Source organism: Acomys minous (assembly GCF_964271855.1).
Source record: "Acomys minous genome assembly, chromosome: 12".
NCBI lineage: Eukaryota > Metazoa > Chordata > Mammalia > Rodentia > Muridae > Acomys > Acomys minous.
Genome location: NC_140493.1, coordinates 39,583,857 through 39,655,945, shown reverse-complemented (window position 1 = coordinate 39,655,945; position 72,089 = coordinate 39,583,857). Strand labels below are relative to the sequence as shown.

At 43.2% G+C, this 72,089-nt stretch overlaps 1 protein-coding gene across 2 annotated transcripts; it reads right to left on the bottom strand.

Moving 5' to 3' along the window:
• Positions 1-28,479: 28,479 nt before the first annotated feature.
• Positions 28,480-68,657, bottom strand: FAM91A1 (family with sequence similarity 91 member A1). Of its 2 annotated transcripts, XM_084749521.1 has the most exons (24): positions 68,349-68,656; positions 63,726-63,810; positions 61,827-61,978; positions 60,033-60,090; positions 59,099-59,166; positions 58,482-58,595; positions 57,252-57,342; positions 56,844-56,906; positions 53,547-53,653; positions 53,427-53,465; positions 52,922-53,034; positions 52,412-52,527; positions 51,069-51,181; positions 50,705-50,791; positions 49,496-49,628; positions 46,383-46,531; positions 45,098-45,232; positions 44,813-44,926; positions 40,408-40,480; positions 39,590-39,739; positions 35,067-35,171; positions 34,502-34,625; positions 33,242-33,311; positions 28,480-31,480 (listed from the first exon to the last, which is right to left on the bottom strand). In XM_084749521.1, exons 1-24 carry the CDS (start codon positions 68,418-68,420, stop codon positions 31,295-31,297), a joined length of 2,517 nt encoding a protein of 838 aa, XP_084605647.1. In that variant the 5' UTR covers positions 68,421-68,656; the 3' UTR covers positions 28,480-31,294. The 2 variants fall into 2 exon arrangements, with proteins under 2 accessions (XP_084605647.1, XP_084605648.1); XM_084749522.1 differs by lacking the exon at positions 39,590-39,739 and having other exon boundaries at positions 68,349-68,657.
• Between the last annotated feature and the right edge of the window lie 3,432 nt (positions 68,658-72,089).

Sequence of the window (72,089 nt, the reverse complement as noted above, 5' to 3'; positions counted from 1 at the left end):
TAAGCTGCTTGTAACCTTGTCCCAGACGGCTTGAGAGGAAGAGACGAAGTATTGCCTACAGTTGGGACTTTTTGTGAATTGTGGTCCGTCAGTGCTACACTGGGACTTTTCAAGGACATAGCTGCCCATAAGTCACTCATGCCCCTGTGGGTAAGTAACCCCTCCCACATTGCCTCTGTAATTAATCCCTCCCACATGCCCCTGCAAGTAGCCCCTCCCACATGCCCCTGTAAGTAACCTCCGTAGTCATTGGTTCACCAAGCTGGACTTGGGTGGAATCCTTGCTTTGGTCTGTGGGTACTCTGCATGGTGAATGGAGATTCCTTTATGCACCCTCAGGCAAAAATCAGTCAACAGAAATCCTTATAATAAGCTGGGCTTTCATAAAATGGGAGGGCTGTTCAATGCCTCCCGAAACTAGGAGGAAGTAAAGATCCCTAAGGGCAAAAACACAAAGAGGGCAAGAGGAAACTGGAGGTCCCTTCAGGCTCCCTTGGATCCTTAGCACATCCTGGTGAGAGACAGATTAGGAATTCAAAGTTCAGGGAGGTAACTGAACTGCTGCAGCCATGGAAGCAGTTGCATAGACACAGCTGAAGCTGGGCAGTGGTGGCGCACACCTTTAATCCCAGTACTTGGCAGGCAGAGGCAGGCAGATCTCTGTGAGTTCGAGGCCAGCCTGGTCTACAAAGCAAATCCAGGACAGACAAGGCTACACAGAGAAACCCTGTCTCGGAAAAACAAAAACAAAACACAAAAAACAAAACAAAAAAAAAAAGAAAGAAAGAAAGAAAAAGAAACAGCTGACCAAGTGTTGGGTCCCAGCCCGAGGGAAAAATCAAATCAGGGTTCACCTGAAAGAGGGAGTGGGGATTGAAAGTAAGATACAGAGACACAAGAAATAACGAATCAAGTCAGGACATTTCTGATCAAGATTCACTTTAATGCTGACTAGCAGGAACATATATAGAGCAAGGTCAAATAGGATCTATTCTAATCTCACTCACCCTAGCCCCTGGGCAAGGATGCAATAGCCTAAATCGCTCCCTGTAGAACTTCCTAGTTTTCTGAGTAGTTCCCTGTAAGAACTTCCTAGATCCTCTGGGTGGTTCCAAGTTGGGACTTCTCTATTTCTATCAAAGGTAAATAGTCCAAGGATAGCCTAGAACACAAGACCTCATGAGGCAAAGGTCAGCAACTCGAAGGTCACAGCATGCAGCCTAAGTACAGGATCTCTGACATGGCAGAATTTGGTATGGATTCCCACAAACAAGTACACTAAGGAGACACTGAGGTTGCAATTCCTTGTTTGATGGCACTGGGAAACTTACTTTACCATCTGAGTTTCACTTTTCTAAATCTAATACATACTTTACCACTTAGGGTGATTTTAGCTATGTGTGCTGAAATTGCAATAAAAATTGCTTAAACAATAAGGTCGCATTATTATTTCATAAAGTCAGGTAGCTTCAGGCTTATTGAGTTGAGCGGATCGATGGCATCGCTAGAGACCAGCTCATTCCCAATTTTCTGCTGTACCACCCTCAGAAGGCCAGCTTTCTCTTACATCCCACCTGCCCTAATAGTCTAAGGTAGCTGCAACAGGAAGACGCCTATGAAACAACAAGAGAAGGAAAGACGGTGTCAGGTCCAAAGGAAACTCCGTTTTCCCAAATTCTGCCAGTTAGACCCTCCTTGGGAACCTGTGAAGCTGGCTCCTCTCTGTGAAAGCAGCCCCGGTCCCTTACCACTGGCATGCTGAAGAAACAAATAGCTGTGTGTGGTGCCTATTAGCATACAAGCACACACTGCCCTCCAGGGTCCCTCGGTATCATACACACCTGCTACTTATTTCACAGTCCTTGCTGGCACTTCTCAGCTCTTCTCGTCCCAACTAAAGATTCCTATGGGGAAAAAAAAACCACAGAGAAGGTGAGTGAGAGGAAACTCAGGGTATCTTCAGATTCCCTTTGGATCCTTAGCACTTCCTGGTGCTACGGCTAAACTCCCCAGGCCAGGGACTTCCTTCTCCCTAGCTACTCATTTCTCCTCGTAGTCCCGATATTTCTGTTGTCGCCCCCCCCCCGCAACACACACACTCACACACTCGGTCCTTTGTCTTCCTCTCATGTCCCCCCATCCCTCCCCTTTCCTTTCCCCCTCTCTCTCCTCTCATGGCCAAGTCCACTCTGCTGGCCATGTCCAGTCTACTACTTTCTCTGTCTGCTCCAGACTCTTCCATGTGCCTCTGGCTGTTCTCAACCTAATATCGACAGTAAAACCCTTCCATTCAACCACACTTTGGAGAGGTCATGTCATCAATTTATACATCTGGTGCTAAAACCCTCGGTTTATACAGAAGGAAAAGGAGAGGAAAAGATGAATGGGTAAAGGAAGGAAGGAAGGAAGGAAAGGGGTAGGGAGTGAGAGGGAGGGAAGAAAGCACACATAGGTAGGATTGTTCATGCCTATAATTCCACCACTCAGGAGATTAGACACAAGCATCATAATGCATGGCCAGCCTGGCCTACCTAGCAAGACATATGATCAAGCTATACCAATCTTGGGTAAGAGCCCAAAGGAATCAAAGTTAGTATATATTAGAGATACCTGCACATAAATGTTCACTGTAGAATTCTTCATAATAGCCAAGTTATGGAATCAGCCTGTGTGTCCACCAGACAGATACACAGATAAAATAAACTTGGTTATAGATGCAATGGAGTGCTATTTAGCTGTAGAGTGAAGGAAATCATGTTATTTACCATTAAGTGAATGGAGCTGTAGATTTTGTTAAGCCAGGAACAGAAAGACACATATCAAACATTTCTCTGATATGCAGAATATAGACCTTAGTTCCCAAGAGATGTGTGCTTCTGTGAAGGGAAGGTTATTAATTAGAACCAGACAAAGGAGAGAGTCTCCTTCCTAAAGTGCTGGCAGCAGGGCACTGTCACCTGATGCTATACCACTGCAGTGACACTGGGTCACCAAAGACTCACATTTCTCCAAACAGGTTCTTGTTTTGTTTTGTTTTTTGAAAACATTTTGAAACAAATGTTTTTGAAACATTTTTCTCTATGTAGCCTTGACTGGCCTGGGCTCACTTTGCAGACCAGGCTGGCCTCGAACTCATAGAGATTTGCCTGCTTGCCTCCCTCCCTGAGTGCTGGGATTACAGGAGTGCACCGCTGCCCCAGGCTCCAAACAGGTTCTTAAAGGTAATGGTATCAGTTTTTCATCTGGGGTTTTATTTTTCCTCTTGCTCCTAATTTTAACCAATAAAGTACTTATAAAAACAAACCCTTCTTCCTTAATACCTGAAAAGTCAGAGTGCTTCTGTTTGGGATCAAGTGAGTAAGCAGAACAGTTAAGTAGAGATCATGAGTTGATGAATCAGCCTTACTCAACTGAGCAATGCCAGTCACCATATGGTTTTGATCATAATGGTTTTAAATTGTTTTTCTTCTTAGTCATAGATTGTGAGATTTATGCTCTTGAGGACTGATGATTACAAACACAAAGAATGAGGAACATTTATTTTAGAATACAAGAGAGTTAATGAGGATTATAAAATAATCATAGTTCCAAGTATTGGCCCTCAATATTCTCTGCATGCACCCTTAACTCACAGTCATCTCATCAGAATGCTTACTTTATAAATGTAAATGTTTCTAGGATTACAAAAGGCAGCAACTAAAAAACAAAATGAAGCAAGAGCAAACTGCTAGACTCTGGTAGAGTGCTCACCATACATAAGACCCTGGGCTCCATCCCCAGGATGAATGGATGGATGAACGGCATCGACAGATCAATATAAAATAGATGGGTAGATAGATGGATGGGTGGATAGATAGATAGATAGATAGATAGATAGATAGATAGACAGATGATAGATAGATAGATAGATAGATAGATGATAGATAGATAGATAGATAGATAGATAGATAGATAGATATAGAGATAGATAGATAGATAATCAACTCGGCTTTTCATTCTTTGGTCTATCTGACTTCACACATACCATGCAGAGAATTGTAATGATTGCGAAAGCAGTTTAAGCCAGAAAAGGTAAGGAAATACCATACTGGACAGAAAATGTCACTATGTTAATTTTTTCCTTCTCCCCTTTGTGTCAATAAAGAGAACTCAAAACTTCGGGTAGCCTGAACTGAAAACCCACTTTGCAGTTTTCAACCCCAGATGCTCAAAGGCCCACCTGGGAGCCTTGAGTCCTGAGACCCTAATGCAGTTCCTCAGGGGTGGGGTCTGGGACGAATACTTGTGTCCCATCCCGAGGGATTCTAGTACAGCCCCCTACTAAGCCACTGTCCCTTCCTGTTGACAGCAGAGTTACATAACAGTAAAAAACCAAAAACAAAGACTTATTTAAATCCAATTTTATCCTGAGAATATTTAGGAGAAAAGAACGCAGGTTCAAGAGCTAAGAGCAGCAGTGGCATTTCTGGCAGCCAGCGTTTGAACTTCTGCACCTGTGGTCTGTAACATCATGAGTCTTTCACCCATAGCTCATGACAGTGCAACAGTCAGAAAAACAGCAGAGTGTTGTGATCAAAACAAATAAACAAGGAAGGGTGCGGAAGGACAGGTGGCAGTGTTTGCTACATGAATAAAGAGCAGGGTAAAGTCCAGGCATTGAAAAGACCCAAGGCACACACAGCTGGACGGATTCCGCAAACCATCTTTTCCCAGGCAAGGGCACCATTTCTGCAGGAGGTCCCCCAATTTCTCATCCCAAACACAGCCTCATTCAAAGCCAAAGAGCAAAGTACTCCATTATGCCCTGGTTGATCACTTTCTTAAACAGAAGAAGGGTTGGGATTGTTGTTGTTTTGGTTTTTTTTGTTTTGTTTTGTTTTGTTTGTTTGTTTGTTTTTGGTTGGGGTTTTGTTTTTGTTTTGTTTGTTTTGTTTTGAGACAATTGAAGATCTCGTCTCCCGCCTGTCACTTGCTAGAACACGGTGTCCTGTAAGTCCCACGAGGTGGGAAGAACCGGTCCAGATTCTTAAGCTGAAGTCAGAAGCGTCTGGCTTTCCCTGACTTGGTCACAGGTTTTCGGCAAAACAAATCCAACAACTACGTGGAAGAGGGCTGCTTTCATGTTTTGGTCTTCTTTTGTAAACCGGCTGGGTGTTCTCTTCAGTGCTGTGGATGCAATGCTTTCCCCACACCTGCAAGCTACCTGCCAGTCATGGCGGCGGTGTGAGGTTCCTGACTTCCTGCAGAGGCCGTGCCTGATCCACTGAAGACCCCGGTGCTGTGTTCCCTACTACTCACTCTCAAAACTGGTCAAGCTTGGCGCTTGGGAGATGAGTCTGTTTGTAAAGTGCTTGCTGTGCACACATGAGGACCCGAGTTCAGCTCTCCATCGCTTAAGTAAATGCCGGGCATAGCGTTGAATGCTTGTAATCCTAGTATTGGGGAGCGGCGGAGACGGGGAGGATTCCCTGGGCTCACTGGCCAGCTAGTCATGCCGAATAAGTGAGCTCCAGCTTCAGGGACCCAACCCAAAAGTAAGATGGAGAGCAGCAGAAGACGACACTTGAAATCACCCTTTGGGCTCCCTACACACGTACCTATAAATGTTCATTTTAAATAATAATTAGGCTCAATTCACGCCTGACCTATGGCAAGTGTCTAACAAATATTACATATACTTCTTATCAATACAGCTGCTTCCTGAAGAATCTTTAGAGTCTGTGAATTGCATAATTTCAGACAGTTTGAGTCATCTCTCATTTCTGCCTCCTCAGCAACCGATGATGATTCTGGGCCCGTGTCCAGTGCCATTCAACCTAGATAATTATGTATCTACCGTGTGCCAAACGCCAATCGGAGCGCTGGGACTCGGTGATGAATGAATCCTTAATTCTTGTTAAGACCTTGGAGTTTAGTAGAGGCTCTTAAAGAACTGTAAAAAAAAAAAAAAAAAAAAAAAAAAAAAAAAAGAAGGAAGGAAAAGAAAGAGAAGGAACGAGGGGCGGACTAGAAGGGAGGAAAGGCCAGGCGTGTAGTTTGCTCCTAACCACAGAGATACAGGCGTTGTCTCAATTAGGGTTTCTGTTTCTGTGATAAAACGCCTCAAGCACCCATGAATAAAATCTACTGAAAAGATTTGTTTCAGTTCACAAGTCTAGGGTCAAGCGGCCATCACTGAGGGGAATCAGGGCAGGACACGGTAGGCAAGAGCTGAGGGGGAAGAGTGTTGCTGACTAGTCTGCTCTCATGTTTTCTTATACAGGACAAGACTGTCTACCTGCAATGGGCTGGGCCCTCCCACAGCAATCAGCAATCAAGAAAATGCCCTAGTAAGAGCCTCTGACAGCAGCACAAGACCTACCCAGGTTCAAACCAGAGGAAAGCCGAGCTCTGAGAAGGGGAAGTGAACACAAAGTCCCAGCCCTAGCCAAGAAGCGATTTGCAATAGATACTGCTGGGAAACGAAAAACCAGTTTTCTCCAACGGAGTCTCACTGGGTTCATCAACCACACTTCCGCCAGCCCCATATCCAGGAGTGATTAGTTGGCCAGCATAAAACACACTCATTTTTCTCTGCACTTTTTTTTTTTCTGTTTCTTCTCTTTGATTTTTTTCTTTAGGGGTTTTGTTGTTGTTAAGAGACAGAGAGAGAAAGAGAGGGAAGGAAAGACAGAGAATGGGAAGTCAAGTGGGCCTGGGGGGAGCTAGGAGAGGGGAAAGCACATGATCTAAATATATGAAAATGTTCTAAAAAAAGAAAATTACATTAAAAAGACAAGAAAATGTCCACTGACTTCAATCCTATGAAGGAATTTTCTCAATTAAAATATCCTTATTCCAAATTGGAAAAAAAAAAAAAACTAGATGACTGTCAATGGATGGATGGATTTTTAAAAAAACGTTATACATTTATACAATGGAATATTATTCAGCCATTATGGAATGAAATCATGAAATTCATGGGTAAATGGATTGAACTAGAAAAAGATTATTCCAAGTGAAATAACTCAGACCCAGAAAGGCAACTATGGTGTGTATTTGCCTATGTGTGGATGTTAGCTGTTAAGTCATTAATAAGCAAGCTACAACCCATATCTCCAGAGGCTAAGTAGACAGTAAGTGACTCGGGGGAGGGGTGAGTCTACCTAGGAAGGAGAAATAGGATATATGGTTATGGATGGATGAAGTGGGGGAACTGGAATGGGAGGAACAAACAGGGAGTGGGAAAGAAAAGGGGCACTGAGGAAATTTAGGGAGGGACAGCGAAAACTAAGGGCCATTTGAGGGGTCATATAGAAACCTAATACAGTAGAAGTGTATATATATACAAATAACAGAAATAACAGGGGGGACAGAGCCCCACTGGACATCTTTCATCACTAAATGAAGCTGCCAGTACCGGGAATGGGGTACATCTAATGGCACTGTTGGCCAAAGGAGTCCCATGAGAATCCCCAGACAACCCAGGTTATTGTCAAAGCTATGGAGGGGCTCCGCAAACATGCAGTAAGGCTCTGTTACTAAAGACAACACCTACACAACTCATTAAACATGGAGACACTGAACTGGTGCCTACCTAGGGCTCCCCCAACCCCATGGACTAGCGTTCATGGATCTCTGCGTGCTACTAAGGGAGAAACATAAACAAAAATGCAACTGCAAATCCTTTCATCTACAAGAATGACCTGCCTGCAAAATATACTGGTGCAATAGTGGCACACAGTTTATGGGAATAACCAACCAATGGTCCACTCCATAAGATGGAACTGCTTAGGTAGCCAAGAACCTGAGACAAGATAGCCCAACGGCCTAGGGGAAAACCAAATACTACTGTTCTGCTTAAGGAATGTAGCATTAAAATGACCCCTAACAATATTCTGCTATTCTCCTACATCTATGACTTGTTCATCCATCGTCAGAGAAGATCTTCCTGCTGCATATGGGAATAAACACAGAGACCCACAGCCAGACAATAAGCAGAGGATAAGAGGCCTTGGAACACTCATCCCTAGAAAGGATGTCTCCATCAAATATCTCCCTCGGGGCTCAGGAAACTCCAGGAAAAGGAGGCAGAAGAATATAAGAGCCAGAAGGGATGGGGAACAGCAAGGAATCCAGGCTTTCTAGACACAACAGGGCTGGCATACATGAACTCACAGAGACTGTGTCAGCATGCACAGGGCCTGCGCGGGTCTGCACCAGATGGGGTCCTAGAGCTGAAAGGAGAAGTAAACACACACCCTTATTCCTAACCTTGGAGTTATCTCCAACTGATACCCACTTGCAACTGAAAAATTAGTTTTTTCCAAGAAATCTCCCTGGGGCAAACAAGCCTCTCATAAAGGTAAGACCCTGTGCCTAGCAGTGGTTGGCCAACTGAAAATGAACTCAAGGGCATTTTGACAGGTTCTTTGTCTCATAATGCTAAGTCAGGGTGGTTTTTTCCTTTTTCTTTTTCTTTTTTTCTTTTTTTTTTCCTTCTTTTCTACCTTACAGGTTCTATTATGGCTTTTGGATTTGGGTTTTTATGGGATTCATGAGTGTGTGATCATGTGTCTCTGCATCTATATGTGTTTCTTGTGCATTTTTTGTCTCTTTTTCTTCTTTGGTTGTTTTCTTATACTTTGATATGTTGGTTTTTTAAAAATTTATCTTATTTTGTTTTATTATTATTCCTTAGGTGCCTGTTTGGGAGTGGATCTGGATGGAAGGGGGGGGGAAGTGGGGGCTGAGAGAAGTGGGTGGAGGGGAAACCATAGATTAGTATATATTATATGAAAAACATCTATTATCACTAAAAGAAAAAAAAAGATTCCTTCTTCCCAGATGACCCTATCTTGTGTCAAGATGACATAAAAACCAGCCAGCACAGGCACTGAGTAAAAGTACAGACTTTAGGTGTGAAAAAATGAAGCCTCATGTTAGCCCCAGGTAATAGCGGATGCAGCTCTCAGAGGGGCCAGCTCTGGCTCACCGTTCAACCATGGCTTACCATTCAACCATGCAGCCTTAGCAGGAATCTGCTCAGCACTTTATGGGGGAGAGCAGATGGTAGCAACTAAAACAAAAGCACCAGCTTAAAGACTGAGCACAAAGCAACCAGCACCCTGCAGAACGCCTTAGCAAAACACTAGTACGTTACTCTCAGAATGTATCTCTACAGCCCTCTGATGTTGCCATCATGAAACGAAAGGCAAGTGAATACAGACACGCGTGTCTACGGCAGTGGGAAAAAAGATAGAGTCCCAAGACAACCAAGGGTACACAGCGAAACCGTGCCTTGAAAACAACAACAATAATAGCCATAAAAATTCTAAAACTCAGTGAGAGTGACATAATGTAGGGTGTTTTTAGGAGGAGAAGTAGATTGTATGGGGAAATATGCTGAATAGGGTAGGCTAATTACTGTGACAATGTCAAAATCAGGATCATGGTCAAAGCCCAAGGTAAAGATGCTCTCCGGTGACTCAGGTACTCCGTCTGTCTCTGTCATGCCTTAGTATCTTGCAGCTCTTGCCAGATCTGGCTGCTAGTCTGGGAAGGGAGGAAGACTATGGAGAGCGCTAAGGGCAGGAGACATCCTTCCTACTCACGTTTCATAGCAACAGGACTACATCCAGATGCAAGGGGACTGGAAAAACTAGTTTATCAATTGTCCTTGTAGCAGTGGGCTTGGGAAGCTTTTAATGAGCTCCTGCCAGAGAGAGTTTGAATTGTTTTTAGTGTAGCCAAAATAAGATGAACTCACGGGGCTGTTAAAATAAAAAGGAAGTGTGTAGGGATAGCTCTGGATACAACATGAGCTACGTGTGAGAAGAGACCTAGTGAGTGGGGCACACTCATTCTACAGACCCTCACTGAGCCCTACGCGCTGTTCTATCTTCATAGAGACAACTCTATAGCTGAGACTACAGAGAAGCGCATGCGCAGTTGGGACTCCTTGTGATAGGTCCTGGTGTGAACACAGATCACTTAGCTCACGGAGCTGTCTGGCTCACCTGGGTGATTAAGTAAGCTGTATGAACACTTGTCCACCCGGTCCTACCCCACAGTGCTCTTACCTGACACGTTTTATGTTTATGAGAGGAATGGCGAGATTACGCAATAGAGGAACTAGGAAGGAACCCGGGTTCCCTGACTATGCCTGAGTCTGCAGTGTGAGAGCACTGGACTGGTTGAGGCCCAGGTTTTCCACCGTCCAGACTGGAAAAGTAGAGCAGCCGAGTCTGAGAAGATGTTAAGTATGAAACGGGTTTGCTAAAAGCGGGTTGCAGAGTTCTGATGTTCCTTGTGCTGTCTCTGAAGCGAATTCAATTCTTCCTTGAGTTCCATCAACGTAGGACCCTTTATAATCACTACTCCCTCCACCCCGGAAAAAAAACCTTGATTTATGTATTGGTTACTCTACACGGTGCAGAGGTAGGGTATCCAACAAAAGCAACACAAGTTCCTTTTACTGCCCATGAGGGTAGGGGTAAAGGCGATGAGCTAGAGCCACACTCCAGGCTCCATGCCACAGGTAAAGTAGGGCTTACAGAGGCGTCCTGCTTGCTCAAGTCCACCAGAGATACGGAACCGGACTCCGTTCTTTATGCTGCTCCTTCTGCCGGCATTGTCTTCTGGTGAGGAAGGAAAGGTTTATTTTTGGCTCATAGTAGGGAAGTGATCAGGGCAGAGGCTTAAGGCAATCAGGAAACAGAAACCAGAAATGCTGTGCTCAGCTTGCCATCTCCCATGGCATGGTAGCATCCATATTCAGGGTGTGTCTGTCCACCTCAACTAACTGAATCTAGAAACTCCACAGCATCTCCGGAAGTCTGTTTCCTCTGGGTCGGTTGACAATAGGATTAGCCTATACAACTCAGCTGTGTCTCTTCCCCCCAAGCAACCAAGAGTCCCAAGGATAATGGATGCTGTCAATCAGCATCTTCTCCAGACAGGGTGGGAGCTTCAGGAGGAGAGGGAAGCCAGTTTCAAGACACAGGTTGGGGTGGGGGTGCAATGGGGGAGGCACGAGGCTGTAACACAAAACTGTATGGAAAGATGTTCAAGTTGTGCCTTTAAGAAGAAGCCATATGCATACAACACTCAATATTTGTAAGACAAGCACACACACACACACACACACACACACAGAGAGAGAGAGAGAGAGAGAGAGAGAGAGAGAGAAAGAAAGAAATTTTATGTGTTCAGGAAAACTTTGGCAGGGACCCAGAAGACTGACTACAGTGATAAGTCTTAGGAAATGGAGCTGAGAGTTTTGTAGTGATTTCAATCTCATACTTTATAATCTTCTGGTTTTCCTCATGCTAACCAGGCGCAGTGCTTCGAGGGGTATGGAGGCCAGAAGATGATGCTGGCAGAAAAAGCAGCATAGAAACAGGGTCCAGTTCCTTAGGAATCTTTGGTGGGTTTAAGCAGGCAGGAACCACTTCTCCACCCAGGAGCCAGGCTATTTTGCTACGAATTTTGCTTCAAGGCTCAAAGCCAAGCTCTAGGGGTATAGAAGAGTCGTGCAGACAGCTCTTGCTCAATAATGTATGGGTGTGTGTTGGGGGGGGAGGTAGGACCTTCTGAGAGCACGAGGGTGGGGGCAGGAGAGAGAACAGACTGTAGACTGTGCTTGGATGTCTATGAAGAAGCAGTAGTGGGACCAGAACTAAAGGAACCCTGTACAAGGCAGGATGGGCTGCCGGGGTGGGATGCTACCTGAGGATCCGGGTCCAACATCACCCAAGCAGTCAATCAAGTCTGCTCACCAACTCCTCCCTGGTCGCACCCCTGTTTTTGTCGCCATGACCACTGTTGTGGTTCATCCATATCTTCAGCACCCCACACTACCCTGCTATGGCCTCCAGCTCACTCTCTTCTTCTTGCCTTCCGTTACCCCTGAAAACCACTCATCTGTTCTCCATCCTTACAAATCAGTCATTTCAACAACCTAAGATACCAATAAGGCTGGGTAGTAGTCCACTTCGTGGGTGGGCCAGAGTTTGTTTAGCCACTGAGCCACTGACGGCCACTTGGGGCATTTGCCCTTTGGAGCTGTTTCAAATAAAGCTGCTGTGTTAGCTGGGAGTCTCTAGAGAAACACAGTCCACAGTGAATATACACTACTAACAGGGCACTCATTAGACTGACTCGCCTGACGTGGTGCGAGTCACCCAACAATGGCTGTCTTCTCACCAGAGGGGTCAGAGAATCTAGCAGTTGCTCAGCCCAAGAGGTTTGGTGCCTTGGCAGCACCAGCATATCACCAAAAGCCTGGAGGCTTCCTGGAGATCCTGTTTCTCAGTTCCTGTTGGAAGCTTGAAGAATTCAGTTCTAATACGAGTGAAAGAACCAGCAAAACAATGGGAAAGATAGATGAACTCACCACCTAATGGGGGCTGGAGGACGCAACAACCTTTCGTTGTTTTTTTTTTTTCCATGTCCCTTTATCTGGGAAACTACCAGAAGGCGGCACCCATAACTAGAGAAGGTCTTCCCCGTAACAATGGAAACAAGACAACCCCCCCTCTCCACCTTGTTTTAGCTTGCTTTCTGTTGCTGTGATGAAATATAAACCAACTTTGGGAAGAAAGGGCTTATTGGACTCACATGCTCCAGTCTTTCATGGAAGGAAGCAGGAGCAAGGACTCGAGGCAGGAACCTGGAGGCAGGAACTGAAACAGGGAACACAAAGTGCCGATGCTTTCCGGCTTGCTTCCAGGCTTACGTTCTGCTACCTTTCTTATACAAAGTAGGCCCACCTGCCTAAGGCTTGTACTGCCCACAGTGAGCTGGGCCCTCCCCCATCAACTTACAGTCAAGGAAATGCCCACACACATTCCCACTGGCCAAGCCAATGCAAGCAACTCCTCAAGTGAGGTTCCATGTTCCCTACTATGTTAGGTTGACAACTGAAATCTAATTATCATACCCACAGGCACACCCAACAGGCCAGCATGAAGCACACAATTCCTCATTAGGGCTCTCCGCCTATGTGATTGTCGGCCTGTGTCCAATTCACAATTCAACCTAGCCATCACATCTGCAGTAGACGACTGTGTGGAGGCTTTGTGTGAGCATACAATTCATTGCCCGCCCCCACCCCCCACCCCGCCAGAATAAATGCCCAGGAGTGCCAATACTGGGTCCCAGGTTAAGTGTGTGGATTCCACAGGTAACGTGGGAGGGGCTGTTTTCCACCAGCATTTAGTGTTTGTTGTCTTTAGTGTGTTCTAAGAAGTATGCAGCAGCTGTGCTTTCTCAATGGCCAGGCATGTTGCCTGTGTTCCCTCGCAGGCGCTCCGTAAGTGCTAAATGAACTGCTGCTAGGGTGGGCCTGAGGTAAGTGAGCATTCACCAGGCTCTGCCAGGTTTCCTGAGCCTCAGACTGATGACCTAATTGTCCCTTCCCTGTCATTGTTAGCCCTCCCTCATTTTGCAAACAGCATCTACTTCTTAAGCCTGATTGGCAACACTGATTGATTGGATGCCTGAGGCTGTTCATTCTAGCTAGAAAATGGCTGTAATTTGGGGTTCAGAACACTCTGATTTACATATCTAAAAAAAGAAGTCTCTCTCTCTCTCTCTCTTTTTTCTTGTTTTCTTTTTAAGTTTCATTTACATAAGGAAGCAGCTGATGGGCGTTATGTTATCAAGCAGACAAACTACTTTTTATAAAACAATATAAAAAACCTGCAAGACACTGGACGGGACAGTGTTCAAGGTTACTTCATGCATTCTATCTCTGTGAGAGCTGAAGATGGAGACATTTTTCAGTGGCCCCCAGGGTGAAGCCTCTTTTGGCTGAGCCCTCAAAGCAGCTTTCATGTCATTCTTCTCTTCTCTCATAAAGTTCTGCACACTCAGCTGATTGATGGCTTCTGCAAAGCTTTTGTTGAAGGGGGGAAACTGCAGGCCTTGCAGGATTTCTGTCCAGGCCTAGAGGGCACAGTCCTGGTAGGGCTCAGGGCGCCCCCTAGAGTCTGTGGCCAACAACAGACACACAATTTCATTAACACACAGTGATGGGCTCTGGGTTCTGGACTTAAGCAGGGGAGGGGGCGGCGTTTCTCTTGGCAGCTTTATGCTTCTGTGTCTTCCAAGTTATGTACAATTACTTTTATAATCCCAAAAGATGTTTTTAAATCATGCCCACTTTGCTTAATTTACTAGGATGCAATGTGGCTTTAAAAAAATTTGTTGACCTTTCTAATGACTAGAAGTTGACACATAAGCACCCAAAGCTAATACTCCTGGCACTTGGTAATGGGAATTACAGAACTCTCCTAAAAAGAAAGAAATCAGATTTTCTAGATATTTTTGCATTTTCTCCCAAAGTCACAAACTCTAGGCATTTTCTGAGAAGCGGGATGTTTTAAACTTCTGGGGTTTTTGTTTTTGTTTTGTTTTTGCTTGTTTATGGTAAAATCCAAGAGTACTAGTTTCTTGTCTCATTGTTGTAATAAAAATACCCTGAGGAATGTAACTTAATAGAGAAAGATTTTGCTTTGCTTTGCTTTGCTTGGTTTTGGCTACCATTATCCTGGCAGGGAAGCTTGAGGCAGTTGCTCACATTCCCTGCACAGTGAGGAAGCAGAGAGAGGTGAACGCTGGTGCTCAGCTCCTGTTCTCCTTTTTATCCAGTCCACGACCCCAGCCCATGAAATGGTGCCCTCACGATTAGGTTGGGTCTGTTCACCATCATGAACCTAATCAAAGAACCCCGCCCCCGCAGGCTCCTTTCCTAAGTAATTCTGGGTCTTGCCAGGTTGACAGTCAATGTAAACACCACACCCTGCGAGTCATGGTGCCCGAGGAATGGCAGCTTCCATCAAAGCAGATGTTCACTGGGTGAGCAGGGACAGGGTATCAAGTCTGTAGTGAAGAAGACACGAACAAAGGTGTCCCCTTTGTAACTCCACTCAAGCAACAAAGTAACCTGACTCAAGCAGCAAACAAAATTCCCTCAACTCAGGTAACAAGATTTAAAGTAAATTTTGTCTTGAGACGATGTGGCTGTATCCATAATAGCCAAATGCTAGAAACAACCAACAGACCGAGAGATGAAACACACGAGGTATATGCATAAATAACAGAATGTATTGATACTCCAGCGCCCTGTGGCTGAACATCATGACTGAACCTAGAAAGAGTATAAGTGAAAGACGTGGACCACAGAGGGTCATGGACTACAGGGCTCTATTTATGTTCAATGTCCAGAATAGATGAATCTACTGAGAGAGAAAGCAGATTCACTGTGATGTGGGAGGAGGGGAGGAGGGAAGAAGGGGAGGAGGAGGGAACAATTCCTCATTGCCTTGGGGACTCCTTTGGGACCAAGGGAAATCTTTCAGAACTAGAGAGATGGTACTTGCACAGCCTTTCAAATGTCCTCAAAGCCATTGAGAAGGGTTATTTTGATGTTGGCAGAAGCAGATTTGTTTTATCTTGTATTTAACAAAATAGAATTACATTCAGCTATCCTGGAATGAAAAGGCAAAGAGTTTTCTTTTTCTGAAAAACAAAGGAGCTGTGTGGCAAAGCACTCAGTAAAGGAAAATTCCTTGGTTAGCAGCTGACTTTGGTGTTACAGACCCAGATCCTTTGTCTTTTCCCATGATGTAGCAATATGTAATAAAGATGGATATAGACTGAATTGTGTAACCCAAAATATGCACATTCTAGTCCTGGTGGCTGAAGTTACTATTTGGAGACATAGCTTCTGGGGAGATAGCTAATCAGGGTTAGATTGAAGTGATGGAGTTGTATCCCTATAGGACTGGTACTTACAAGAGAGAATAGCAGATTCTCATCAACACCTGTTTATCTATCTATCTATTTATCTACCTATCACCTATTATCTATCACCTATCTATTGTCTATCACCTATCATCTAACTATCTATTTATCTATTTATCATCTATAATATACCTATCTACTGTCTACCATCTATCTAAAAACATCTATCTACCTATCATCTGTCACCTATCTATTTATCTGTCATCTATGTGTCTGTCCTCTATCTATCATCTTCCTATCTCTATCTCAAAAGGCCTGTGCAGATGCAGTAATAACAGCCCTCTATAAGCCACTAAGAGAGCTAGTCCCATCGCTATGTTGTTTAAATGATGAGGTTTGGGCTCTTTTGTTGTGACAGCACTAAGCTGACTAACAAAGACACTGTATTCATTATCTTCACACCCACACCGAGAGAGGGGCGGGGGAGAGAGAGACTTAGAACCTTTTGTATTCAAATAATATTCATTTACTGTCTCATTTTGTCGCTGATTTTTCCTCTTAGCAACTGTCCCAGTGCCACCAAGTTCTCATCGGTCCATGGCTTTGTGTGTTCAAGTGGGTCCAATAGCACTCTTCATCTACTTCCTGGAGGCGCTGGCTCATTCACTCTTGTGAGTGTTAAACACCTACCATGTGCCAGGCAGGATTTGTGCTCACATTCCATAGTAACCTTTCATTGAATTTGTAATGTTTTCAACTCAAGCCAGTGCTTCACCCAAAGCCATGGCCCACTTCCTCACAGTGCCTTCTCATCATGATGTTTTCCATCTGCTCTTCCCTCCTCTGAACAGTCCCTCCTGCTCCCACCTTCAGCCTTCATTAGCTCACAGCTTTGCACTCTCGAGCTGTGTCCATGTCTCTTCCAGTGGAGAAGTCTCTGCGATTTTTGAAGTCAGTATAGTTTTATGGTTATTGTTACTGTCTTATTATGATGCTTCTGAAACATGTGGGCATGGAATCCTCACGCCGACACTTCTTCAACAGTTTATCAATCACCGCATTAAGAAATTGATGCCAGCAGCTCTGTGAAACTGTAAAATCCACCTCAGCAGCATTCGTCTCTCGTGCAGAGAACGCATTGCTACTCGTTCCAGAGCAGGGTCTGGCCTGCCATTTGAGGTCATTAGGTTTTGCGGACAGCTCGCTTCCCCACCATTTACCAAGATCAGATTATGCAGGACCTTACTGCACAGACTGGTGCCCAGATGACCTGTGGCCGCCTGGGGACACATCATTCTGAGTTCACTTAGCTTCTGTCCTCTGCCCAATTGCACTCTCAAATTAAGCGAGCTGTAGTTGCTATCAGCAGGCTTGCCACTAAAGCTAAGTTCCTATTGATGGTTATAAAACAGAGGCAGCTGTATATAAGTTTTCAGATCGACACTAAAGCAAAAACAAAAAGCGAAATCGATCCTCGGTTTTTCACGAACCTCAGTAACATGCCATGTCCCCCGTGGAGACAGCAGATCTCACACTGAAGGACACTGTTTGGTTGCCACCCCAAACCCCTTCTGCTTTCTCAAGAAAGCCCTTCAAAGGGTGACATTGTATGGGATAGCTTGTTGCTTGGACAGGAGGAGCAGGTGCTACACAATCCATCCACAAAAGGATGTGGTGAAGACACAGACGGTGCCAAACCTCACCAGTGACTAGGTGGTTTTGGATTCTGCAGTGACACTGACAGAGTTATGGGTCAGTTTAAAGTGTGGAAGGACTACAGCTTAATTCAGAATGAGCCCTTAGCCATGTGGCTTCCAAGCCTGGGTCTCCCTTCCTGGGGTCTTCAGTGACCTTTGCAACTTATTGGAGATTATGCTTCCCTCAGTTTTTGCTGCTTGGGTTAACCAGGTTTGGCCAGTGCTCCTTGGAGATTTAAAAATCCAGACAGATAAATAACATCAGTCCAGGAAAAAAAACAAACAACAACAACAACAAAAAAGCCTCCATATCAACAGGTGTAGAAAGCCTCAGTAGTGGAAGGTGAAATGGGGCCACCTGACCATTCAACTGCACAGCTGAGGTCAGGGGCTCACAAACTAGGCCCTGGCTGTGTGAGATTTGGTACCACACTCCTGGCATACCCATCTCACCAAATAGCTATTCAAGAAAGAGGAGAACAGTGAGCAGGGCTCCCATTCACATCCTTGATGCCAATCATGTCCTGGGCTGGGGATACAGTCAATTGTAACTCAAACACCTTCACTGCTGCATGGAAAGATGCTTTTATACAAACAAATACCCTCCTCACTGTGGTAGTTTGACTAAGAATTGTCCCCCAAGGACTCATATTTGGATGCTTTGTCACCAGAGAGTGGCACTATTAGAAGGCGTGCCTTGTTGGAGCAGGCGTGGCCTTGTTGAAGGAAGTGTATCACAGGGGTGGTTTCAAATGCTCAAGCTAGGCCCAGCGTCTTGGTTTCTTCCTGCTGTCTTTGGAAGATCCAGGAGAACTCTCAGCGCCCCCAGCACCATGTCTTGCCGCACACCTCCACGCTTCCTGCCATGATGATAGTGGACTAGACCTCTGAACTGTAAGCCAGCCCCACCTAAATATTTTCCTTTATAAGAGTTGCCATGGTTATGGTGTCTCTTCACAGCAATAAAACCTGGACAAAGACACACGCCAAGCGACAACAATTATATTGCACACGCTCCATGCCAGACACTATGCCATTCTGAAAACCAGCTGTAGGGATCAAGGCAGCCATTTGTTAAAGCAGAAATGGTCAAGTGCCAAGTTAAAGGTTCTTTGCCCAAGAACACATGATGAGTCAGTTAGAATAGGCTGTGGAATACAGTGGAAAAGCAAATGGGCCTCCCTCACGCCACCTTCCATGCACCCACCACAGGTTGGCAGGGCTTGCAGTCCACAGTGGCCTCACCAGGGCACACAGGCTGCTGGGTGTGACATCAGTGACAGTGACAGGTAAGGAGTGAGCAAACTGCTCAGGCACTAGGAGACTGTGCACCAGAAATGCGGTCCTCACTGGTACCTACATCCTATGGGATGAAGCAAATCGCCTGGCCAGGTCTGACCTTATGGAGGAGGGATGAAACATTGGACCATACACCAGAAAGAACAGTGGTATTGGGATGCCTGGCTGGAGGGGCATGAAGGAGTGGGGTGCACATGACCAAGATGTATTATTTACATATATGAAATAGGCAATGAATAAATAATAAAGGATATTCTGCTTGTTTGGTTTTGTTTAAAGGATAAGTGAGGGTTTAATGGGCTGGCCTAATGGAGCCGCCACCCAGGTTGTGCTTGCTAAAGCATGCTCACTCTCTCTCTCCCTCCCTCCCTCACCCTCTTCCTCCTCTCCTTCTCCCTCTCTCTTTCTACACCTATCTCAATTTTTCCTTTTCCTCCCCCTTTCTCTATATCAATTAACCCTTTGGCAACCAAAGAGGTAGCCCTTCACCTCACTCTAACACGCATGTCTGCACAACTAAATGACCTGTAAATTTGTCCTTAGACTAAAGTGAGGATCATTAATACATTGCTCAAAATGTTGATCAACACACGAACTTTAGTCCCACCACAACTTAGTTTTCAAAACCATTCTCTCAGGGGTGAGTTGTACAAATTGTTACAAGATGGACTCCCAAACACATAGAGTCCTCTTAAGTCACTTTTGCTTTGGGTAATTCATTGGCTTGGAGTTTCACTAGATTTAAAAAAAAAAAAAGATGGCTTCTTTGAATGCATTCATTTTGCATGGATAGATTTCCCAAGCAAAATGTGATCATCTGTCACAATCTTTACAGAGTAGTTCTATTTCAGGGGGAAATAAAAAGAATTTTAACCACAGAAATAACAAACTTAGCAAATAGTTAAGGATATATGTGACAACAAACACCAGGGATCCACACATTCCACATGCACCTAATGGTGCTCCTGGAGGGACTCCTTTTTCTTCAATTCCTCAGGCAGACATATTTGCAGGCAGATTGTAAAGTTCCTATGACACATCTACTCCTGGTGACCTAATACCAGATCTTTTTTCTCAGCCATCTCCACACTGGAACTGGAGACAGTTGGGTTCCAGAACTCTCTTCCCTCGGGGCAACCCCTTTCCTTGAGAGGAAAATGGAGCGCACAGTGGTCACAGGTCTAAAGTCACAGCTGGAAGGCCGCACTTTCATGATACTCCACATGACTTCACGGGGCATGGTGCAGTGCGCATGAGATTGTAGCAAGCTGTGTCGCCTTGAGCAAGCCACTGATGGGCCTGGACGTTCATTTCCACTTTGCAGAATGAGGGGAGCCCCCTCCTGTGTGTATTAGCACTCTTCTCGATGCTGTGATGAAATACCCAGTTAAAGCAACTTCAGGAAGTGTTCGGTTTTGTTCAGTTTGAAGGTACCGTCCATCCTGGTGGGGGAAGCACTGTGACAGGTACATGAGGCAGCTGGTCCTATTGCATCCACAGTCAGGAAGAAGGAAGATGAAGGTTACTGCTTCTTTTTCCAGTTTTACTCAGTCTAAAACCCCAGCCCAAGGGATGGTGACACCCACATGCAGCGTGGGTCTTCTTTCCTTAATTAAACCTCTCTGGGAATGCCCTCACAGATAAGCCCAGGAGGTATGTCTCCCAGGTGATCACAAATCTGACCAACTTGACACAGAAAATGAACTATTAAAATAGAGTTGTTGCAAGGATAAGTTTTGCTAACATAAACAGTCCTTATCCAGGAGTGACAAATAGGTTTCTGTGATTGCCAGCTCCGATTGTCTGGATCCCTATGAAGGATTCTGATGAGACACGTCTGAGCTCAAAGGAAAGGATGCTGAATTAGGATGTGACTAAGAACAGAGGCTGATGGACTGGAGAACTCTATTGTTTCCCTATCACATCTGAGCATGCTCGCCAGGACTCTCAGTTATGATAGACCCAGTTCAAAAGCTTAAACCCAAATGGAGCTTCATTGAACAATGCTAGCCTGTCTCCAAAAATTAAGACAAAGGAGCCAGGACAGTGATCCAGCCTTAGGAACAAACACCTGAGACAAAAGCATTGGCAGGATATTAGAACACAACTTCTCTGCTCTATCCCCCTCTCTTCCCCTTCTTCCCTTCACCTCCCCCTTCTTTCCCATTCCCTCCTCTCTGTCCTTCCTTTTCCCTTCCTCTCCCCGCCTCCTCCTCTCTTCTTTCTCTCTTCTCCTCCTCCCCTCACTCCTTCTCTCCCCTCCCTTCTTCCCTCCTTCTCTCCCCTCCCTCCTCTCCCCTCCCTCCCTCCTCTTCCCTCCCTCCCTCCCTCCTCTCCCCTCCCTCCTTCCCCCTCTCCATTTCTCACGTATGTTTTACATGGTCCCACATCACTCTCTGGACTTCAGGGCCCTGGTCTTTAGATTCTAAAAGACAGCCTTAACCAGATGACCCCTCCATAGCTCAGGGCCCCAGCACAGCTTCTATGGTACCCTGAGGTACCTTGTCTTAGCCTCCAAGTCCACGTGACCTGCCAATAGCTGTGTTAATGCCAGCTGCCAGTCCCAGGCACTTGTTTCTCACAAAGTCCAGACCTAAGAGGCATGGCTGCCTTCCTCTCTCCAGTCAATACTTGCAAAGCAGCCATGTGTCCTGTCCTCCAGCAAAAAAAAACCCCAAAAAACAAAAAACAAAAAACCCAAACCAGAGCCGTTGTTGTACCTATTGTCTAGCCCTGTGAAGGCACAGAGCAGCTAGCCAGACTTGGGCAGGAGGCAACATGCAGGTCCCCATCACTGAGAAGCTTTCCTTTTTCTGCTTTGAAGCCGGAGCCCATCACTGTGCACAGTGGCAACACAGGGCAAGGTCTTCGCTGCCTGCCAAGGCCACTGTAGAACAAGTGGACTCTACTGGTGAGCAACCCACTGCTGACTTAACAAGCTCCTGTTCCAGCTTAAATGACTCTTGAGTTACAGAAGTTTCCATTTGGTTCTTTTGTTTCCAATAACCCCACAGACTGCAGAGACAGCCCAACAACTAGTGCTGGCTACCCAATCATGAGGCCTGTAGTCAGGATCTCAGTGCCTGCATAGCAAGCCAGACATCCTGCAAACACTGTAGCTCCAGTCCTAAGGTATATGGTGCCATCTGCTGGCCTCCCTGTGCACATGCACCCCCTCCTCCCACCAAATGCATATCTTTACCCAAACATGCACACATGCATAAATAATAACGTTTTTTTAAAAGTGAATCCTTGAGAAAGCAGACACACAAATCATTCATTCATTCATTGACAAACTTTTTTTGCCACATGATATTCCAGAAGGTAGGGAAGGGCCTTTGTTCCAGTAGTGAACAACCTGACACAAGTCCTTGACTATGACACACGTCCTTGACCTCATGGGGCTTACAGTATAAGGAGGAGACAGAAAATAAGGCTGTACCCTCATTGTGTGACCCAAATAAGCCACCTTTTCCTCAAATTGTTGTCAGGTATTTTGTCAGATCACTGCAGTGAAAAAAAAAAATAACAGAGGCACCTGCTAGATCCCTTTAGGTGCTGCGGAGACTGCTCTGTGGGTAAAATGCTTCCCTAACAAGCCTACCAGCTTGAGTTTGGAGCTCCAGAATTGATGTAAAAGCCAGATGCAGTGGTGTGCACATCTGTAATCCCAACGCTGCTTCAGGGAGATGGGAGGTGGAAACAGGACAATCCCTAGAGGCTTAGGCAGACAGTTAGCAGTGAACAAGAGAGGACCTGCCCCAGCCAGCGGAAGGCAAGGCCAGATACCCAGGGTTGCTGGGAACTCCACATATGCTCTGTGGCATGCTCATCCCAACACAGGCACACACACAGCAGGAGAGAAGCTTTTTGATTATTATTATTAAAAAAATAAAATTCGTCAGTGATTCCATTGCCTATCAATCGCAGGGCCATATGACTCAGAATAACCAATCAGATCACCCCATCACTCTGGCCACAGTTACAGGTACCCAGGCCCAAACTTAATTTTTCACTGGAGCTTGTAGGCAAACAGGACTTGCCTTTGGGAAGAGAGGCCCAATAGTATTGAGCCACCCAAACATATTCAAGTGGCCTTTTAAGCCATACTGGCATTTTGACTCCTAGAAAGCTATTTAGAACCAGCCTAGGGTATGAAGTCCTGGTGTTCCCAATGTGGTTTTTCCAAGTGAGCACAACAAAAGTTAACAAGAGGAGGGGTGGGGAATGAAAGAGAGTGAGAATGAACCCTTCTCTCTCCCTCCCTCCCTCCCTCCCCCCCCCCTCTCTCTCTCTCTCTCTCTCTCTCTCTCTCTCTCTCATCTATCCTTTTTAAAACATGCTATTCCCTCCTAGAACCAAGGATAGAGAAGTGAAACACTGCCACCCTCGGGGAGAGAAGAGACTGCATGGGAAGCCTAGCCTGGGAGAACTCACCAAGCCTTCAAGCTCACAGCAGCCAGCACAGGGGGCTTTAAACAGATACACCTGTGCCTTGCCCGGCTCAGCACCACCACGTCAGGGAGCTGGACAAAGGCCCCTTTACAAGCTAGCTATAAAAACATTGAGAGACACAGTAAAAGAAAAGTGTCTTCCCCTCCACCCCCGGGTCGCCATGCCGACTGGCATCTGGTTTTACTGCAGTAATGTTCATAAGACAGAGACCAAAAAATGCATAAACAGATGTTGCGTTTGGTGATTCTGCCTGGAGCTAAGTAGATGCCTGACTGGAAAATGAAAAGCACTCACGGTTTCTGATGGGCAAAACAAACAAAAATATGTGAAAGGACACCTAAACTTTTATAAAAATAAAATTTCTTATGCACTGAGAGACCATAGGTGTGTTGGATGGTTTGAATTGTTAACTTGACACAATCTAAAAATCCCTTGAGAATCTCAATGTAGTATTATTTAGATCTGGTTGGTCTGTGGGAATATCTATGGATGATTGTCTTGATTATTTAACTGACATAGACGACCCAGCCCACTGTGGGTGACCCCATTCCCTAAGTTCAGATCCTGCGTTGTGTCAGAGTGGAGGGGAGCTGAGTAGAAAGCATTCATGGCATGCATCTGTTTCTCTCTCTTCTCTCTATGCTGTGGCTAGCTGTTTTAAGTTCTTGCTGCCTTCACTTTCCCGCTATGATGTGACCTGGAGCTGTGAACTAAATTAAGGCCCTTCCCCCGTTAAGTTGTTTTTGTCGTGGGGTTTTATCACAGCCGTGGAAAGGAAACTAGGACTAGGCTTTGTTTTCTAGTCCTAAGAATGAGTCTCTTAAAATCATTTCAAATTAGTACACCTGTCATTCTCACATTCTAGAGGCCGAGGGAAGGGGCTAGCCTGGACTACATAACAAGACCTTGTCTCAGAAACGAAAATTCAAACTACAGCTGCTCCTAACTTCATCTGGTGGTTTAGGCTGAGAAAACTGAGCCATTCTGTGAACTTAATTTCCAAACAGGCAACTCCTGCTTTACCCTATTGGTTCCGGTGTGTCTCCAAAGATTTCATCAAGATCTCTTGACAATTAATTTGGCTGACAACACAGGGAAATGATTAAATTTCCCACTGGCATTTACAGGGCATCTTCAGAGCACATATTAAATATATGAAAACATTCCTGAGTCTTTTGAACTGAAGAAATGAAAACCAGCAAGGGCCTAAGCCCACATATACTATAGTTCTGAGTGCATCCATGTTTTGTAAATGCAGAGTGAGTAGGAAAACCTACAAGGAAGACCCCACTGTTTATCTCTGAACCTTTTCTTCCTCTTCACCCCAGTAGTTTGCAGGTGTCTGTATCTATACTGAGTGTCAGAAAACCGTTGATTCAAAACTACTTCCTAAAATAGAAAGGCTTTAAGTGACTACACAGGCCATGGCTGATGGTACCTTCTAAATGTCTATCTCCCTAATCTCAGAAGTTTAGAAGAGGGTTGGTCGTCAGTTCGCGAGCTCACAGAAACTTGAAATACAGTTGTGCTGGCAAGATGGCTTGGTGGTAAAAGTGCCTGCTGCCAAGCTTGATGACTAAAGTCCATCCCAAGGATCCGTTTAGTAGAAAGCTGTCCTCCGATCTGCATGCGTGTGCGCGCACACACACAGTTTCTTAAAATGTTGAGGAACTCAAAGGACTTTTGAGTGGACTGTATTATTTACATTGACTGCACTGCAGATTAAAAATGAAAGTAAGAATTTATTAGTTCAGCTCAAATTACAGCAAACTCGCTGCATGTGAACTTATTTTGTGAAAACAATTACCTTTCCCCAAACAAAGGGAGCATGCTGCAAAGAGGCAGCATTAGCTCTCCCTTTTTTTGACGGCTGGTTCTCATCCACTTCTGCAATCCACCTGTGGTGACACACTGTTTTGGTTGATGCCTATGAAGACTATCTGGCCTCATAATAGTTGTGTGGAAAAGGGAGTAAAGGCTTAACAGTATCCTCAGATCAGTGTGGGAATCCTTTTCCATGACACCATACATGTCCCCCACAGATGGGGGGGAAGGTAGGCGTCATCACTGCAGGCACTCAGACTGAACGAGCACCCCATCTTCAATGTTATTAGTCGCTCCACTGGAAGGGAGATCTAGAGGGACTTTTCCAAAATGGAAACCATTAAGTTCATTCTCCCTTGACCAGATGAGTCACAGGACCTCATCCAATCACATGATGGTAGATCATGGGATTCTACCACCATGGTCTGGGAAGGACAACTGAAAACGGTTGGCAACTAGATCGATGGACTACCATAGGGCTGGAGAGATGGTTCAGTGGTTAAGAGCACTTGCTGCTCTCACAAAGGACCCAAATTCAGCTCATAGTACCCACATCAGGTAACTCACGGCTGCCTGTAACTCCAGTTCAAGGGATCTACTGCCTTCTTCTGGCCTCCATGGGCACTGCACACATATGGTGCACATAAATATACTCAGGTGCATGTACATAAACATAAAATAAAAGCACTCAAAGAGAAAGACTAGAAGAGAGGACAGTCCAAACTTCATGGTGTTCAAGAGGCCATGCCCTGCCCCCCCTCCCATTCCTGCTGCCTAGACAGCACAGCTATTGCCATGGCTTTGCCTGTGCACCAGAACTTGGTGGTAAGACCCTGTTGTTGAAAAGACCAGCACATACCAGAAATGCTATGGAGGCTGCTGGGGGAGGAAAGTCTTCAACAGTCTTACCTAGCTGTGAACATGTGAGCTACAAGAAAGACCAGCCTGACGATATGCCCATGGGAGCAATGGTGGCCCAGACGGTATGGAGATAATAAACCACTCTGTGGTTGGATCCACGGCCTACTCCACAGGAGTTAACTCTTACCTGATACTGTAAATCTGACCAAGAACCCACGGCTAGGGAACCCATATGCCTCAGGAATGAACCTACTATCATTTTGCTAAATGAATAGTTGATCAAACGACCCTCCAAATGTGCATCACTCACTGTTCATTGGGTAAGCTTCTCTGTGCAATGGATGGTAACACAGAAACTCCCAACTGGCCAGAGTATAGAAAATAAATGTCTGTGGAGTGCTCAATCATATATGGACATCTGTATCACACGGTGGGGGTGGAGGGCTCACAGGACATTATTCTAAGAGCCAGAGGTGAGGGAGGAAGGGATCAGAACAGTGTCTTCTGGGCATGACAGGACCGCTGCACTTTAAAAACTCCCAGCAGCTGTAGTTGATTTCGTAGGACCAACACAGGATCAGGACAGCTAAGGTTCCAGCATGAGGAGGGAGTGTTCACAGCCCCACTCCCGGCTAGGAGTGTTGAGAGTCGGCTGCTAAGAGGAGAGCCCATTTTCTTTTTAGGGGTACAGTCTCTAGTATGTCAGTCATGCTCCAATTACCCATGAATATATGAGCAACACAAATTGAGCTCAGGGTTTTTGTTTTTTGTTTTTGTTGTTGTTTTTTGTTTTTTTAAGGCAAAGTTAAAAGGGTGCTAGGGGTTGAACTGGGAGGAGTATGGGGTAAATATGAACAAAATACATTGTACGTATGTGTGTATGTATGTATGTATAAAATTTTCAATTTTTAAAGTATTTTAAAAAACAACTCTGCACAGCCTCCCTCCCCCCAAAAAGTTTTTACCATGATGCTAAAAACTGTTAATTAATTACACACATGCACTGGGTAATGTCTACAAATGCCAAAACCCTAAATGGGATTTCATTAATATGTGTATTTTTTTTTTTTTTACATTTTATGTCAATTAAAAGCCTAAAAATTAAATTTAGGATTCTTTTCTCATTATATTAATAGTAGAACAGGTTGTAGATAAATCATTCCCTAGCCTTTTATTTCTAATCTTGTTTCATCTTTGAACTTTCCTAGTACACAAACATAGGATCTGATGATTTAAAAATTTCCCATCCCTTTAAAATGCGACTACCAGCTAGGCAGTGGTGGCACATGCCTTTAATCCCAGCATTTGGGAAGCAGAGGCAGGCAGCTCTGAGTTCAAGGGCAGCCTGGCCTACAGAGCACATTCTAGGACAGCCAGGGCTACATAGAGACCCAGCCTCACACAGTGCCGCCCACCTCCAAAGTGCCTACCTCTTATTTGATGCTTTGGACTAATTTTGCCAGCGTTTTAATTCTATTGTTATATGTCAGCAGTGGAAGTTTAGTGGAGGGATGTGTGTCATTTCTAGCTGTGGGAATTAATTCTGTTAGTAGTGAGTCATAAATAATGACCTAGAATGTGTAGTATCCAGGTTTTAGGTAATAATTTATCAAGAGGGGACAGAGTTGTGTGTGCTTGTGCATACATAGCCTATAGGCACTGTCTACAAGAACCAAAAGGGCCGAACACTGACCATGGTCACAGTGGAATGGCGGTGCAAGGCCACACTAAGCCATTCCCTCCTCCTCTGTGTAATAGTAATAAGTTACAAACACTAAAACACAAGGCTGGAGCAGCTCTGAATGTAAATCACAGCTGGGACCCACTAAAACCACCAAGAGACGAGAAACAAAAATAAACTAAGAAGCGTTGTAAGCCACATCATGGGACTTGGAGATGAAACAGGTGACTGACTAGTGATGGCTTTGCAGAAGGGAGGGATCTGGCAGTTAGGAGCTCATTTTAAGAAGCAGCTACCAACCTCTTCATCCAGCCAGGACACTGCAGGGAAACAAGCAGCGGCTGGGGTAAGATGGGGAGTGTACGCTATAAGCAAACCTTTCTTTTTACATTTTAGACATTTTTCTTAGTTGAGAGTTTCATGTGCTTTGATCAGACTCATCCTCCCTCCCCCAGCTCATCCCAGATCTTTGGTATAAGAAAGCAGGCTGAGCAAGCTACGAGGAGCAAGTAAGCAGCACTTTGTGCCCTTCCCTGACTTCCTTCCCTCAGTGATGGTGTGTGCTGTGTTGTAGCTGCCAAGTCCACCAGGCTAGGCGTGGCACCAACCACTGCGATCTGGGCCCACCCACATCAACCATGAATTAAGAAAATGCCCTTCAGACTCAGGATGGCCCACAGGATGGTCAGGTGGGGGTATTTTCTCAATTGAGGTTTCCTTTTCCCAAGTGACTCTAGCTTGTATCAAGCCAACATAAAACTAGCCAGCGCAGAGACAATGAACATCCCTGGCCTAGCCTAGCAATTTTCTTGCAAATCCAGTATTAGGACATAAGTTTAAGGTCAGTTAGTTAGGAAAGCCAGGCTGGAATGCACAAGTGTATTTCATAGTAAGAACAGAAGTCCCAGGAAATCAGACACTCTCCACAGCAACTTGATCAACACCACAGTTTATTTGTAAACATGTTATTTGTGTCAATAATCAAATTGACAACACTTTATACAATTTCATTGTATAATATTAACATCATAACAGAAAACAATCCACTGTACTTGAGTTACAGTTTTGGTACTTTAAAATCCTTTAATACAAAGTGTATTTGAAACACTGAACATAAAAACAAATGTGAATGGCAGAGAAAACAAAACACCAGCAAATCACTTCCCTCACGAAAATACAAAGCCATCTGATTATATATTTTAAACACTAAAGGCTCTAAGGCAGTGGTTCTCAACCTCCCTAATGCTGTGACCCTTTAATACAGTTCCTCATGTGGTGGGGACTCCCCCACCATAAAATTATTTTCATTTAACTGTTATTTTGCTAGTTATGAATTATAATGTAAATATCAATATTAATTTTGAGCCCCCAAAGGGCTTGAGACCCATAGGTTGAGAAACGCTGCTCTGAGGACTCAGATGACCCTAATTTTTTAAATGATATAAAATTGCATTTCTTTAGATACATTTGTGAGGTGAAACTGGACCCCTACTACATTTTATGCCCTTTTTAAATTTAGTAGCTCTTTTTTTCCTTGGTTTCTAAATGTTTGCTTGCCATGGTTCAAGCTATAGTAAGGGGAGAGGGAAGGAAAGGGAGGGTGGGGCAAAGCCAAATGAAATTAAGTATTTGCAAAATAACTGGACATAACTTTTTATCAGTCTTCTTTGGCAAAGAACAAAGTCTGTATTTATTTAATTTTTTATCAACTTAACAGAGGCCTCTCTGTGTGAGGAAACATGAGCGGAACAAGCCAGCCACAGTCATAAAGCAAAGCACAAGCACACCATCCTCTCTGAAATGCAAATGGTCCCTCAGGAGACACGGACGTCAGCTGGGATCTGACAGTCTCACTCTCCCCACTCAAACAAGAAACCAGAGATGAAAAGGTTTTTAGTACTGTCCCTGAAGTTCACCACCATGGTTAGGTGCCATCTCTTCTTCAGTGTTTCCAAAGGAATTACAGCAGCAAATCATTCCCATATTTTAAGCTATAAACTCAGCAAAAACTGGACTCACTGTCGTAGCTAAAACTGTTTGATTCTTTATTAGTGTACTTATCATTAGAGTTGGCGTTCGACTGCTGATACAAGGATAAATAGCTACAGTTAACTGAAACAAAGCAAATAAAAAGATTAAAGAGCCCTGATCAAGGAAATACTTTTAGCTGAAACTGTAAAAGTTAACATATACATATAACTAGTAGCACTAGGAATGTACAGTATCAGTTATTGGAAAAATAAATGAGTAATTCACAGTCATAGAAATTATTTTAATATTACTATGTACTTTCCTTTTACAGACAAACAATACATACACACAGTTCTACCTTATACAAGACAAAGTAGAAAACTAAGCATTACTGCATTTACTCCAAACTCAGCACTAGCTGTGCCACAGGTAACCTGGTCCAAAATATTCATTTCTACAGAGCGGCCATAGTATTAAATGCATGGCCACTTTAACGGTTTCAAGAAAGGCATATACTTCCAGGAGTTCGTTAAATGCACAAATATCAGTTGTATAAATAACAAAAGCCATCAGCAAAGCTGTAGGGCTCAAACATTCTCAAACGGTCTAATGCTTTGAGTGTTTCAGGTGTGTTGTCTGACCAGTTAGTTCTGTTAGTTCCACACTAGCAAGCCATCTCCCTCTAAGGGAGCTCAACTCACTAACACTGCGCAATCCCGCGAGGGCTGAGAAGTCTAAGTGAGACTCCAAAGAGCCTGACATCTGAGATACAAGAACCAATGCCTAAAGAAGCACACGAAAGAGGGCAGCGCTTCCCCACTGTTCCCCCCACGCAGTTGTGTGCAGGTTTCAGGCCCAGATGCGCTATCTGAAGGACCGAAGGAGCGGAGTCCAAAGGCACAGCCCTGACGCTGCTACTGTGCAATTCCAACTTCAATCACAGTCCTTGGTTTGAAATCATCAGTTAATTGCCCTAACAGTTCATTGGTAAAGCTACAAGACAAAATGAGACATGCAACAGCCTCAACTACAAGTGGAAAATAAAATATATTTTTCCATAAAGACTCTATGAAAATATAAAGCCCAAAGTGAGTGACAACAGAAGTCCACATACAAACATCATTTAAAAATAGAATGTTTTCCAAAGCTTTTCATGAGATGTCAATGAATAATCAGTTAAGACCTTATAAATCAAGGTTAGGTTTACATAACTATGCTGACTGACATACCGTCCATCATGTTCACTTGGCATACATAATTTACACACATCCACAGGAACCCCTAATGCCCTGGTACACACCTCTTACTGCTGGATGCTTGCCACGTTCTAGCGTGACTACCTCAAGAACCAAGAAGCCTTTTGGAGGAAGAGTCCATCTCCTCCTGTGATCCCCTCAGTGTAGGTAACAAAATATAAAATTAAAACAGGTTTATGTCTGAGAAACTAACATAGAAAACTACCAATGCAATATTTATAGTGACTGCTTATAAACGTTGACAGTCATCTACAGTCTATAAAGTATATCCTTAGTTTTATAATAGAAATGCAGATTGTCTCAAGGTAAAAGTACAGTGCTGGCTGCTGAAAAGCACTTTGCTGCAGTAAGATGTGCAACAACAGGCCTCTGGCTTCAGAAAACATGAGCATGCTCCCAGGCTCTCCTACCAGGGACACACGAACTGCACTGTGGTAGCAGGGTGCTCTCGGTGGCTGCCACTGTAAAGCCAATTTAAGAAAGAAAAAGGCAGAAACTGAGCAGTGAATGCTGTAATCAAATTATTGCAAATGGAGATTAGCAGTGAGAAGGGAGGAAGGCGAGCGTCCACTCCACTCTGATAAGATGCCATCTTTAAACATTAAGTTTTTGGCAGGAAGTGGAACTCCCATATCAGCGCAGGATGACTGTGAAAGCACACTTGAAAAGCTGGGCTCCGTGTGAAGATCCAGAGTTGAAGCACCTTCCTAAAAAACCAAGGAACAAGAGAACTATTTCACATTTACTCTCAGTGAAGAAACAACTGATGAAATATATATGGGCCTCATTACCTGAAAAATCTTCACAACATGTAAAGCACTATGGAAGGCAGAGAGGAATATGTACAGAAATGGCAAGCACATATAATTAGTGCTTTGAAAACAATCAGAAATGGTCTACGAGATCGTGATGGGATAGAAGACTAGTTCTCAGCAACCAGACCTGCTCAATCACCTAACAGGAGAATGCCGCAACAAATCCCGTCACTAAGCTGCACAGCTGAACAAGGCATGATTCCCAGCTTCTCAGATGAACGCACTCAGACCCACATTCCCAAGCACCCACATGTCTGCCCATGGCCCTAAAGTACCTTCCCTGCACTAGACGCTTGCCATGCTGGGTCCCCGCCTCTTCCCCGGCCTTCCCCACCCAACGCTGGCTAAGGAGAAGTATGAGAATCAGTCTTGACTTTTCTAACTACACCCTCATTATTTCTTTCATTTAATTCATCAAGTTTTACACATCTATCTTCAGAACATGGCTCAAACAGTACAGCACTCCCCATAGCCAAGGCTAGTGGACTGCAAAGTGGAGTACAGGCCTGAGAATTTCAAAACTCCACCACCTGTCTACTGATCCTACATCACACTTTTTATATTGTTATGACTTACTGGCATGATAGCACATGTGCAATCAACAACGCTTCACTAGGTGTACACGTGCATCTCAGCTGTCCGTCTGTGAAAAGTGCTGAGTCACAGCAAGTCTTCCTCAGACCATTTGCAGGGCATCTGACTGACCTGCCTGTAGACAGCGCCTCTCTAACCCTAACACACAGTTTTAAAGCACTCCATCAGAAGCAATCTCCCCCTCCACCAGCCCTCAGCCATGCCTCTTGGCATTTGGTACATATGTAAGTTCCTCCATACGCTCAAGAAGGCCCTGCCCTCTGCAACCTCACCTGTTGTCACTTCTTTTTTTTTATGATGCTTCTACCATCTTGGTTGCCTTTTGTTCCTGTGTGCCCAGTGCTTTGCTTTCCTGACACTAATGCACCTCCTGTCTGCCTGCAATAATCTCTGTTCTATAGGCTTCAGTTTATGTATTAATCTTTTAAGTCAGAACTTCCTTCAGACACCATCAGAGCATGGCTCCCTCAAAGTACTTGTTGAAATCTTTTTATAAACACTAATGTTTGATCAGAGTCTCACTCACATAGCTCATGCTCCACTACTGTCTTCCATGTCACTTTCCTTGACACTTGGTAAGGGTGTGTAATAGGGAAGCCTCAAGTACTGAATGAATGAAGTAAACATATGAATAAAAAAAAGCCCTCTAAAATACTGACTTCATAATGTTGAGTCAGATATCCTGAACAGACATATTCTCAAAGTTTACTCATTTATCTACAAAGTCTAGAACATTCCTTCTCTCCATACCACTGACCTTTACTTCCACAACATCTCTCCAGCAATGAAGCAGCACTGTGGTAGCACTAGCCTGGCCTCGCACTAGCATGTAGGACAGACAATAAGCAACATATGGTCAGGCCTCTTCTGCTGAATGAACCCTGGTGCAGAACGCAGGGCCAGGCCTTGTCTAGGAAGGCCTGACCAGTGAAGTGCACAAGTCAGTTGACACCTAGAATCACGCAATTACATACTGGGGAGACTCATAATCAAACAAGAAGACTTTCACACATTATAAAGCTCTATACAAACACCATTTGCACTATTTGGGATTCTTACCTGGAATGAGTGAACAAAATTAAGAACTTGTAGAGAGAGTTTCCTACTGGAATGTAAGAGGCTTTGAAGGCTGAAAAGAAAAAAGGGAGAGAACACAAAAATTTTAACAAAATATAATGGTAAAAAAGTAAACTACTACAATTTAAATAATTTATGTATGAGTATACAATCTAATAAAACCCAGAATCCTTAAAGCAACTACAATGCTTTGTATCAATAAAATTTTTACCTCTTTTTAGAAACAGGGGCTAATAGTATATAAAAAGGAGGCCATTTAGAAATGTCAAATTTTAAATCTAAATTAAAATATAAGTGTCTATGGCGGTAGAATGAGAACGGCCTCCATAGGCTCACATATCTGAGTGCTTAGGCACCAGGGAGTGGCATTATTTGAAAGGATTAGGAGGCGTGGCCTTGTTAGAGGAACTGTGTCACTGGCTTTGAGGTTTCAAAAGCCTATTCCAGATCCAGGAGCACCCCCTTCCTCCCCCCCATACTCTCTTTCTATTCACCCAACCCCCTGCCCATGGATCAGGATGTGGCTCCCAGTTGTTTTTCCAGCACTATGGCACCAGCATACTCCCTGCCATGATGATAATGGACTAAGCCTCTGAAATTGTAAGCAAGCTCCCAATTAAATGCTTTCTTTTATAAGAGCCGCCTTGGTCATGTTGTCTCTTCACAGCAATAGAGGGAGGGAGGGACCCGGAGGAGAGGAGGGAGGGGCTACAATCAGGATGTAAAGTGAATAAATAAATTTTTAAAAATATTATTTAAAAAACCCAATCAGGTTCATATTTATATAAGCATACCCATTTCCTCATATTCTCATCATGTTTGGTGAGCATGCAAACTTACAAAAGCTTAAACCCTAAATGTTTCCTTTTGAGTAACTTCTAATCTACTGAAATTAATTTCACACCTGCACACACATAATCTTAAGTATGAAATCTTTATTTCTTTACTCAATCAACCAATATATAGGGCACATGTGTTTACATGTGAATTAACAAAGAACCAAACTAGAACAACATTAGTAACAGCTTAAAGTTGAGATGACGGCCGGGCGTGGTGGCGCACGCCTTTAATCCCAGCACTCGGGAGGCAGAGGCAGGCGGATCGCTGTGAGTTCGAGGCCAGCCTGGTCTACAAAGTGAGTCCAGGACAACCAAGGCTACACAGAGAAACCCTGTCTCAAAAAAACCAAAAAATAAAAAAAAATAAAAAAAATAAAGTTGAGATGACGAACAGAAGCTTTACCTCTCTTTACTGCACAGGCCATGTGTAGCTATTTTCTGACAAACTCTCCGGTTTAATTCAGAACTGAACAAAGGAATTCCAAAACACAGCTCAAGAGGAACCCAATCTGCTTCCACTGTGGTCCCTACAAAGGACACAGAGAGCTTGAAAACCGTATGTTTACATACTCTATATGAGCACAAAGGTCTTCCAAACTAAAGTTCTTAGAGCCTCCTACCCCCTCACCCATGAGCGAGCTCAACAAGGAGTGGACTGAAACAGAAGAGTATGTCTTCTGATATGTACATAAGCCTAGAGAAAAGATAGCTTTTCATAAAATGTTCCATTTGCTCGAAAATGGTATAACAAGACATCTGCAAGATGATAAAACAAATCTAATATTTATCATACAAATAATGAAACTGAAATCATTATTCTCAGACTATACAGCATTTGAATTATTCTAAACACACAAACAGGTTTCCAAGGTGAATCACATTAACACAAAACTCCACTGTAGAAAATAAGACAACAAGCAAATAGTTTAACAGAAAAGTTAAGCCCCAGGAAGGGAGTTACATCTTACCAGAGATCTGTTTTGTTGCTGAGTCTGTAGCTGCTTCCTCAATGACCATTTCAAATGACTCTGTACTCCCATTTACATCTGAACCAGAAGCCAAATCAGGCTCGCCTGATAATTGTAGATATAAGACACTATGAGGATTCTAGTACTCAGCAGAAATCATCAATTACATCTCAGCACAAAGAAGACTTGAGGGAATAGTAATAATGAAAGAAAAAGAAAAACAATCATCAAACAATAAAAAGAAAAATAAAATTAAAAGAAATTGAAAGATCTGCTATGGGCAGTCCAGGTACAACAGCTTTCCGTAGTCAGCCACACAATCTATAGAGAGCTGTGGCCAACCTTAATGTACAGCACAGATATATCACTTTCTCTTTCTCCCTTCTCATCAAATAATTTTTAAAATGGGAAACAGATTAAAAAAGAAACCATCTTTGGCTTAAGCAGTAGACATTTGACAAACATCTAGAGACAAGTTTGTGACTATGAAGAAGATTAGACTGACACCCAGCAATACCACTGACACTCAGCAATGCTAAGTATCTTACCATCTGTATAAATTTTCCCCAAGGTAAAAATCAACCATGACCAAAACAATACAAACTCATGAAGCAGAACGCAAGTCTAAAGTGCACTTCCATCATTCCAAAGCCATCCCATGGGTGTGCAATTATGCAGTCTGGGTACTCTTCACAGTTCTCTTCTGAATCCTTCCGTCTTTCATCAACATGGGCTAGCCACCTTCTGTACTCATCTATTCATCAACAACTCCTCTCTTTTGGCTAAAATGAGCCACACTGTTTTCTATTTTCTAATTCTCTTTGCCAATAAAATGAGTGAGTGAGTGAATAATGAATGAATGAATCAGCAATCACCTTTTGACTAATTTCTAATTTTTAAAATTTTCTTTTTTATTGGTTTTCTTTTTTATATTTATATATTTATATTATTACACACATATATATACAATAAGCTGCCTATAGCAAGAACCACCACGAAACAATCAGGAATTATATAAATGTTACTGTCACAGTGTTTTAGCTATTTGTATTTGGCAGCTTTGAAGAAAACATCTTTTCTATCTTGGTGCATCTAAAATTCTGAATGTAAATCAATATCTATCATCTCATCTTTATCAACTTAAAACATTTATCTAGACCTAAGAACCCCTAAACAACTAAGCTTAATTATAAAACTAAACTCTCTGGTCTTCAACCCCATCAGAGACTTGAGAAGGAATAAATATTCATAATTTTAGGACTATATAATGTTTGTGAGAAATCATATGTTTTCAGAACAAAAGAACTAGACACTGACGCTGGATCAGACCTGACAGGACGCATTCCTCTCAGCATGGTACACGCTGACATGCTGCATCCTTCATGTTCCAGCCCCAAGTGCTTCAGTTGCTGTTCCTCATCAGAACAGGACAGCTTCGAAGAAAGCTTCCAATCCCAATTGGTCCAGCATTTCAGACTGTCCCACACAAGACTTCTATTAAGCCTGGAATTTCTCAATATTTGAAACTGGACCACAAATGCTATTCCTAGCTTGTTTAACCATTTCCTCAATTATATTTTGGCCCCTACAAAGGTATTATTTAATCTCAAATAAGCCAGAAGAAACCTTAAGAGAGCAACACCCTATTTCCTTAAGGGGGGTTGCATAGCTTTTGGGTAACTTCTCACTTTTCACATCTCAGTTCAAACTGTTCCTTCTTTAAGGTGCATTCCCAGGGGCCTGTGTGTTAAGAAGCCTCCTGTCTCGCATGTATACCCCACGCAGTCCACTGTCCCAGTCATCCTCCTGTCTCCCATGGATACCCCACGCAGTCCACTGTCCCTCTCACCCTCCTGTCTCCCATGGATACCCCACGCAGTCCACTGTCCCTCTCACCCTCCTGTCTCCCATGGATACCCCACGCAGTCCACTGTCCCTCTCACCTTCCTGTCTCCCATGGATACCCCACGCAGTCCACTGTCCCTCTCACCTTCCTGTCTCCCATGGATACCCCACGCAGTCCACTGTCCCTGTCATCCTCCTGTCTCCCATGGATACCCCACGCAGTCCACTGTCCCTGTCACCCTCCTGTCTCCCATGGATACCCCACGCAGTCCACTGTCCCTGTCACCTTCCTGTCTCCCATGGATACCCCACGCAGTCCACTGTCCCTCTCACCTTCCTGTCTCCCATGGATACCCCACGCAGTCCACTGTCCCTGTGATCCTCCTGTCTCCCATGTATACCCCACGCAGTCCACTGTCCCTGTCATCCTCCTGTCTCCCATGGATACCCCACGCAGTCCACTGTCCCTGTCATCCTCCTGTCTCCCATGGATACCCCACGCAGTCCACTGTCCCTGTCATCCTCCTGTCTCCCATGGATACCCCACGCAGTCCACTGTCCCTGTCATCCTCCTGTCTCCCATGGATACCCTACGCAGTCCACTGTCCCTGTCATCCTCCTGTCTCCCATGGATACCCCACGCAGTCCACTGTCCCTGTCATCCTCCTGTCTCCCATGGATACCCCACGCAGTCCACTGTCCCTGTCATCCTCCTGTCTCCCATGGATACCCCACGCAGTCCACTGTCCCTGTCACCCTCCTGTCTCCCATGGATACCCCACGCAGTCCACTGTCCCTCTCACCTTCCTGTCTCCCATGGATACCCCACGCAGTCCACTGTCCCTGTCATCCTCCTGTCTCCCATGGATACCCCACGCAGTCCACTGTCCCTGTCATCCTCCTGTCTCCCATGGATACCCCACGCAGTCCACTGTCCCTGTCATCCTCCTGTCTCCCATGGATACCCCACGCAGTCCACTGTCCCTGTCACCCTCCTGTCTCCCATGGATACCCCACGCAGTCCACTGTCCCTGTCACCTTCCTGTCTCCCATGGATACCCCACGCAGTCCACTGTCCCTCTCACCTTCCTGTCTCCCATGGATACCCCACGCAGTCCACTGTCCCTGTGATCCTCCTGTCTCCCATGTATACCCCACGCAGTCCACTGTCCCTGTCATCCTCCTGTCTCCCATGGATACCCCACGCAGTCCACTGTCCCTGTCATCCTCCTGTCTCCCATGGATACCCCACGCAGTCCACTGTCCCTGTCATCCTCCTGTCTCCCATGGATACCCCACGCAGTCCACTGTCCCTGTCATCCTCCTGTCTCCCATGGATACCCTACGCAGTCCACTGTCCCTGTCATCCTCCTGTCTCCCATGGATACCCCACGCAGTCCACTGTCCCTGTGATCCTCCTGTCTCCCATGGATACCCCACGCAGTCCACTGTCCCTGTCACCCTCCTGTCTCCCATGGATACCCCACGCAGTCCACTGTCCCTGTGATCCTCCTGTCTCCCATGGATACCCCACGCAGTCCACTGTCCCTGTCATCCTCCTGTCTCCCATGGATACCCCACGCAGTCCACTGTCCCTGTCATCCTCCTGTCTCCCATGGATACCCCAGGCAGTCCACTGTCCCGTCTCATCCTTTTAACTACACAGTTCAGACAGATTTGTTTTACCTTCCCTACTGAGGTTTCACTCTTAGGAATAAAATTTAACTTAAAAAATTAAATGTTTCCAGGACTTGAAACAGTTATTTGCTATTTAAACAATTGTGGGGGGAAAACGACTTAAAGAAATGAATTTTGAGTATATCCAAAACTCAAAGGGAGCCAACCTAGCCTACCCGGTAACCACTAACCACTAACCACATTTTCTTAGGATTTCAAACTGAAAGGGCCATGGACTGCAGTCAGCCACACTCTGAGAATTAGTAAAACAGACTGGCATCACCACAAACAAAGCTATACACACAGCACCATGTCACAGCAGAGCAATCACAACACAAGAGCTTATCTGACTGTGGACATGCCAGACATGCCACTGAAGAAGGAAGGCCACAGCGGAAATGGCTGCAGCATGTGCTTTAAGGCATCGAGATCCAAACTAAGTTGAGAATTAAAGACAAGAGTTGCTGGAGATAGTAAGTGAATCTGGGCACATACGCACAAGAAAAATGCCGACTATTACACTTGGGCTCCAGTCCCAGCACCTACACAGAGACTCACAGTTGCCTCTAACTCCAACTCCACAGGAACCACCACCTCTTCTGGCCTTCCTAGGCACCCAGCTATGGTGCACATATACAAGCACACAAAATAAAAACAACTTGTTTTTAAAAAGAAAGAAGAAGGTGGGAAAGAAATGAATACAAGAGTCTTTTCAAAGTCTAACTCATGCATCTATAAACTGCTAAGTCTAGTTTGGAAATTGTTACAAAATGCTGTGGGTTTTGAAATCACACTCCCTAAAGCTAACTCGATTCAAAGCCTGTGAAGACAGATGCAATGGTAAGAGGCTGAGTGAACAGCAGCTCCGTATTCAACCCAGGGTCATGTTCTTCTCCCTTCATGAGAACTACTAAGTAATTCAACACGCCCACAAAGGTTGGCCATGGTTTACACACAGACACCATGCACAACTCAATCACAGAATCCAATCAATCACTAACCTCTCTCATCAGAAGCGTCACTGAGTTTTCTACTGGCAAGTTGGCTAGAAGCATTCAACATGGTGACATATCCGCAGAAATGCTGCAGGTCCACTTTGCTCCTCAGAATCTGCAATGCTTTATGAACACCCATACTGCTCCGGGTAAACTCTAGAAACACACAGATGACACCACATCAAAGAAGTCTTGTCACATAACACAACACCAAAAACTAATGTATACTTAACTATAAGACTAATTCCAATGAAGAAACAGAAGAAGATAGTTGGTTTTTTTTTTAAATGAATAACCCACACAAGTTCCCATTAATCAGTTGAGATTTTGTAAAACTTAAGATCCTGACGTATTTGTCCTTAGAATTTAGAAAGAACTGAAGGATTAGAGAACAAAGCCATCTCATTCACACATGCACACACGCAGAAGGAAGTACACACATCACAAACTCTGAAAAGGAAGCGTGTTAAGCTTTCTAAGCACAAATGGTCCCTGATGGCTTGTCTTCTCTCTCAATCTTCAAATAAACCAGCAATGAAGGGAATCTACTGAACAGCTACACATACAGAAAATCTTCCATCTAGAATAATACGCACTTCCTCTCTTTATCGCTATGCAAACCAGCATTCTTTCAAAGGTTCTAACTGGTTGTCTACAGGTCACTCGCAGAAAAACACACAACTGAAAACTACCTCTGCCAACTCTTTTTACAGCAAAGTGGAAAAAACAGAATTTTAAAAATTTAAGAACTTATTTCTTGTCATTTCCTGCCAATTAATGACTGAAATAATGATAAAGTCAAGTGGATAGAATTCAAAATGTACCTCCTTGTAGCTCTGCTTCATCAAATGGGAACGGTATATGGACAGTTTCTCCTACCCCATGCAAACCATGTCCCTACAAACAGAAAGAAATGCAAGTGGAAAGGTGTATGAGAAAGCAACATTTCCAGTAACTGAAAACAATACATGAAGTGGTACCACATCCTACAATGATACTCCACCAAAATGGAGTATCATTTGACTTTTTCTTTTTTCAGCAAGGAGTGACAATCTTATGTGTTTATTAACTCCTAGGACAATATTTTTCAAACTGAATATATGAAAAGAAACAAAAGACTGACTAATTAATAGGCAAACCAGACAGACTTGAGCCAAGTGATGACTGAGTACGTATGCTCGCAGCTCAGCCATAGTTCTGAGTGAAATAAGAAGGACAAAGAATCTGGCTGGGAGACAAAACTCAAACTCTTACAAGGAAAGAGAATGCTTTCAAAGGTGCTTGCTAATAATTACATATACCAAAAACAACCAAGATGCCTCACAACAGAGGAGTAGTTACTAATTATAGTATATATTTTCAGTTTAGCAGCAAAAAAGAAAGAGGAACTAACTCTCTATGATCTCAAATAAACTAACCAAAAGGCACAGGGAAAATCAAACTTGCATCTGCAGAAAGGCTATAGCTGAAGCTAAAATGGATCATTTTATTAGAAAGACAAAGATTGGCAACTGGGTAGAAAAGATTAAAAGGAAAGTAACTTTTCCTCTGTACATCTTTTAACAGTTTTATCTCTGACCAGTGTGAATGTACTATTAACTTAAAACACTTAGAACTCATTTTCTCTATTGGGATATTGTTTGTGTCCCATATTGACCCCCCCCCCCATCTCTAGAATCAGGAATGAGTTACTTCTTTTTGAGTTGTTAGCTAATGGAGTCCCAAAGACCCCCTTAAACATAACAGGTTACTGCCAAAGCTTTTGGCTATCCCCCAGAAACTGACAGTGAGACGCTACTGCTGAAGTCACCATTTACTTGAGTCACAGAACATTGAGAAGACAAGCAGGTACAGACCTCGAAGCTTCAGCTCCATTGGCTGGCTACCTTTCACAGTGTTAGAAGGTGCTGTGCACCAAAAAGAACAGTAATCACCAATCCCTACCCAGAGGTAAATCCTGTGAGCTACAGTACCAACCTGCCTGACAAGATATGCCCACTGGCACAATAGTGTCACAATGTTATGGGAGTAACCAACCCTTTTCTGACTGGATTTAAGGCCTGTTTCATGAAACAGAACCTATACTTGACACTGTTGACGTGGCCAACAGGGCGAGGAAGCTTACAGACCCTAGGAGAGAACTACTGCTCTGCTACATGACTTCATGCGATACCCACAGACAGATCAGTGCATCTCTCAATCCTTATTGAGAACCTTCTTCTTACAGTAGATGTCAATGAACATGGAGACGCTCAGCTGGCCAATGTGAGAAAATAAGAGACTCTGGACTGCTCAGTCCTAAATGGGACATACATATTACACTCCTCACCTCAAGGCTCAGGGATCTATGTGAAAGGGGTTCAGTAAGAGATAGGGATGGTAAATGACTTCAAGAAAACAGTGTTTTCCTGATGTTAAGGGCAGTTGCACTTATGAAGGAAGAAAAGTGGGTATGAAGTCCACCCCTAGCTGAAGAGCTATTGGCATTTAATAGCTGCTAAGGGAGAGAGAGTTTTCTCTAATGCTGGGACACCTAGTATCCTGACCATTCTCCAGAGCAGGCTCCATACCTGAGAGCAGCTGGGAAACACCAGCTGGACTTAATGGACTAGAGAGAAAAGACAGCAAGAGAAAGAAAAAGGAGAAAGAGAATGATTATGAAGTTGGGTGGGTAGGGAGATCAGATGAATCTATGAGGATTTAGGGGAACAGATGAATATATTAAAAATATTATATGAGATTCTCAAAGAATAAAAATATTATTTAAAAAACCACAATCCCTCACATTACAAATTATTCACCTATCACATTCAGTTAATCTTCATTTAAGTGTTTGTTTCAGAATTTGTCTTTAGTTCCCAATACAGTTTGAGTTTACAGTGGTGCTAGAATAATAAACATAAATAATTCAATTTCATGTTCACAAATGTCATATGTGTATTGTCATAATACAGAATTTAAGTAAATATTGAGAAATAAACATCTTTTTTTACCTTTAAAGGAGACCTATTACTCAAACTCAAGAAATACTGATGTAGCTGGGTGTGAGGTTGTGTTGGCCAGTTTTGATTATCAACTTGACACAACCTAAAGTCACCCAGGAAGAGGAAAACTCACGGGAAGGACTGCCTCCACCAGGCTGGGCATTATCTTGATTGCTGACTGATGTGGGCTGAGCACAGACAGTAAGCAATCCCATACTCAGTATCCCACTGTGGCTCCTGCTTCAGTCTCGCCCTGATCTTCCTCAATGATAGACTGTGACTAGAAGTGTAAACCAAATAAACCCTTGCCTCCCCTAAGGTGCTTGTGGTCAGTTGTTTTATCCCAGGAACAGAAAAGCAAGTTAGAACAGGTGCACATCCCAGCATTTGGGAGGCTCAGAAAAGAGGCTCTCGTGAAGCTCAAGGACAGCCTGGGGGAGACCCTGCCTCAAAGAGGACACACAAAGGAAGAGAGTGAGGAGAGGGGTAGGGGGAGCAGGAAAGTCTACAGAGAGGAAGGGGGATGGAGCCAATACATCCCACTCAATATGCAATCACACTACGTACAAAATCATACTCTTGAGGCAGCTTATAATGTATTTCTGACAGATGTCTCTTCTATTCCATAGATATTTATGATTTAATCCAAAACTAACAGTTGTAAATAAAATTAGGACTTTATTAAAAATCTTAATTGTGGTATTTTTCAAATTCTAACAAGGGAAATTTTTCCATAAAAGAGGTGTTTTTCTAGCAAGAGCACAACTTGTGAACAAATGAGTCACAGCAGGTGCCATGTTGATTTACCTCCTGTGATGGTTTTTATCTGCATGCTGACAGGATCCAGGAGACAAACTTGAGCACATCAGTGAGGAATCATACAGGTTAGGTTAGCTGAGGTGGGAAGGCTCACCTTAACTACAGTTAGCCACATCCCATGAAAACAAGAGCCCACGCCTGCTTCCTGACTACATGCAATGAGATCATGCTCCATACCTCCTGCTCCATACCTCCCCCTGTAACGGACTTCCCTTCAAGCTCTGAGCCCAAACCACCAGAACAAATCTTCCGTGAGCTGCTTTGGCCAGGTACTTTGTTGCAGCAAAGAGGAAAGTGACTAATACACCTATCCTTTCCCATTCATATTTTATGATACCGGAACAACGACAACAACACAATGCCTATTATTTGTCCTGACTCACTAGACTTTATGTATACAATGGGTCTCAGCCATCATCCTCACTTCATAGGGACGGAAACCAGACACTCAAAGAAGTGAGTGGTCAGATCACAGCAGTAACAAGAGGACACAGAGCCCATAACTCCCTCACCACATCACCACCACAGACGACATCTTCATTGCCTGCCCCTGTGTCAGGTACAATGCAAAGCTCCTTATGCTAATGATCCATCTCAGCCAATGTTTTCAATAACCTGAGAAAGACAGTGGTTTCTATTATCTCCAACTGACAGATAGAGACACAGAGACTCAAAGAGGTCATTTACCTTGTCCATCAGTAGTGGACTTTGTGTGGACAGATGTGACTTTGGACAGTCTGACTTGAATCCATGTCCAGCACATCCCATGTTTGTCAACTCCCACCACTATCCCTACCATACATTTTCCCTGACTAACTTCATTCTCTCAAGAATTCAACTCCCAACTAACTATCTATGTGTTGAGGCTGACACTTCAGTCACCTCTCTCCTGTCGTCTCTCATTTGAACTTCAGAATTGCCTCTCTATCACCTGACCGCCATATATATAAAATGTGCAGAATAAGCTGCGCAAATGTAGAGACAGTAAAGTTATCTAGGTTTAGGAAGAATGGGCAGTGGGGAAAAAAAACAGATAATTAAACAGTGTAAAGTTCACTTCTGAGGGGATAGAAATATTCTAAAGCTGGTTATGTTGACAGCTACACAAATCTGTAAATAAATTAAAAACCACTCAATTGTACAACTTAAACTGCTTAATTGTACATGTAAATTACAGGTCAATAAAGCTATTTTTAAAAACAACAACAAAAAGTTGCACAGTTAACAGTGTGGCTTCAATTAAAATGTGGGTCCAAATTCAGTCCACTTTAACCTACTACTCCCACAAAAAAGGTCCTGCAGACTTGAGTCCTTATAACTCAACTTTGAAGTAAAAGGCATTTGACTGCAATTCAGTTGCATTTAGACAATATGATTTAAGTGATAAAACTCCTAAGTTTAATTTGTTTCAAGAGACAAAACATACCTGAATTAGCACTGCAGAATGTGTTAAAGCATCATTCAGCATTGTGAGCACGTTTGATGTAGGAACTACCCCAGGATCGTGGCCCCAAGAGGTTATAAGTAACCGATCATAACCCTGTTGGAAAGATGAATAACATATGAAATGGCACTTTGAGAGAAGGGAAAAATTAAGAAAGTGACCTCATACTGCATAGCAATTTCTATTTCCCCCAAACAGTTCAGGGTCTGTGCCCTGAGTTCCGTCCCTAACAGAACAGAACAAGCACAGGGAGAGCCTCACACATACCTGGAATATATCTGGCAGTTTCCGAAGTCTTGTACCTTTAGACAGTAAGAGAGATGGTGGTCCTTGCCCAGTGACATGGTAGATATACAATTTAAACCAGACAGAACTGACTTCTGGGATAGCTGGTCCAATATGCTATAACCATAAAATAGGTAAGATAAACTATAATACTAATCTAAAGAGTAAAATTTCACAAATGATCAACATAAACTTCTAAGTAGTGAATGCTTCACATATATTTCTGTTGTTGTTATCCTTATAAAGGTAAATGCTAATTAACCCAGTAAAATAGTTTTATCTTCACAGTAGGATTAAGAGGACACACTGTTAAGACACTGGACTTTGGGGTGGACTGCCTAGGTCTGAGTCTAGGCCTCAGCCCTTCAGCCATATCATATCACCTTAACGAAGTCTCTTAAACCCTGTGCCTCATCTGCTCCATCTACAAAAGCACAAGAAAGTATGTATGCACCACATGAAAATGCTATAACGTTTCTTAAAAAGCTGCAAATAGTGCCTGGGTAGTAAGCTCCACATACAATGGCGGTCATGATCATCAATCACATGTTATTTTTCAAAAGATGATGTCCCCTCCATCCATTTTCCCATTTGTGCAGACGGTTCATAGATTTGTACTGTGAAAATATACTGAGTAAAATTGGAGGGGGTATAAGAAATTATACAAAAGGTTGGCTATAAAGCAAATCTAGGACCATCCCTGTTAACACAAAACCAAAATTCTGGCACAAGGATGAGTGATCTGAGGCAACTAGAGCACACAGGTAGCAAAAACAAATTTGGTACCAAAATCACTTCCTCCCTTCTCTAACACTAAGCCCCACACATCCGGAATCCAGGCAGCATAACCTCAACTCTCTGAAAATAGTACAAGTACATCTTCCTTGCTGAGTATATAGGCACATGTCTGATTTATTCTTCAAAAGCAAAAGGAAGTAGTCATTTTGGCAAATTTTATGGTTAACTATCAAGTTCTAGCTTGCAAAGTCCATCTTAGCATTACAACTCTACCTTTCTAAAATATCTGATATTTTCCTATTTAAATTTATCCAAACTTTCCTTCTGGAACATTCAAAATGTTCTCTTAAAATACATCACATGAATACATTTTTAATCTAACGTGTCATAGACACTTAATGATACACAAGCTAAACATACCAGTCACACCTTATAATTTGAATGTGACACCATCTTACAAGAGAGAACAGACTTGTTTTCTTAATGAAATGACCACACTCCCATCTGGATCCTCCACGTGAGTCATTACCTGAGGGGTACAGCTGCTGATGGGCCGGATTTCATTGGTAAGAGGTGCCATTGAAACAAGCAGTGTGTAGTTTTTGTTTAGAACTCTGCTGCAAGTCGCCGGATCCAAACCAAGAAGGCTTTCACAGCGCAAGAGATCCAGGGGAAAACCTGAGTTACCATCAAGCAACAGGACATAAAGAGTCAACCACGTGAAACAAAGATGCTGAAGATGAACTGTTGATCACTGCCTTAAGACTTATTATTTTTCCTTAATGGAAAATAGATTCCTTTTCACATAATATGACTCCTACTCCTCCCATTTCCTCCCTACCTCCTCTCTCATCTGGGATCCATTCCCTTTTTGTCTTTCATCAGAAAAGAACAGGCTTCTAAGGGATAATAACAAAATATGACAAAATAAAATATAATAAAACAAAAGCTATCACTTCAAATTGAACAAGACAAAAAGAAAAGAGCACAAGAAGCAGAGACTCACTCATCTGCGTAGTCAGCAAGCCCATAAAAACACTAAACTGGAAGCACATTGTAAGTGCAGAGCGCCCGGTGCAGACCTGCATAGGCTCTGTGCATGCTATATTGAGACTTATTTTTTAAAGGTACAATAACTACTAAGGAGTACCAAAGATATCCCTAAGATGTCAAGTTTCGGGTTTAGAAAGAAAGCTGTCTTCTAGTGAAGCAGTGCTTCTTCAGACTCTCTGTAAGGAAGCATGCTTGCTCATTCCATCCCTATGCCAAGCCACTCTGCAATGTCTTCTGACACCGAAGTGTCGAGGAAAGCTCTGTCCTCCCCTAGACTGCCACCTCTAGAGTAGTGGTTTTCAACCTATTGGTTGCAACCCCTTTGGGGGGTTGAATGACCCTTTCACAGGAGTTGCCTAAGACCAACCAAAACCACAAATACTTATATTACAACTTTTAACAATAGCAAAAAGATATTTATGCTGTACAGTGAGAAACTGTACAAAGGACACTAATGAGAAAATACAATAAAAATTTCATCCTTCCACCCCATGGGAAAGAGCCAACCCCTGACACTATTAATGATACTCTGCTATGCTTGCAGTCAGGAACCTAGCAGAGCTGTCCTCTGAAAGGGTCCACAAAGCAGCAGAATGAAACAGATGCTGAGACTCAATGCCAAACACTGGGTGATGCTTAGGGAGTCTTATGGAAAAGGGGGGGGGCAGGGGGAGGAGAAAAAGATCTAGAGGTGACAGGAACTCCATAGGAAAACCAACAGAGCCAACTAACAAGGGCCCAGAGGAGTTTGCTAAGACTGAAGCACCCACCAAGGACCATGCACAGACTGGACCTAGGCCCCCTACACAGATGTAGCAGATGGGCAGCTCAGGCTTCTTATGGATCACCTAGTAAGTGGAGCAGGGGCTGACTCTGACAAGGATTTCGTTCCCAGTTTTTTGATCAGCCTCCTGCCCCTGGTGGGGCTGCCTTGCTAGACCATAGTGGAAAGGACTTGAGACTTGATGAGCTGGGGTGGTTGGGAGGGGGCGCCCCTTTTTCTGAGGAAGAAGGGATGGATGGGGCTATGTCCAGGATATAAAGTGAATAAAAATAAATAAATATAAAAACAAAAAAAAAATCAGTTTTAGCATTCAGGAAAAAATTTGCTGGAAAAAATTGTGGAGCATGGAGCATGATTGCAACAGAGGAGTGGAGATACAGGGCAGGAACAAACCAGGTGAGAAGAGATAGGATGCAGAACAGCAGGCCAGAGAATGTCTACTGTAAGGTGTCAGTCAGTGTGAACTTTGGGAGCCTGGAATCAACAAAGAATCCTACCTTACAGTTTGATTAACAAGCATCTTGTTCTGACTGATCAGATGAGAAGCAACTCAGCCAGTCACTTATGGGGCAAAGAAAGAGAACCCGGAGGATCTGTTTCAGCCTTGTCAGACATAAACAGGGCACAACACAGAAATCTCATGTAAGTTGGGTAGAAAGAGGATGGTCCTTAACATTGGCCATTTTCTAAAACACAAATGGATGAGGGGCTTCCTAACCTTAGGCAAATGCCAGACTATCAATGTCAACTATAAAATACACTTAGGATAGGAACTACTATAGAGTTCATAGCGAATGGAGCACTTTCTAAGATCTTTACAATCATGACTGCTCATCTATAAATGTAGACTGGTTTCCAAACCTTTCAAAAATACTAGGATACCAAATTACAAATAGTGGATCTTATGTCTAATTTGTACTGATCACAATGGAAAGATGTCTTTTTCCTTAATTGAAAACAGATTTTTCTTTCATACCATGTATTCAGTTTAGTTTGCATTCCCCAACTCCCTACCCACCCAAAACTACATCCTTCCTTTTTCCCTGTCATTAGTATGCAAACAAGCATCTTATAATAATAATAAAATATAATCAAAACACACTGGATTAGGATGAAACAAATTTTAAAAAGCTAAAGCACAAGAAAAATATAGACACAGTGAAACACATGCTCACACACACATAAAAGCTATAAAATGTAATATCAGAAACCATAATATACACACAAAAGACCTATAAAGGAAGCACATACATACATACATACATAATTACATACATAAAAATAATGTCCAGACATAGGATTATAAGGTGAGGAACCTCCAAAAATTCTGAGTTCCTTTTGTGTTTGCCATCTAGTAAGATGTAAAGTCCAACAGCTTTTTTTTTTGGTTTTTCGAGACAGGGCTTCTGTGTAGCCTTGGCTGTCCTGGACACGCTTTGTAGACCAGGCTGGCCTTGAACTCACAGCGGCCCACCTGCCTCTGCCTCCCGTGTGCTGGGATTAAAGGCGTGCGCCACCACTGCCTGGCCCAACAGCTTCTTAATAAACACTCCTATAACCTATTTACAAGTCCTAAGCAGATTAAAATATAACAGACATTAGTAGTACAGGAGAAGAGAGGAAGGACATAGAAGGAGGTTAGAAACAGCTGACAAGGGCATTCAGAGGGCAGGCTAGAGCTACAGACCAGCTGCTAGCTACTAAATGTCTGCAAACATGTGCTGAGGAAATGAAGAGCATGGCTGGCTAAAGCATTAGAGGGTCGGTCACGCTTGTGTCTTCACAATCAAGTATATTTTTCATACCATAATTGGGCTGGTCTGGCTGAGAAGTCTGAGCAACCAGATCTCTATTATGACGCAAAAAGAGAATCGTGTTCCTCAGAGTAAGCGCATGATCAAAGTATCTCTGTGCTTCTCCTTCACCAGTGCTCTGAACCTAAACCAAGAGAAAATCCATTAAAAAAACAAACAAACACACAAAAACACACCACTCTCCAGTCCCTGCACCTTACCTGGGTAGCACAGTAGAGCTGATGGTGGTGGTGGTGTGAGTGTATGTGTGTGTGTGTCTAAGCTGGTCCAGAGCGCATGAGAGAGCTGTCCCTGCCACTTGTCTGCTCTGTGATGACACGGACAAGGGAGAAGTGACACCGGCTGCAGGCAGGAGAGCTGGCCCCAGGTCAAAAGAGCAGGGAGTTGGTTTTGCCCCTCACCTGAGGTAATACTTGAGAGAGCAAGCTCTGGATCTCACTTGGGCAGCACAGGAGAGCTGGCCCTGGATGTGGGGGTTGTGGGTAAGTCAGCCAGAGGGTGTGAGCATGGGAGAGCCAGGCCTGCCTCTTGTCTGATGTGCAGTGGGTCTGTGAGAAAGATCCTCCCTCCCCTTCCTTTTGCCCTAACAAGGCAGAACTGGATCCGATAAAGTCTTGAGAGCAGCAGAGTTGGTCCTGCTCCTTACCTGCTGCAGCACGAGAGAGAGCAGGCCCTGCACCTCACCTGGGCAACAATATAAACTGACCGTGCCGGCGGGAGCACAGGTAAGCTAGCCCCAAGGGTGTGAGCATCGAAGAGCTGGCTCCACAACTTGTCTGCCATGCAGCAGGATGGGCACAGGAGGCACACCCTCCCCAACCCTAACCCCTTGCCACCACAGCAGGCAGGAGAGCTGGCCTTGAGGTCATGAGAGCAAGAGAGCTGGTCCCGCTCATCACCTGCTGCAGCAACCAGGAGAGCAGACCCTGCACCTCACCTGAGCACCACAGTAGATGGTGAGAGATGGAGAGGAGGAAGGCGTCTTTCCCTCATCCAAGCCACCTGCGCTCATGCCCTCAGGGCTAGCTCACCTAAACCCCAAATCTGCTAATTCAATGTGTATATGTCCAAACAGCACCACAGGATAAGATGGGGTAAAGCAGAGACAGGAAGGAGAAGAAACATTCCAAAGACCCAGTACAATGAGCAGAGCGGCATGCAGTAGGAAAGGCTGCAGACATGCCATCATGGTGCACTGACCTTCTCTAGTTCTATAAGGAAGCTATCCAGAGATTCATCTGAGAGTTTGCCTACTTCAAACATGGTGACTGCGTGGCTTTTCAAGTTCTGCAAAAAGAAGCACAATATTAAAGCTCTGGTTTCCCTTTTTACACTAATAGCATTTAGTATGATGTATAATATATTTACAACTGGTTCTTCCAACTACAACAGCAATCCTCACTCAGTCCCAACAGTGGAAACGCACACTGTTCAGAGGAATGTAAAACACAGGTGGCTGCTTTCAGGACTAGTTCTAAACTTAAAGACATTACAAAGCACTGAATGATCTTATATCTCATCTTTATTCTAAACATCATTATATTTAAACAAGCATTTGACTTACTGGCGAAAGATTTCCCATCATTAAGAATGCAGTAAGAGTGGAGTCAAATAAGAATGCAATACGCTTTGTATAACCAGTGGACAGACTCAAGCTGCTTATACTGGCTGTGTCAGCTGAAAAAAAAAAATTAGAATATGCAGTCCAGTCAATGAAAGCCTTATTTGCTTATCTTCTGAAATAAGTTTTTTTTTTCCTTCAGCTTTATCTGTTAGCCAAACAAACTTAACTGATATAAGCAATATGGTCTTAAGACATTCAACTTTTTTTGCGTCAGGACCTCACTATCTGGTCTTGAATTCCAATCTTTCTGCATCTCCAGCACTAAGATTACAGGTATGTAATGAGGGGAACATTTTTGTTTTTTACTTTAAAAGACATTTAAATTTGTGGTGATGTGCTAGTTAGTTTGTCAACTTGATACAAGCCAGGATCACTGGAGAAGAAGGGGGAACCTTAAGTGAGAAAATGTCTCTGGAAGACTGGCCTGAAGCCAAGTCTATGGGGCACTTTCTTGATTAATGGTTGGTGTGGGAGGACCCAACTCACTGCGGCCGGTACTACTCCTGAGCAGATGGTCCTGGGAAGTACAAGAAATGCAGCTGAACATTAAGGCTGGGGAATAAACCAGTAAGCAGCATTCTTTAGTGGCCATTACTTGAATTCCTGCCTGTAGATTCCTGCTTGAGTGTCCACCCAGGCTTCCTTTCATAATGGCCTGTAAACTGTAAGCCCTCACACTCATGCACTTCCTCCTCAAGTCGCTTTTGGTCACGGTGTTTTATCAGAGCAACAGAAAAGCAAACTAGCACAGTTAATTTCCTTGAAAACCAGAAGTAAAAATTCTTGATGGTCATCAGATTAATAGACACTACCAACAGGCATTTGCGCCTCAAGGTGTCCCAGGTGACAGTCAGAGCAGGAGAAAGGCCATCCCAGGTTCCTATTCTCCCAACTTTAAACCTTGCACATCTCCTTTTGGGCTTGGCCTGGACTTTCTCCTGGGCTAATTGGCCTTTCCTCAATGGCCAGTGAACTCACATATTCTCTAACCATACCCTCTCCCTGAAGGTTGATTTGTTTGCTTGTACAGCCCCAAACACAACTGCTCATGTTTTTTGGGGTTATACTCCTTCTCTTCTCCCTCAACTTAATTTCTAGAAGGCAAGTGCCATATTCTTATTTTATGCCTTCAAGGCCTTGCATGGTGTTCACAATATTGGTAAGGACTCAGACGGCAGACTAAATAAGAAGCCTTAAGCAGAGCTATAAAGGAGGTTAGGGCTGTGTCTGCACAGACGGCAGACTAACAGACAGACTCGAAATTAAACTGAGTTGCTGCTAACCTGGATCTTCTTGACTATTTGTGTCAGTGTCAGTAGCCGAAGAAGCTTCTTGCACAGGACTCCTACTTTCCCCGCCATCCCATGATAAGAGCATCTTTTGAGGGTCTAAAGTGCTCCTATTAATGAAGAATACATTCATTTTTTAAAATCACATAGATGAGCTCACATGAATATAAGCTACAATCCACCAGAAGATGGGCCAATGCAGTGTGAGACTGAGATGAGTACTCAGTTTGCTCTGGCCACACACAGAGAACATTAGGACTAAACTCAGGCACAGGCTTCAGGGAACCCGAATTCTTCCACCTTCTACATTTTATAAAGAATGTTCTGTACTTTTCCTCAACAAAGCGTTCTTGGTTTCCATCAGATTATACAGAAGATCCATCACACCTAGATGATCGAGACACTAGTGTACAGGATTCACCTCCACTGGCAGAGTGAATAAAGAAACTTCATATAAAAATTCTTTTCAAAAGGAAACTGTGTCATACTGGATAAAGGAATTACTTTAATCTGTTCACAGATGGAACATTCTTCCATGATGAATGAAGTTGATCCAAGTTTATTACTTGTCCCTTCTTGTGGGCAAAGCCCAATCGGCAATACATTGAAACAGCATTCTGAAAGGAATGTAAGGAAAATTAGCATTAAGACAGACATCAGATTATTTGTAGAGAAAAAAAAATGCTGTATAAGACTAAGCTCTGGTGCTGTGCAAGCGTGTCCACATTGTACCTACAGGACGGTCTGGACAGGACTGTCATCCCTACAGCCTCTTCTAATGAGGCTAGAGCTGCGGCTTGAGCCGGATACTGAGCAGGCTGCTTCCTGCTGCCCACATTAATGCGAGCACCTGGTGGAACACAGGCTCAGGGCTTCTCATCTGCTCCTTCTCGCTCTGTAACCACCTTTACCATGCAGCCAGTAAGGATCAGTAATAATGTATCAAGACAAAAATCAACTAGCAAAATCCAGTACTCGTGTTACAAATAGAGGGTGAAAAATATCATACCTTCACCAGTGATAAGTCTATCTCAAGGACATTGGCAAGCTAGAAAACAAAACCGAGAATTACCATTCCACTCTCAGAACTATCAGTACATCCTTTCAAAAATGTTTCTGCTACACTTACCTCTGCGACATTAGTGTGCTCATCTATTGACACAAATATCTTATAGAGTAGGGTTTCAAAATAGTCACCTTGTACCCGATTCATTACAAAACCTTCCAGAGGAGGAACTGAAAGCAACAAAACAGACAGACCTTTCTCAGCACTAAGGTTTTCATAAAACAACAAAGTATAACTCAAAACATCTATGCAAAGAGAGGAATCAGAGACTGAACACAGCTTTACGCTGTATTTCATCCACTCCACAGCAAGCTTGCAAACGTTCCCACAGTCAAGGCCATGCCCATCATCCACACAGAGCTGCTAAAGGTTCACACAGAGTTACTGAGGCAAAGGGAGTATTAGACAGCACAGACTCAGTGAAAACACACCAGAGCAGAGCTGAGCCTCGGAAGCTTTGTGATCTATGTCCTTTTGATGCCTACCTGCCACAAAGTGAGCGGCAGAAGACTGCTCGAAAGAGTTAACATACTCCTTGGGAACAAGTGGATGAAAGTTTTGGCTAGCTGCTGTTCTGCCCCACCCTCACCCTGAGAAGAAATGAGTTTGCAGAGTCACTAACAAATGCTCCCCTTCAGTGGCCAGAGGTCAAGACTCCTTTAGCACACCAGGCAGCCAACCACGACAGAATGTCCATTCACACTCAAGCTATCTCTCTCTTGTCCAAATACTTTAGTCTGATTTACCAGCAAGCTGTCTAGTAAACAGTAAAGGAGTATGCTTTTGCTCTCATCCTTCCAAGTGTACATTTAAAATACCCTGGGGAGGGACTGGCAAAAGGGCTCCGGGGGTGAAGGCACTTGATGCCAAGCCTAACAACCTATGTTTAATGGCCCACATGGCAGAAGAATTTGACTCCTGAAAACGTGCTCTGACTTCCACATGAATACCACAGCATGTGCATGCAGCACAAAGTAAAATGTAAGAAAAGAAATCTCATGGAAGTGCGGTGCACAGGCTACTAAATTTTTCTCAATAATAAAAACTAAAGGTTCCTTTTTAGAAATATTTTAACAATTCTCTACTTGACAAGTTAATTCTTATTCTACAGTACTGCTATGTTCAAGCATTTACTCAGTGAATACCTCCTAGGTGCTGAACACCTGCCAAGCACATTCCATACACCGTTCCCTCTTTTAGCTCTACAGGCAGTACAGTATGTAATTAACCCTTCCTTGGAGATACCAAGGTACTGAGGAGTGAGGAATTTCAATATCTAGGATGATAAGATGAGACAGCTCTTTATAAAGATATAAATCAGTTTCTAATATGTATTAAATTAACAAAAAAGTATTAACTAAAGCCAATTTCTTAAGCTATGGGTCAGAATCCAAGGTTGTGTATTTGTTCTAAGATACTAGTCATCCAAATAGAATGGAAGCATTATTTCATAGCAAGTATAAAAATATGTTCCAGACAGACTATAGATTTGACAAGTTATTTAGAATTTTTAGCATATATGTATATAAGTCTTCAATGATATATTCTTTGAAGTATTTTTTTTTTATTTTAATGATTAACTTTTATGTGGATTGACGTTTTGCCTATATGTATGTCTGTATGAGGGTGTCGGATCCCTTGGAAGTGGAGCTACAGACAATTGTAAGCTGCCATGTGGGTGCTGGGAATTGAACCGGGGCACTCTGGAAGGGCCACCTCTGAGCCATCTGTCCAGCCCTTTAAGTATTTTTTAAATGAATTACAGAAAAGTATAGGCTTGGAAGCATTAAAATACACATGTACCAAAAACAAAAACAAAACAAACAAACAAAAAACTGTAAGAGCCAAAGAACCAGGACATCTGCTGTGAGACAGTATCTTCTTTAAACAAACAAAAAGCAGGCAAGAGGCTGGGAAGGGAAGAAGCAGTGATATGGGAGGAGTTAAGGGGTAAATATGACCAAAATGCGTGGAATGAAATTCCCTGAGAATAGAACAGTGTTTCCTTAAAGGCAGAATAAGTGCATCAACACTGGAGTCCTCCAAAACCACCCTGACGGTCCAGCAGCCACAGTGCTTACGTCTTTGCGGACCATCTGGAATGCCTCCTCTGAAACAGCCTGCAGGGTTTCATGCTGAATTTGGTGGCCTCCATGCTGCCAACTTTACCCTTGTGTGTTATTCCAAATAACGCACCAGGCAAAAGCGGTGGCATATTAACACGCAGGCTGAGTCCAGCAGCTAGAAAGGCGAGCATCTGCCGGCAGGACCCAATGCCAACTTCCATGTAAAACAGCATTATAATGAAGAAACCGTGCATCCACTCAGCCCTCCTCTGCTCTCTCCAACAAAGCCAGGTGTGGTAGCACACACAAGGCAGAGGCTAAAGGAGGAGTAATCTGAAACCAGCCTCAGCCACAAGTGTGAGGCTAGCTTGTGTGTGGTAGAACCTCACAACAAAGAGGTGCTGATATAAGTCAGTGTTCCAATAGTTAGCAGTTAAACAGCCTGAAATGAACAAATCCATACTAATCTAACTTTTGAGTGCATCTCAAATTGAGTCAATTTATCAAGTAAAAATAGGGACTAGAATACATCTTTCATATTCCCAATAGTGAGGAAAGACTGCCACCATCTCTGTCTCCAAGGGCTCACTCCCCGCTAACAGCCGCAAGTTTAACCCTACTATTCTGCTTATTACACCTACTTCAAATCCAGATTAGAACTAAGCTAGTGTTTCGTTTCCGTTTTAACTGCCTTTCCAAACTTAAAAGAGAACTCACGTAAGCATATGGCCCACGATGCATTGCCGGCTGGGATGCATCTCACTAACATATGCTAACTTAAAGAAAGGTCAAGACCTGCTGCAGCCTCATGACCTGTCAAGACACACACTGACAAGAGGAAGTATTTCTGGAGTCAGCCAGTCACCATCTATTTCTCAACATCAAGTCATTCTCAGAATTTGACCCTTTATACTCTTTTTCACAAATACTGTTTCAGTATGATTTTTAAAATCATAAGCAACAACAATAGCTAAGCCACACCAGAAAACATGCTTACTACAAACACTAGTAGAAGCTAGTACTTCTACAAAATTTAAAACTGGAAAAAAAGTGATTTCATTTGGAATTGTAGATTTATCCTGAAGTTCTACTACTTTAATATAGTGTATGTATCAAAATAACATTAAAAATATAATAGTAATAAATACTAATAAAATCACAATGGATTAAGTGTAAAAATAAAAAATTCTTAATTACTAAAATTAGAGAATGACTCGTGTTAGATGTACTGGTCTGGTAGCATTAGCTTCAAGCAGTCATGCAAAGTGCAGCGCAAATGTCAGCTGAGACTTACCAGCTATACAACTGTCATCTGATATGGGCACATCCAGATAGATAAAGCCTTTGTTATACAAACCTACAAAAGCAAAAGCATCTATTAGACGGAACCCTAGAGAGCAGCGTTTCTTCTATCAGCTTGACTCCTGTCTTCCTGAACGCTACGTAAAGGGAAAAAAAAGTGCAGAGAAAAATCTTGATTTCCTACGTATTTTTAGAACTACAAATCTACAAATCTCTTACCAATCATTTGTATAGGTCTGTAATTATATCTACCCCAGAAAAAAAAAGACTAAGATCACATTTCAAGTAACATGAGTTAGGAAATACATCCAATTTGAGTCAGTATGGTAACTGGTATTAATTATCGACTGTTTAGAACAAGTTTTTGTGTTGGGAGAGACTGTGTCTCCTAAGCACTTACTGTGTACTACACTGTAGTCTAGTGACCCAGAGAGCTGCGGACCTGCGTCGATGATCTTATCAATAGTGCTTTTCTCAGGAAAAGTGCATATCTAAGAAAAAGAAAATATTTTCAATTAAGTCTGTCCTAATTAACTAATTTTTAAGTCTCCTAGGATGCATTCACATTGGAATCCATTACTGAGAACACTTACTCTTCCCATTTATCATTAGAATTTAAACAATAAAGCTATGCACATAACCATCACTTGAATGCCAAACTATGGTGCCAACAGTTCAGATGACAAAATCACCATGACTACCAACATCTGCTGGTTAGTAGTAATGCTCACTGATAAACAAATGTTTATGAATCCAAATCATTCTTATCAAAGCCCACTGAGAATACTCTACACAAATAACATAGTAAAGTCACAACAATCTGGTAGTGTCATTAGAGTTTACAGTGAAGCAAACTTTTTAAGGCTTCCCACTTTAAAATAGCCTCTAGAAAAAAATATAGGCAAAAAAATAAATAAATGAAAGATGAAAGGTCACATACACTCCTTCAGACTCATAGTACAGATATGCTCTGGTCTCCAGGCCCACAGAGCACCCTACCCTTCCTTCAGTCGGCCTTCCTTTCACAATGTATAAGTCTTGGACTGACTTCTGGGGATGTCACTGCTCTTGATCTGGACACTATTTCCCTATCAGGACACCGGAAGTGTCATTCAACAGTGACTGGACTAGAGATTCTGAAGAAACTGCCTGAGCATCTATCAACCTTGGACTTTCCATTGTAACGAGTCATTTAGTTCACTTGGCTCATCTGTGAGCTGTGGTGCAAACAATATGTTCTCCTAGGGTGTCCTAAGTCCTAAGGGAGACAAGAATGTAGTTACATTAGGTATGACACATGTGCACAAAGGTAGTGTTCAGAAGTGTCAGCTGTGTTACTATGGCTGCTAGGTGTGACATCATATCACTTTACATAAAACAACCTATTAAGACTCCAGATTACTGTACATGACCCAAATTACATCTCCTGTACTATTAAAGAGGGTCTTGCACACTCTACCTCCTAACCTATTAAGATCATTTGAATTAGCTTGATTTTCTATAAGAAAATCAAATGCTGGTTGTAAAAACATTATGTAATGTAATTAAAAACAATAAAATATGTTAAAAAATAAAAACTCTGGTTTTAATTTTTCCTTTTCCTCACGTTTTAATCTATGAGGATCTCTACCTTAATGTCATCTTCTGTGATATATCCAGCCTGCACCACCCACCATGCCTCAATAGCAATTTCCACTGGCTTTATTGGTAGAAGATCACGGGCAGTTTTCCTTCTGAAGAACTTCTGCAATAATAAAACACATAAGGACTCACAGCCAACCCAAATTACCACTTTCTTCTATCATAACTGAAGACATTACAACAGGCTAGATCTTTTCAAATTTCTGTTTCAAATGCTACTGTAGAACCATTCTTAACTTATTTTAAAATAAATTACTTAAGCCTAGACTTCAATCCAGAAACAATTCAAATGAAACCCATGAGGTTAAAATCTGCACTTGAAAATGTGAACTTATTTCACCCACTAAGTGAATTCTGGGGCTAAATTGGCCAAATAAAAGACAAGCAAAGAAAAATTAACTTCTAAAAATAAATGCTATATGCTGTAACTCACTAATCACTTAAGGTACAACCCAGTGAACATAGAAGCTCTGTTCACTACGCCTACGATATGTACACACATTAACTGGTTCATGTTAGAGTTTGTTATTCCTACCGCTCTAAACCAAACTCTGGTTATAATCCAGTTCTGACAAGAAAGCCATAAGGTGAAAGGGGACGACTTACTTTTGAAGATCTACACTGATTCATCAGGTCGATGTACTGATTTCTTCCTATGCCAAGAAGCCGCAGACCTAAAAGAAAGGTTTTCTTTTAATACATATTGAAATGTGAGTATACTATGCCAAATGACACTAGGAAAATTTCTCAGTTTATGTTCTTTAATAACTGACACGGTCCATTAATATCAAATTAAAAAGAATTTGTCACTCAATACAGATGAAACCTCAACTTTGGGAATGAGGAATTCAAGTTGCCACTTCTGACAATGTTAATGAGGACATGCTGACAAAGCAGAAGTTCTCCCAGTTTTAAGAAGTAAAAATATGCTTTTCAGCAGAAGCTGCTGACACCCAGCACAACGTCACATGTTAAATAAAGCTTCACTAAGCTAAGCACAGTGATACACGGCAGACCATGCTTGAGGAACTGCACATACTACTGTAAGCTAAGAATACTGCGCACAGGTGGTCCTCATCCCATCAGCAGACACACGGCCCATGTAACAGCAAGAACTTCAGTCTCTAGAGCAGTGTTTGCAGCCTTCCTTCCGCTGTGACCCTTGAATGCACTTCCTCACGCTGTGGTGGCCCAACCATAACATTTTTGTTGCTATTTTGTAACAGTAAATTCGCTACTATTATGAACTGTAATGAAAGTATCTGTTTTCTGATGGTCTTAGGTGACCCTTGCAAAGGAGTCATCCAACAGGCTGAGAACCATTGCTCTAGAATAAAGGAGAGTCCTAACTTTCCAACTCCAAATTATTCTTTCCACAGATATTAGGCTAAATCTCATATCTGATTTGTATTATGCAATAATTGATAAAAACTGCTCTCAATTTTTACGTATTGCAGGTCAGAAACTCACAATCCTATTAGACAACATGCATGCGTGAAGACATTATCTGAATGTTACTCCTTCACAACTGGATACTCACAGTCAGCAGCAGTAAAATTAGGCAATGAATCATAACTTTTCTCACTGTTCATGATGTCCTTTGAAAACAAAAACACAAAATTTGAAATGTAACTTTCCTTAGATGAAAGAGTATACAGCCAAACAGAACAATTATTATTATTATTATTATTATTATTATTATTATTATTATTATTATTATTATTATTATTATTATTATTATGAAAAACAGTGGGGCTGGGGAGATGCTCAGAGGTTAAGAGCACTGGCCGTTCTTCGAAAGGTCCTGAGTTCAATTCCCAGCAACCACATAATGGTTCACAACCATATATAATGAGATCTGGTGTCCTCCTCTGGCCTGCTGGCTCACATGCAGGCAGAATACTGTATAAATAATAAATAAGTAAATCTTTAAAGAAGAAGAAGAAGAAGAAGAAGAAGAACAACAACAACAACAGTGGATCATGAACTGACACCCTTAAACATGCACGCCCCACTGTGGTACTAAGCCTAGTAAAGAAGTGTGGGCTTTGGGGTCTGGTTTCTTAGAACTCTCTGTGAGTGCCCGACAGTTGCCCTGTAGTCTCCACTAGAGCTCAGAGTTCTAGCTTTTCCACACTTCACAGCTGAAAGCCAATAAATGTGTCAACACTATCAACATGTTTGCAAAATACACACTACCAACAAACATTCTAATTATTTCCAAGCCTTTGCTCCTGTCACAGTTGGTATCAGATTAAAGTCAGTACCTGGCGTTTTTCAACCCCAACCTTCTCCAATAATATTCAACTACTTACTATTGGATAAGACCTGTTTGCAATGCAATCATTTAAGAACAAAACCCAGAGAACAGAGAGCATATGAACATAACTGAAATGAAAACTGGCAAATGTAAAAAAAAATTCTATCTGTTCTACCCCTAACGTTTTGGGTAGCAGAAAAAGAATCAAGGAGACAAGAGGAAGGAGCTGGCAGCTCACTGTGTTATGGCACCCCGTTTTTCCATCACGCCACCTGCAGTGATCAGGACTGCACAGGGAGAACTTCAGAGACACAGGACCACACAAGCACCCATAGAAAAGTGGCCTGCAGAGCCTGAAGTCAAGGACACCTAGCACGTCACAAAGGGTGCTAGCTTCCCGCTATGGCAGGTGCTTAGCTTCTAGGCCCTTCCAATGTCTAGAGAGCCGCAAATAGCAGGACTCAAATGTAAACAGTGAATAAATACTATATATTAATGCCAATCTTTATAGAAAGTTCACTTTTTAAAAAGTATAGGCGTTCTATTAAGGTTATTCAACAAGAACCAAGTACAAACAAGCTTTGGGATGAAATTAAAAGTTAATTACAGTAACTAACAGCCAGGACAATGGGCACACCTCTCCCTCCTGAGCTGTGTGTTAGACAATGCTAAGTGTGTACCATCATTTTTTATACAGTGAACAGTTGACTACATTAGTTTCCCTGATCTTACTGTTCAAGTCTGCAACCCACATTTTCAAGCTTTTATATTACAAGGAGCAACTGTACTAACTGCTGGTATAAATAGCTGATTAGTATCATAGCTGCACAAAGGGTAAACAACGCCTTCAAGAACAAAGAATATAGCAGCCACCTTTCCAACATGAAAGCATCGATGACGGCAACCCTGTGCACAAGTGTGTCTCAGCTTCCTTGTGACCAGCCATCTTTTTACACATCAACTGGATAGACCACCACCACGATAGCTGAGACCAGGGAAGCTGGTGGTCGCGGTGAGCTGACCCTGGCCTGAAGTCCCACTCCACTGTTGTTGGTTCACTACCTAGAAACTAACCTCCATGATCCCAGTATAGTATGAAAATGGTGTTATCCTCAGGCCCTTCACCATAATGTCGGATAAGTGGTAAGGGTACAGCATGAGGTGATCACGACTGTATTTCAGCAGCTCCTCATAATATTTGCGCTCATCTTTCTTGACATGTTTAACTGCAAGAAAAGGAAGATGTAAAAATTTCCCAGGTTTCTTACTGCTTTACTATAAACACAGTGTGAAATACTTATCTTTTAACTTTGAGACAGTATATAAAGTACACAAGAGCAAATAAACTTGGAAAAAAGCAACAATTTCATCACACACAAAAACTGAGTCCTCACAGTATGTGTAAGAAAAATGTAGTAGAGAAAAGAATTCTTTCCAAATCAAGAATACAGGATAGAATTGACAAACATAAGCTGTAAGTTTCACACCTTTGACCAGGATAGCCAGACCACACACTAGTTTTCAGTGAAGCCCATTTTAAAAAGCATTTTCTGTTGTGTTTTGTTTTGTTTTCTGTAGTAGGGACTGAACCTGGGGCATGTGTCCACCACTGAGCTCTAACAGAGCTGGCTGGGGATTCACTCTGTAGGCCAGACAGCCTTGAACTTGCAATTCTCCCAAGTCAGCCTCCCAAGTAGCTGAAACTAAAGGCCCATGTCAGTGGACCCCTTATTTGTCTGTCCATTCATGTATGTAAGGTATGTGTGTCTGTGTAGGCCAGAGGTCAACCTCATCCATCATGCCTCAGCAGTATTCTCCGTGTTCATTTTTAATCTATTCACCTGTGTGTATAGACATACAGTCAAAGGGTAACTTGATGGAGCTAGTTCTCTTTTCACTATGTAGGTCCTAGGGACCGACTCAGGTAGTGAGACTTGGCAACAACTGTCTTTACTCCCAGAGCTCAGCTATCTTGCAGGCCCCCTACTGACAGGATTTCACTGGGTCCTAGGGCTCACCACTTAGACTAGACAAGCTGGCCAGGAAGTCACCAGGATCTGCCTGTCTCTGCCTTCCCAGAGCAAAAATTAGAAGCATGCCACCACATCTAGAGCTGCTTAGTGTAGGCTTAAGTGCTGAGCCCAGGTCCCCACATGGTAAGTAAGCACTTTACCAAACTCAACTATCTTCCTTGCTATTGTATTGTCTTTCAAATGGAAGAACCCTTCTGACTTCAATGAAAAATGTCTATATAGAAACTCTCTGGAGTATAAATGCTTAAAATAAAAATAACACATACTATCACAACAGAAAATAACAAACTAGCTTGATAAAATAAAATAAAAGTAAATATTTTAAATGAAGGGGAAAACAAAAAACAAAAATCCAAAAACCTCCAGAACTAACTATACTTAAAGAGTTTTCATTAAAATTACAGAACTCGGGAACAGGAAGGTTATAGTGAGGAAACAATACTTAAGTGTGAAAATGATCAAGAAATGGTGTCCTGGAGCCGGGCGGTGGTGGCACACACCTTTAATCCCAGCACTCGGGAGGCAGAGACAGGTGGATCTCTGTGAGTTCCAGGCCAGCCTGGTGTACAAAGTGAGTCCAGGACAGCCAAAGTTTCTACACAGAGGAACCCTGTCTCAAAGCAAACAAACAAACAAAAACTGAACTGGTTTCCTTTTCCTCCTCTGGCACATTCTCTCATTCAAGTAAAAAGAACACAGAATTAAGGTTAAGATTTTATAGGGAAAATGGGCCTATAAACAGCACTCTAAAGAGGAATTTTCATCACAATTAGAAGGAAAAATCCACAATATGAATTGCTATGAGGTAGAGTGAAGCCATGTGAAGGTTCTTAAAGTCCTAAAGAAATCTACGCAGTTCACACTGAAAACTAAGAGACTTATGAAAATGAAAAGACACCGATAGTCACGTCCATCCCTGTTAAGAAATGTCTCCACTTACCTAGGTTATTTCTGTAGCGCAACTGATTGCGGATACTGTACAAAACAACCTGTTTTTCATATTCTCGCTGTGAGTTTCCAAGACTCTAAAAGAAATTGTACATGGCTATTACACAGTTTCCAGATAAAATTTTAAAGGGTGAGGGGCGTAATTTTACCCTGGCATGTGTAATGCCCAAAACTGAATTAGTATTATTTTCTTAAGTTTTACTACTATGATATTAAAGCAAGATCCCACATGTTTCTTTGCAACGTGCCCTTCTACAATGATTTACTTACTCAAAATATTTACATAAAATAAAAAAGCAGTATAGGAATATAACTTTGTTTAAAACAAGACTGTCAACAAAGATTTCCTTCCAGAATATCCCAAATTTAAGTGGGATGGATGGATGGGCAGGTTGATGGATGGATGGATAGATGGATAGTTGAGTGGATGGATGGGTGAATGGATGGGTGCGTAGGCGGGTGGATGGGTGGATGGGTGGATGGGTACATGAGTGGTAGGTAGATTCTCACACCCACCCTTACGTAAATTTAAGAACATAATTAAGGACGGACAGATTGACAAGCCAGTCATTCTGGACTGAGCAGAGATTAAGATTTCTACAGAACGGACATTTCAGATGTGCTAAGGCTGCTCCTGTAAAACGTCATTCCCTTACTACTACCTTAGAAACCATTTGGACAATTTTGCCATTCGAGCACACTGCTGTTCACAGGCTTCATGCAGCATGACGCCATGACCCTCAGGATACCAAAACCCAGACACGTTCCAGTCCCTTTCATAAAATAGCATCACGTGTTCATATAATCTGCACAAACCCTACACTTTCCTACATATTTTAAATCATCTTAAAATCACTTCTAACATCTAGAAACAAGTTGTTAGGCTGTATTATCTATGTATTAATGATAAAAAATAAGTCTGTACATGTTCAGAATAAACCTTTTTTTGCAATATTTTCAGTCAGTGGTAACTAAATTAGCAATGCAAATTCTACAGACAGAAATAGAAATTGTACATAAAAAACAAAATACTTTCTAGCTATGCACACAGTGTTTTAAGTTCTAAGTTGGAACTATGAAAGCAAAGAATAAATATGTTTGATCATAATCAATATGACATTCATGTGTGACCATAAAATTAATTTAGTATCTGAATGCTCTCTCGCTTATAATTACTAGGTATAGGGTTTTTGTTTTTTTCTGACACTATAAAGTTAAACTAGACAGACATTTTTAATGACAAAATGATTAGAGGATCCAGTTGATTGTATTTTTTACAGGCTTTTTTAAAAGCCAAAGCCATACATCTATATTTTGCAATCAGATAAATGAATACCTAACTAACTTGCCCCAATTGCCTAGGCTGGAGGGACATGATGTGAAAACTGAAGTCTCTTTCTTCCTGTATTAGATTGTTTACCATAGCTGGAGGGACTCCCACGCTCGGCCAGCACAGGTGTGCATGAGCTATTTCCACCTGTAATACCCCAAGTTCTGGAGAAGAGTATACTGTGGAGATGCTACCCCAAGCAGCAAGGCTCCGGTCAGTAGGATTACTCAGGGCTTTGGAGTGTCAAGCCACTTGTCAAGGCTCCTGTAGTTCTGTGGTCAGGTCAAAGTCTCTTTTTCAAGAAACAGCACACACTTGGTACACAAGCATCCCATCCTGCTACAATCACAGCAAGTTCCAAACATGAGGCTTTAATCTTCTGGTTCACAGTAAGTCTTTTAGGTTGACATTACTTATCTGTAAGTGTCACTGAAGAATGCAAACTCTATTACCATGTGAACTCTAGGACTAGGTGGGGAGCGTCTGATTGACGCCGTCTGTCGGTATGTTATGCACACAGATCCCTAAAACCACAGTGAATGTTTTATTCTTCCCTCAAAAAGTACATGAAGTAAAACAGCTATTCAACAATTCTTTGACTCTCTCCCCTTCTCCAAATCTCCCATCATTTTAAACCTCTGTTCCACTACAGACCCAGATAACACAACAGGGAAAACAGCCACTTCATTAAGACGGTGTGGCTACACATGGGAAGGCATGGTAGCATCACGGAAGAGGAACCACAGCAGCTGAAGTGGTCATGTGGGAATGAGCACTGGCTTACAGAGCGGTCCCTGTGCAGCAGACAACCCCGAAAGCAGGCTTCCTATCACCAGGCTCCCACAAACCCCAGTGTGGACATCCTAACAGGCACTCCGCTACAAACGATATAAATAGATAACTAGAAATAACCACACTTTAAAAAATGATCCATCAGAGGATTTCCCTTTAAACAAAAGAACTACACAGTGTGTTAAATGATGCATGCCTGATATTAGTGAACTACAGAAAAATCCGGAAAACCACGGCCTGACTTCTTTTTCCCCGTGTGAAGGATAGAACCCAAGGTTCTGTACATGCTCAACCCATCTACATCTTTTTAATGTGCTTTCTAAAGTCTCCTGTGAGCCACAGAACAAAACAATGTTTTTCCTCATCCACCAGCTTGTAAGATTTTTTTTTAAATCCGAGTCTCCTTCCTCCAGCTTCTCAGAACTGGGAAATGAGTCATTTCCAAATTAAGGCCAGCAAAATTTACTGGAAATCATCACATCAACACACTTAGTATTTATAACACCAAAGACACAGTCTCTCCTACACATTGTGTCAAACAATGAATGGCAGATATTAGTAAAGTACAGAAAAATCCTGAAAACATTTTTTCCATACCAAAAAAAAAAACAACTTTTTAATACAGCTGACATTTTTGTAGCCGTAGGAGTCATCTCATTACATCAAATAGCTACTAAAACCCAGCTATGTATACAGATGCTTAAGGTACAAAATTAAGAAAGAATCTAACCTGAAAATCTAACCCTGGTGAGGTGACAGCTCTGATGGGTGAGAAGTAGCAGAGCGGTGACAACAGGGCTGAGGGTAACTATTCTGGAATTAGCGCGCTAGGGAACCAACAAGAAATACCTGACCCTGTAACAGAAAGCGACAGACAGTGAGATGACTGTGCTTGCCTTAGAAGCCTTAGTCCAGGGCAGTGTGAGGAGAGGATGAGGTCCCACGCTGAGGGTAAGAGACCAGACAGTGAGCTGCTGTGAGCTACGGTGGACCTTGACTTCAGGAAATCCTGGTAAGGCTGGAGGTCTGCAGAAACTAAATGTGCAGAAAGCCACACAGCCTAACTCAAAGCAACTGGAACTTTCAGTGACTTCATACACTAAAACCAATCAGTTTATATTTGGACTTAAGTTTTAGCACTGTCCTATGCTTGTATTTAATAATCACAATTAAGTTTGAGGAGGCTTTTGCCAGTACTGATTACAATCAATTATTTAAGCTTGGCATAATCTATTTAAAATGGAAATAAAAGGACTATTTATTCTAGTTGTCTTCAAAAATGTCTCAGAATATATTTGTTTAAAGAACCCAACTGTCTGCCAGAACCCTCATTCAAGCTTAAGAGTAACTGATTCCCGAAGGTTTAGACTTGTTTTTTCAAGTTTCAGAAACCGACTCTTTGACATTCTTGAGACCTTTGTCCTTGAAACAGGCCTTGCTTTATCTAGGGTTCTGGTGTCTTTAAAGCATTTGTCACGTGAAGCTCACTAGACCCTTAACTTACTCTCTAGAACTAGGGCTCAAGGTAAACCACAACAGTCATAAAACCATTACCACCACACATTCCACACATTCCAAAAGCACACCTGCTGCCCAGCACCACCACACAGGGAACTGAAAGAGAGGCAGTGGCCAGCGGGGCAGTGGCACACATACCTGTAGCACACGTATCACTACCTTAAGATTGGAAACCATCCATCAGTTCATTTACTCTGTCTCTCCTAAAACATACACTCTGTGGAGGCGGGGTCTTCGTCTGACTGCTGCCAACTAGATGCACCCAGAACCAGGCATAACATCTTGTAGGTGCCCAATAAATAAATATCTGTTAAACAACTTAGTAAAACTGCCGTTCAACGTTAAGTCTTAGATTAGGGGGGAAAAAAAATCCTCAGGTGATGCCCCTGTTGACACATCCCTTATAAACCCGCGCTGTTTGAAGAATGAAGTCCGTCAACACAAAGCGCACATACCCTTCCAAATCAGGCCGTGACCACTCTGCCAGCCTCCGTGGCTAACAGCCTCACACACTCAGCAAACGCTTCCAAATGCATCAAAACACATCTTCCAACCTTTGGTGACTGTTCGCTATTCTGGAGACTAGTTCTTCCCTTTCCCTAGGGGAGGAGGGTCTTTGTTCCTTATCCTAACTTTTATTGGTCTTCCAGGGTCAACTTTAAATGCTTTCAGTTACACATCCAACTCTAAACGGGTAACCTAAACTCCCACATTCACTACAGAGGAGGTACGTTTGAACTGTCGCCCTGCATTGTATGCACTGTTCTCACCCTTCTCCCATCACCCTTAAAATTTAGAGCTTTTATTTTAGAGCCCAGGAGCGCAGGAACCTGGCTTATAGAGGTTGTGGGTACCAGTCGAGTCCGGGGGACACCATTCCAGCCTTCTTGGGAGAAGGCACAGGCAGCGGCCCGGTTTTCCCGAGCTCGGGACCGTCCGCAGGTCAGGCGACAGCGGGGCGGGGCAGAGCCGTACCTGCCTCACGTTAGTTGGCAACTTGCTCCAAGGGTAGTTGTGCCGGATATGGAACTCAACGTCGATGTTCATGATGCCGGAGCCCAGGCCAGCGGTGGCCGCGGGTCCCACGCCGCCTCCCGCCCGCGCCGCCTGTCCGGCCCCTCAAGCGGAGCCCGCGGGAGGCCGTACACCTAGGTCGCGCGAGCGCGGCGCCGCCCCATGGCCAGGTCTCCACAGCTCCGCGCGGCGCGGGCCACGGGGCACGGTGGTGGCGGCGACTACAGCCCGTGCCTCAGCAGCTCCAAGTTTCTTCCTAGTTTCGGCCTGCCGGAAATGGCTCTGCGCCGACGTCACTTCCGCTCGCTGGAGAGCGGCCTAGGGTGGAGCTTCGCCCCCTGCACGTGGTTGAGCGGTGCAAGGAAGGCGGGACCCAGAGACCCTCGGGAGTCTGCTGCGCCTGCGCTCTGGAAGAAAGGCGTTAGCCTGATCTGGACCGCTGAGCTTGAGTGACTCATTTTCCCGAATGGGTGTCTCCGGTGACTCTGGACAGGCAGCTAAAGGCACTGCGGTCTGTTGTGTGAGCAAAAGCACTGTTGATGGAAGAACCCCGCTGAGAAGGACAAGGTTCCCGGAGGACCAAGTGTGATAGGGCCCCTCACCCATTGTGTCGCTAGTGGCGTCATCCCTTCCAAGCATTGGCTGTATCCTGGGGAAGGAGAACGTTGGACTCCTTCCAAGATCCAAATTCTTAAAAGGTAGGGATTTAGGGAGCAGACATTTTACACCTAAACTTCGATCGCTTGCTTTTTAAAGGATGAATGGTGATAACCCTTCAGCTCTCCTGAGGACTTTGGGAACAGTTTCTTCCGGAGTGTACTGTAGTTCCTAAGCAAGCTCATGGATTCCTGGCAACAAGAAGACACAAGTTGCCGGGCGTAGTGGCGCACGCCTTTAATCCCAGCACTCACTCGGAGGCAGAGGCAGGCGGATCGCTGTGAGTTCGAGGCTAGCCTGGTCTACAAAGTGAGTCTAGGACAGCCAAGGCTACCCACAGAGAAACCCTGTCTCGAAAAACCAAAAAAAAAAAAAAAGACACAAGTTCAGTGTTTCTTTGCCTGCTTTTCATTTTAAAGCAGTGTTTTTAAGTCATGTGTCCCTATATACTACAGATAGGAACTGAGAACACTTAAGACGCTTAATCCATACCTTGACAACTGGCAAGTCTGAGCCATACCCGTTACATCTAACTGAAACAGTTGTGGTACACACTGCTCTTGCATAGGTGTGTCGGTCTGGTTATCCGATTGTAGTAGCTTCATGCCCTGTTGAGACCCTCCTCAACATAGCTAAAATCAGTTACTGAACTCCAACAACGGGACGGGATTCAAAAGCACAGCCGGCCCACTGTGATCAGTCACTTGCCTTGCAATACATATCTCAGCATAGTCTGTGAAAGATTACATTAGCTGCTACCCCTGTTAGAAGAATAAAGCGAGGTTACATGACTAGTTCACAAAATCACTCAGTATGACAGAGCTCAAACAGCTTTTCGAATTATTTTTATCTATACGAGTGTTTTGTCTGCATGTATGTATGTGCGCCACCTGTGTGCCTTGTGCCTTCAGAAGCCAGAAGAGGGCATCAGGTATCTAGTGTCCTGGAACTAGATTTCAGACAGCTGTGAGCCTCTACCTGGGTGCTGGCAACAAAACCAAAGTCCTCTGCAAGAATTAGAAAGTAATTTAAGCTGCTGAGCCATCTCTCCAGCCCCAACCCAAGATTGCTTAATAGGACTGCCCTTTGAATTCCTCAGGGACAGCCCTCAAGCAGTATTCTGCCTCCTACTCCAGTTTAGGAAAGTTCACTTAGAGTTGGTGGCATAAATCCCCGTACATTTTTCATAACTCTACGCGTGGAACAAACACTCTTCTTTAAAATCTTTTTATGTAGTACAACATAAGTAACCAGAAATTTAAAGACATCTTTGGGTTTGGTTGGTTGGTTGGTTAGTTTGGGTTTTTGTTGTTGTTGTTGTTCTTTTGAGACAGGGTTTCTCTGTGTAGCCCTGGCTGTCTTGGACTCACTTTGTAGACCAGGCTGGTCTTGAACTCACAGTGATCCACCTGCCTCTGCCTCCCGAGTGCTGGGATTAAAGGCATGCGACACCATGCCCGGTGACATCTTTGTTTTAAAATCCCTACAAATCTTTATTTCAGCTGCTGATAACAGTTAAGTGAGAATGAACCTATTAAATTCATTTTTTAATTTCAAATAATATTAAATCTAACTTGGACTCAACAGAAGCTAGTAATGGTGAACAGATGCCTACTGAGTAAGGTACAGACCTTTGAAAGTCTCACCATGGTGACTTATAAAGGCTCAGTATGTAGCCCCCATGAAGGGGGAGATAACATTAGGCCAAAGCTCTATGGGTGGGAAGAAGATAAATAGCCATTCCTTTAGATTGGGAACCAATAACAGTTCAATTTGAAAAAAAAAACAAAAACAAAATAAAACATAATACAAGATGCTAGTGGAAGGACTGAGCTGCCCCTATTTCCCTGAGGTGACAAGGAAACAAAGCAGTCTGGTCATTGATAAACTAACGTACAAGGTTCAGTCAGTGCTGGCTGTGTGGAAATTCCAGGAGCAAGACAGTTCCCTAGGCATCAGAAAGGAAAAAAACAATTGCTAATTGGGTTCCATGAGCAGCCCCGGTGACCTCACTGAACCTTTTTGGGAAAGAATAATACCCATTCTTTGTCAGTTCTTGATTCGGGCCTCTGCCCTTCAAATTTCTAGAGTGATCAGACACTACAGAATGTTGTTGCGGGACCCACAGGCTACCATCCAAAGACACCTTCTGGGTAAACAATAGGTTGAGACATGCAAATGCCATAAGCTGCCTTCTCAGCCAGCCACACCAGATCAGATTAAGAAAAATTACCCAATGGGCTTGAGCAACCAGAGTTTGTTTTGTAAAAAAGTAATGATGACCTCACATAGTTCAGGGTGGCCTTGAACTCACTATGTCACTGAGCTTCTGATCCTCCTGCCTCCCCCTCCCCTGTACTAGGATCACAGGAGGGTGACATCGTACCTGTCCTGGCAATCTACTCTTTCGAAAGACTATCAAACTATTCCCAAGTTTTCAACAGAGACCATGAGAAGCAGCGACTTTTAATTAAGGAGCCGTAGGACAGCCGACGCACAGAGCCCGGAATAGCATGCCCTATGGCAGAAAGAGTAACAGCTCTCAAGGCTGTCCAGAACCTGCGAGTGCTTCCTTAATGGCAATGTGACTAAGAGACACTTGAGATAGGGAAATTATCTAAGGCTATCTAAATGGGCACAGGGTAATGGCAGGGCCCTTTAACTAGGGGGCAGAGGGACGAACGATGAAAGTGAAAGTGCGTTGGGATCATAGCTCAGGCTGTGGAAAGCTACTAGGAGCTGAAAAGGGAAGTGATTCTCCCCTAACCCTCAAGAGACACTCCCGCCAAGGCATTTGAGTTTCTGATCTTCTTAGCTATAAGATAATACACTCTTAATTTCAAGCTTTTAACATGGTGACTTGTCCCAAGAGCAAGAAGACATTACTATAGTCTCCCAACAACACAAGAGCTGTATAAAATTATATAATTACATTCCCTGGGGTCGAAATGCAAGTGCCCTTTAGGTGACTAATCCTTCCTTAACATTAATATTTGAGGAACTATGAGTTATGATGTCCTTTTCATGGAGTAATTTGAAAGAAAA

Coding starts and splice junctions, on each gene's coding strand:
- FAM91A1 (XM_084749521.1), bottom strand. CDS start 68,420: ATGAACATCGACGTTGAGTTCCATATCCGGCACAACTACCCTTGGAGC. Junction 53,654..56,843: donor AGATGACAGTTGTATAGCTG/GTAAGTCTCAGC, acceptor TGTTGCTTTCAG/TTCCTCCTCTGGAAGGTTTT. Junction 40,481..44,812: donor ATTCTGCAGTGCTAATTCAG/GTATGTTTTGTC, acceptor TTCTGTTTGTAG/GGACATGGTTTGCATGGGGT.